General features: G+C 41.8%; 1 long non-coding RNA gene and 1 pseudogene across 1 annotated transcript; one reads left to right on the top strand and one right to left on the bottom strand.

The window, feature by feature from the left end:
• The first annotated feature begins 5,616 nt into the window (after window positions 1-5,616).
• On the top strand, window positions 5,617-40,963 carry LOC124607263. Its single transcript, XR_006978796.1, has 4 exons — window positions 5,617-5,794; window positions 32,587-32,657; window positions 34,130-34,176; window positions 40,682-40,963. It is a non-coding gene; the product is annotated as an uncharacterized LOC124607263 (long non-coding RNA).
• On the bottom strand, window positions 12,028-12,145 carry LOC124607716 (annotated as a pseudogene).
• Window positions 40,964-72,089: the final 31,126 nt, after the last annotated feature.

Here is a 72,089-nt window from a genome sequence, read left to right on the forward strand (position 1 = left end):
CGTAGTGTAGCAATTTTAATGGCCATTAGCGTAAATCCGGTCTGTATGATAAAGAGAAAAATTTCCAAACCGCTTTTAAGATCGAATTCTTTATAGACGAAGCTAAGCATGTTGAACGAGTAAATATTCATCTCAGGTGTTTTAAGGAAGCAACTTACATGAAGAGCAAGGGACGAAGAAAACAGCTTTCGCTGCAACAGGCTGCAGACTTTTTAGACAGCTCATGAATGGTGTTGCGTTTCTTGCTAGGTGTGCACTGATTATTTTAACTGACTGCCTATGTGGACTGCAGAAGCTCTCAGTGTCTGAGCTTAGGCTGTGAAATGCTGTTTCGCTTTTGTGGGATTTCAAGCGAAACAGTTTAACAAAAAAGTCAATTTTCCTCTGGTTTGGCGCATAGAAAGGAAATAGTCATTTGCTATCACCTCTAACACCATTAAATTTTTTTAAGCCAGTTTTTTTGTACTACACAATGCGGACCCTGTTAACCGTTTTTCAAACTGTTGAGCAATTATATTTTCCCAAAACGTTTACGGGTCTTCACCATCCATACATTCATTATCTCATCTCTGGTATCGACGTTTCAGAGAGCAACTACAGCTATAAGACTTGAAATTCTGCAAATCTGACATATTCCTGACATAGTGGGGGAAACATTGTTTACATCAGACAAAATCTGTGAATTATACGAAGTGAATCCAGCGATCGCCAGTAGCTACGGTCTCGAATTTCTGCTACGGACGTTCGATGGGTCACTAAGCTTTCAACTAAGATATCTTTAGAGAAGGATGAGACAAAACCCTTAAGTTTTTTCTTTATCGGTATTAACATTATAGTAAGTCTGCACAACATACGAAGTTGTGTCAAAAGGTGGTCAAAAAATCGTACGATCTAGATTCTATAGGAGACATCCTCCCCCGGCACTGTACGACATAATGGCACGTCAAAACATGCGACCTATCAGCGTGGATCCGTAGTCACGGTCGTCGATTTTCCAAGTATCACAAGACATGTCGTCCTCTGAAAAAATTCCACCGGGCTTTGGGAAATGTGGTGTTCAATGCGGTAAGGCCATGGGAATTAGGAATGTTAGTGTAAAGGGAGGTGGCAACAATAGTGACGAGCAGGGCACCATGTGGTAAATGGACAGGACGTGTGGAGAGTCGGTGGAGGAAGTGGTTGGTGTCATTTATGTAGGAGGGTTGGTTCTGGCTAATAGGTTGAAGGTATTGGTCCACGACATCAGAGATTCTTTCAGTGGGGGCACAGTAATCAGTCACAATGGGGCGCCCTGGGTGGTCAGGTTTATGGACTTTGGGAAGCATGTAGAAGGTAGGAGTGCAGGGTGTGGTAGTGGTGAGTAGAGACATGAACTCCGGGGAGAGGTTCTGGGATAGGTGTAGGGATTTGAGTAGTGACTGGATTTCTGATGTGGGGTCGCTGTGGCAGTATTTGTAGGCGGAAGTAACTGACAGCTGGCGTAGTCGCTTGCCCTTCAAAACAACAGTGGTGGAGCCTTTGTCTGCAGGTAGGATTATGAGGTTGGGATCAGTTTTTAGATGGTGGACTTCAGTTCTTTCTGTGGATGTAAGGTTAGTTTTCATGTTTAGGGATTTAGTCTGATTGGTAGAGTTGATGGCGAAAAAGTGTTTTCACTGTAGGGAGAAGGAGAGAAGGTCTTTAACAAGTCCTGCATGATTGTATTTGGGAGTGGGGCAAAGGTGAGGCGTTTTGGAAGGACGTTCCCTGTCTAAATCAGCCCTGGACGGTGATCTATAACAAGTGGGTGAGAGCCGCTCTTCTATTTTCCGAGTAGGCTTCTGTCCGTTGTCGTCCGGTCATTAGCGGATTCTACTTGGCCGGCAAGTGACCGAGGAGAAGTCAATACCTTCAACCTCAGCGCCGCCCGTGGCGCTGGTGGAACTCGCGCAAGTGGCGAGTCTTTATCGCACTGGCACCAGCTCGCTCAAATAAAATGGTTCAAATGCCTCTGAGCTCTATGGGACTTAACACCTGAGGTCATCAGTCCCCTAGAACTTAGAACTACTTAAACCTAACTAACCTAAGGACAGCAGAGAGTCGCCATTAACCAGCTCAGAATTCTGTTCCGAACACGCTGACTGCCGTGCCTACTGGAATAACTGATACTAATAACATCAAAGAAGAAATGAATGAGCAAGTCCACAACGTATTCCGTGCGCTTACATAACAACATTACAACAAAGGCGGCCAAGACCAACCGGGACAAAACCAGAGAAGAAGACAAGGAAGATGGCTAGTGCACTTTCTGTATGTGAAGGGTGTCTGTGAATGGCAAGGTAACGTCCTCCGCCGGTGACGTCCCAAACGTATTTTCCGCAGCAGCCAAAAAGGATCCACGACATGATAAGTTCCTTCAAGAATGCAGTGAACAACCTTAATAGTGCAAGAGTGTATGACCTACGTTGAGAGCGCGGGGCTGCCTACATACAGGGGACAGGGAGGCCAGTCAGCACACCATCAGCGGAACATGAACACTATGTGCGATTAGCACAACACGATAGATCGGCGACAGTGGAATACCACCGTGACTGTGAACAAACTGTAATGTTCTAGGAAGCCCGTGTGCTGGCGAAAGAATCCTGGACGCGCCAGTGCAAAATACCAGAGGTACCTGTTATTATTAAGCAGCCTGAAAACATTAATAGACAGATTGGTTACAAACTTGCAGCATCCTGGCTGCCGACTAGATGACTATCCCAGTCTGACGGGCCGCCAATCCAAACAAACTTTTATAGAGGAAACTGCCAGGGAGACCTTCCGGACGACTATCCTGACTCAGTCATCCATCCATAGTAGAGCAGCACGAACATTTCGTCCTCCAAAATCTCAACTCCTTCATTGAGGACAATGGGTACGTCGATAGGATTCGAAGGAGCAGGTTACGTCTCCTATTTCAAACTTTCAGGCTGCAAAGATATGTGATACGCCTCGTCTTAAATTCTCTCTGCCTCCTGCATTTGGTTTGGAATGTGACGTACTAAACCACCAGTCCACGATCCTCTATCAGCCCACAGGGTGAGATCGATCTTTCAGTACTTCTGATCGCGTTTCCCATTTGAGTCCATCAACGTGGCCCTCATCGCTCAAAATATTCACTGACGGTTCCAAAACAAGAGAGGGCACTGGCTTTGCTTACTTCTACGGTGATCCACTATCTTTGGCTATGTTCTACCAAAGTCGAAGTCCTTGCAATCAAGAAAGCTCTTCAATATGCGGCAAACCATTTCAACGACATCCTTATTGTCACGGAAGCGAGAGGTGCACTGGAATACCTGGGAAAGGAGCAATGGGGCTCCTACACTAACCGTCATGTACTCGATGTAATTAAGTTACTCTACCGGTGTGAAAGTCATCATAAAGGTGTCCAGTTATTATGGATCAAGGGACAGAGGTATCTCATGTAACGAGATAGCGGACCACCTGGGAAAACAAAGTGTGACTGATGCCCAACCCTACCACATCTGCCTGCCACATACAGATTTTGTTGCTAGCGTGAATGCGTGAATGTACAGGCTGCACAATGACATTTACTTGGAATTATCTTAATTTATAATACGTATGCTGTATATGCGATATTGTATAAAAGGTCTGTAGTTATTCACTTCTCTGGCTAAACGATTAATGACAAAGGCCAATAAATAATAAAAAACCGTGCACTCCAGAAACGAAGTTCTGATTTATAGACGTAGACTACAAATTTCTGAGAAGCATGTGAAACACAGTGCTTTTAAATAGTATTGCCTGTACCAGAAAAGTAATGAATTTTACAACAGCTGCGCTGCACCTTTCCTCAATTCCATCCGCAACATCAATGTTCCCTGAGGAAGGCAGTTGCGATACTGTAGAAATATTTATGTTTAAAGTATTTTATACAACAACGTGGTACAACACGCAGAATAATGTTAATCATCATGACGTCGGTCACGGAAGACTATGTAGTTAAAAATACCGATATGACACATGTCGCAAATAAACGAAAAGCCCCTGTATTTAACCTGTCACAGCTTCAAGCGAAGGTCTACGAACAAATCCTACGCTACACCATGACTTAACTTTTGCAGTAAATTGGAATATTATTTGTTTTTACTTAAGACAACTAAATATCTCGAAAACGACCCAATGTGCGAAAAATTATGTAGCTGAAAAGTTCATACTAGTAAAGAGAACATCTGTCTGCACTGTAACTGACCACCTCCTAACCACCCCTCCTGCGTCGGCGGGGTCAACTTTGCACTTTTAAGTAGGAACCCTAGTTGTTGTTGCATATTCGGAATTTACGCCAAAAAATTGGTACTGATTACTGAAATCATTCATGGCCGATGGCACTGTAATCGACAAATATCAAGGACGCCTGTTTTTGCAATTGAGAACCGACACATTTTTTCCTACATTTCATTTAAGATGTAAATGTAAATCTTCGTGTGCTAACGGTTGATACAGATGTTTAGAGGTTACTTTAGTGTTGCCTATATGATTGTGCAGTTCAAATAATATGGCTAGACACTAACATTTCTGACAAATAAGCTACTTATACGGTAACGTAATTTTTGGTTTCCTGCGGGATTGATACCGGTGAATTCGTAAACCATTGCAATTTTGGTGGCCACCCTCGAATAGCCACACCAGGGTAAAAGATTTCGGTGTGTGTTTCCATCCAGCCGCCGCAACCCTTGTGCTGGTCGCTACGTGGCTACCGGCAGGATACGAACCACAACCATTGTAAAGGTAAAGTGTCCACAGTGTGATAGTGACAGGCGCACCTGGCATGGATACTCACCAAAATCGAGTTACCCTATGGTGAGATATCACGTATCCCGATAGAACAGGAAACTATTACATCCACGTCGTTGTTCCTGGATCACGCTGAACCAAATTTCTAACCATAGATCGAAACAGCTAATCAAATTGTACTGTACAATCAAATTTGCAACATTCAAGTAAATTTCGAACATACATATCAACTGTTAGAACACCAATGTTCACATTTACATCGCAAATGAAATCTATAATCAAATACGTAGAGTCTCAATTACAAAACAGGCTCACTTGATATTAGCCGATTACAGCACCATCTACCAATTTGAGTAACCCAAGAGTATTTTTTGGCGTTGAATCCGAACTGGCAATTAAAATGTGTGATCCCCGTTTGGAAATACAAAATTGACCTTATCCACACAGGAGGGGTAGTTTGGAGAGGGCCAGATGTATATCAGACAAATGTCCCCTTCATTAACATTATCTTTCCATCTACAACTTTTTTTTCTTTTTTTTTGTCTATATGTTGGTTCCGATACGTTTAGTTGACTCAAGTTAAATCGAACACTCTGTATACTGTCTACAGAAATTCACCTCTGTGGGAAAATATCACTCACGGTAATTTATTCGCTTTCGAGAAGGAGACAAACGTATGTTGCTAACTCAGTGGATTTATTCCCGTCAGCACAGTGCGATAACAAAACATTTCATTTCAGTTTTCCTTGTAGACTTTCAGAGGTCATGAGTAGCCTTATATTTTTCATTGCCTGTTATCTTCCAGTATATAAAGGCTGCAGCTAAGAACGAGGTTAGCAGCAAGTGATGACGCGTGGTGTAGCTGTTTTAGTGCTCCTCTGCCTGCTAGGGGCTTTCCATGACAGCGGTTACCGGGGGATGTACGCTTCCGGACAGATGAATATACAAACGATAGTGGCGTTGCCGAACCGCTGCATGTACGGTTACGTCGAGGTTCATGATGGTGAATGCAGAAGAAGCGGTACGTTTCTTGAGGTTTTCAGTCGTTAATATCGTTTGGTATCCTACAGATATTTCTGCTGTTCCCATAAGGATGTTGAGCACCTTCTTTGACCCTGACAGTTCTAAAATTTCGCTAAGACGTTTTCAGCAAGTGAGTTTGTGTTAGGGCATTCAAATACGTTCTTGCAACAGTTATTTGAAAACAACTTATTTAAAATACTCTTAAAATATACGTGTATTCGCCAAATTCTGATGGAGATACTGTACACACTACCTCGCTGGGGAAGTACGCATGCGCAGGAAACCGAATGAGAAGAAAAAATAAAACTGTAAGCTACTTACCACACACGTATTCATACACACACACACACACACACGTCCGCACGTTACCGAAATGTCGGTCCATGCTCAACGAGTCTCTTTGCATTATATCTTACAATATCGTGGAAAGGTCATTTTGCAGAACATTATCTTAATTGGTATTAAAATATGGTTGGATGCTATTTACTCTCGATGTCACATTACTAATATCAACATTTACTTTAATAACACAAATTTGAATTTAACACTTCCACACAAAATAATTTTCAATCTTTATCAATAAAAATTATTTCTTGAAACAGTAGTTGTCCAGCCGGAAATTTTTTCAGGTTAATGTAAATTTCCTCTCTGCCAGACATTTAATATCGCTAGATAACTGATCAAATATTTTTGAAGTGGCATTAATCACACTTTTTATCAACTAAAGCCAATTTAGCTTATGGACATTTTTCTTACAGTATTGTAATTTCGGGTGTAATTATTCTTTTTGAGCTGTAATGGATTATTTTTTTAAAAAAAAAGTAAGATAGAAAATGTGTGGTGTGATTACACACTTAAAATATCTAAATCCTCGAACAAATGCCTACAGAATGATCGAAGTTGATCACCAGTTATCACACTTGTGATACACTTTGGCGTAATGCAGACTTTCATTCCCATAAATTAGGAATTCAGTTCCACATCACGTCACTGGGACATAATAAGCAAAGGATGTTAGCTTACTGATTTGTCACTTTGAGCGGTTTTGATAATGAAAAGTGTAAAAGTGAATGAAGTGGTTTTTCCTTGTTCTAAATGAAGTGTATTATCTAAGCATTATATAATGTTTTTCTTCCTATTTAAATTCTCACCAAAAACTTCAAAAACTGTGCTTTGATCGCTGACTAATGTTCATGCTTTAAAGTTATAAGTAGTGGCGTACCTGATGATGTGCAGACGCAAACGCTGAGTTTTCTGAAAACTGAGGGAGAAACCATTAGCAGAAAACCAGTCATTGATACTCCTAAACTCATAATCTGCAGTATCTTATCTTTCTACATGTGTGTTTGAACTGACAGACTTTTGTCATCTGCCAAAAGAACTAATACTGCTCGATGTGCTATAAACAGAAAGCCATTAGCACATATAAGATACAACAGAAAGAACTCCGCTATATACAGTTGATGACTCACGAAGTGGTGCGTTTCTTAGCACCTCTTTGTGACACATGACGTGAGCCATGTGTTACCTGTGTTATTAATGTCCTAAAACTTCATTTTCTGTGAAAAAATTTTTGATTTACAGAGGTAAACTCCTTGGATAAGTCACAGAAGATGCTGACTCATGCTGTTTTGTTAATACTTGTATAATTTTACGAGTGAATGTATAGATAACCTTACTAGTTGAGCAATCCTTTTTTTCTATGTTGAATTGCTAGGTATATCACTGTTTAAATATGAGACACGATGCTAGAGCATTTCACTTTATGAAACATTTTAGAAATTGGCAGCAGCAGTGAAACACGTCAGTAATTATTAACATAGTCATTATCACCGTTCTCACAGAGAAATTTAACTACCGCATTTTTAACATTCTGGTTTGATGCCTGGATTAACTGAAATATTACGTATTTCAGGGAAGATGATACTGATTTTGTGTCAGCATTGTACACACCATGAGCTCAGTGTGAAGTTTGACTTTTTAGAGAGTTTATTACATTCTTTGTTATAGATGAAAATTGGATGAGTGTTCTAGGTTACTAAATTTTAAAGAAGACGGTTTCTTAACATTCCCCTTGCTTTTTCTGATGAACTCAAGCAATCTATTGTTTCTACTAAATTTACCGAAATTAAAAGCACTTGCAATATGTAACTTTTCGTTTCAATTTTTTCACTATGAATTAATTTATTTCCAAACCATTATTCTCAAGCACGTATCTAACGTCAGAGAGTCTATTAACTATTGAGTATAAATTTATTTGCTTTCTTCGAACGTGTGTAAAGATAGAATCAGTGCTATGTTGATCAAAACGCGTTGGATAATTCCTTACTATAATCAAATCACTTGATGTGAAATATGTTTATAGGTTATTTTTTTCTAAAGATAGAATCAGTGCTATGTTGATCAAAACGCGTTGGATAATTCCTTACTATAATCAGATCACTTGATATGAAATATGTTTATAGATTATTTTTTTCTCTCGCAGTGCTCAATAAAACCTACACCGACATAACTACACAACATTATTCCTTGTTCTTGTCTGACAGATAACTTACAGTGAATGAAGAAGCGTGCTACGTAGTTCAAAAATTCGCTGTGGGGATCTGTATACAACTATTTTTATATTATAATTTTCTTTTGTGGCAGGTCATCAGTATACACCTCTGTATCGCGATCTCTGTAATGTTTCTAAACTAGTGTGCCACCTGCCTTTGTACTGGGTGATCAAAAAGTCAGTATAAATTTGAAAACTGAATAAATCACGGAATAATGTAGATAGAGACGTACAAATTGACACACATGCTTGGAATGACATGGGGTTTTATTAGAATCAAAAAAAATACAAACGTTCAAAAAATGTCCGACAGATGGCGCTTCATCTGATCAGAATAGCAATAATTAGCATAACAAAGTAAGACAAAGCAAAGATGAAGTTCTTTACAGGAACTGCTCAATATGTCCACCATCATTCCTCAACAATAGCTGTAGTCGAGGAATAATGTTGTGAACAGCACTGTAAAGTAAGTCCGGAGTTGTGGGGAGGCATTGGTTTCGGATGTTGTCTTTCAGCATCCCTAGAGATGTCGGTCGATCACGATACACTTGCGACTTCAAATAACCCCAAAGCCAATAATCCCACAGACTGAGGTCTGGGGACCTGAGAGGCGAAGCATGACGAAAGTGGCGGCTGAGCACACGATCATCACCAAACGACGCGCGCAAGAGATCTTTCACGCGTCTAGCAGTATGGGGTGTTTCTTTTTTTTTTTTTTTTTTGTTCTAATAAAACCCCATGTCATTCCAAGCATGTGTGTCAATTTTTACCTCTATGTCTACATTATTCCGTGGTTTATTAAGTTTTCAAATTTATACTGACTTTTTGATCACCCGGTATATGTGTCAGCTCCCTGCTTTTCCTCATTCATGCTACAAGAGATAGATGCTAATCCATAACCATTTATCTTTGACTTACCGACCCTTGTGTTCATACTGAGATCGGACTGACGCATTACATCTACCGTTTCATTACTTTCTAAAGCTTTCAAATAAACAAGAAGCTTGCCTACTTTATTTTTTAATCCCCTGGTATAGTGATCAAATGAATTAATGCTTCTTTTTGACCTGTTGTTACATAATATGTAGTAATTTTTTACCATAAAACGTATTTCAAAATTTCCTGTTTGTATCCAGAGTATATCCTATGAAACTCAGTTTATGACGCTATTATCAAGGAACTAGTGTGACAGAAATGTCGCCACACCCGTTTTCCATTATTATCTTTACCAGAAGCTCAGTTAAATTATCCTTTACTCTCTTATGCAGATGGATATTATGCTCAGTTCCTATTATTGTGAGTGATCATTATGTTTAATTTCTCTGGACATTCATTGGCACAGACGCACTTGATTTTCCTCCTGGGTATTTTTGAAATGCGATTCAATATTTGGTGCATTGTGTCATAGTTTATTCCTTCCCCGTATGGTTGAATTCTCTGCAAGGTCCCCTGGTCTACAAGCTCTCCTGCTACCTGACAGAAACGACACCTCTTCCCATGTATTTGTGGAAGGGTCTGGTTTGATAATTGTATGTGTCATTCAGGTGCAACAGTAACACATAGGCTAATTAATGTATGAGATTAATTGTTGCTCATAGTTCGACTTTATGTACAGAAGCTATTCGTGAAGTTATTGGCACCACGTTGTATGGCTGTTTGCACTTAATAACAAGATGTGTTGTTCGGGAATGGGTATGTCAAGCAGAAATCGGTAACCACTACAGCAAAAATTGTGTATTCATGCAAATGAGATGGACAAAATAAAACTTATCACATTTCCTCAGCGCTGAAAAGTTGCCTCACATGAGCAACCGTTTGGATTGTTCTGCATCGTCTACTGTAGGTTTGTCTCGCATAAGAACGGAAATGTCTTAAATAATATGAAGAATCTTCTCTGCTGAGTATTTCTGTGCATTAGCCTGATAAACACTTTGGGAATAACAGTAGGCGGTAATCTGACGTATATTAAGCCTCATCTACACCACCTTTATCGGGTCTGCATACAGTTCAAGGTAGAACGCAAATTCCCCTGGAAGGTCGTTCGTGAGGACAATGTCAGTACACGGATACCCATTCGAATCGCTGGTTGAAATGAAAATTACATGGACCATAAAAAAATTGTAAAATATGGATCTAAATCCTCTTACTCTTAGACTTATTCGACATGGCTTAAGCAGTCTTCCGTTTATTGCATTTGTTTTTGAAACCTAGAAAGTAATCTTGCTCATTGTGCAGCTCAGTTGCAATCTACAGAAGTAGTAAAGTGTACTGTACTACAGTACTCAAACAGCATTTGGAGAGAACTTCCTGTTTTCCCCTGATTAACACAGTTTTAGTGTACTAGATTTCAAGCGGTACGTCTTGTTTATTTCTTTCACTCCTTCCAGTTTTCTTCAGTGCCTAAAGTATCAATAGTTTCAATGTTTCTACCTGTTTCATTGTTTCTGCTTCTGTTGCTGCTTTCAAGTGTTGCTCTGTTTGTACTTGTTACACTTATTATAATTGTAACACTGTTTCCGACTGTTAACATGGGTCTACTTGCTACACCCCTCCTACTCGTTTCAGTGCACCTAGTCGTGATACTGCTTGTATTTGTTGGATTGCTTTCTTTTTTTTCACTACTTCTACATCTTTAACTGTTTACTGACGGCTACCAGAGGGGGCTATATAAGGAAAATAAGTTTTACGACAATATTACAGAAAGAGAAAAGGACGCAGATGAAGATTAGATAGGAGATAAAAGACGACACTGTGAGAGTAACTCCAGTCAGGACTGAAAGACCTTAATGGAAGCAAGGCCCCTGGAGTAAAATACATTCCTTCAGAATCACTGAAATCGTTGTGAGTTCCTACCATGACAAGATTGTCCTACCCCCCCTCCCCTCCATGTATGCTAGATATATAACACCATCAGACTACATTTTATTTTATTTTATTTTATTTTATTTTATTTTATTTACATCAGTCGTCTGGTTTCATGCGGCACACCACGAATTCCTCTCCTGTGCTAACCTCTTCGTCTCAGGGTATCACTCGCAATCTACGACCTCTATTATTTGCTGGATATATTCCAATCTCTATCTTCGTCTACTGTTTTTCCGCTCTACAGCTCTCTCTAGTACCATGGAAGTCATTCCCGCATGACTTAACAAACGTCCTATCATCCTGTCCCTTCTCCTTATCAGTGTTTCCACATTTTCCTTCCCTCTTCGAATCTTCGTAAAACCTCCTCATTCCTTACCTTATCGGTCCACCTAATTTTCAACATTCGTCTGTAACACCACATCTCAAATTCTTCGATTCTCTTCTGTTCCGGTTTTCCCACAGTCCATATCTCACTATCATACAATGGTGTACTCCAGACGTACATTCTCAGAAATTTCTACCTCAAATTAAGGCCGACATTTGATATCAGTAGACCTCTCTTGCCCAGGAATGCCTTTCTCGCCTTAGCTAGTCTGCTAGACGACGATATAGCACTCCGTCTTCAGGTCACAAGTGGCCCATCCGGACCATCCGGCCGCCGTGTCATCCTAAGCTGAGGATGCGGATAGGAGAGACGTTGGTCAGTATACCGCACTTCCAGTCATTATGATGGTTGTCTTTGTCCGGAGCCGCTACTATTCGGTCGAGTAGCTCCTCAATTGGCATCACGAGGCTGAGTACACCCCGAAAAATGGCAACAGCGCATGGTGGCCTGGATGGTCACCCATGCAAGTGCCAGCCACGCCCGACAGCGCTTAACTTCGGTGATCTCACGGGAATCGGTGTATCCACTGCGGCAAAGCCGTTGCCAGACTACAATATAAGTGTAATATTTCCAATTTCAGAGATGGAAAGTGCTGAAAGGTGTAAATAATACTGAACCGCCATTTGAATAACTCATGGATGTAAAATATTGCCACGAATTATGTCATGAAGAATAAAAAAATTGATAGAGACCAACCTTGTGGGAGATATTTTTGGGTTCTAGAGAAATATAAGAAGACACTAGGCCAGTGCCTCTCACACAAGGAAAATTTCGGTCGTGCGAAGCGGGGTGCAGGGTGTTTCCACAGTGCATCGGTCAAACTCGGTTTAATCCGCCTCAACTCGGCTCGCACGGTGAAACCGCCGTGGTACACTGCCAAGTGCGTTAATAGACGGATTATTCGATACTGAAACAGATACGCTTAAGACAGTTAAATAACCGATCAACCTGCTCCGAGGAAAGCGATTTCCTAAAGCCCATTTAAACAGGAGTGGGTACGTTCTTGTTTGTTTGCCAGTTGTGACGATAAAGCCAAATGTCTAATCTGGAAGGAATTATTACGCGCGTGAAAAAAATCGTCTATCGGAAAACACTAAAGCAAACAGTATTCAGAAAAGTATAGGGAAGTCATGGGGGTACCCAAGAGAGGACGAGTTGGAGAAGTTGCAAACACTTGCAGAAGATAATTCTGTACCCACAAATGAGGCTTGTACCAGTACATGTTTATTTTAGTTAAGGACATGCGAAAGGAAATGAAATTTTCTTACTTTTCTCTAAAATGTGTATTTGTTTTCGTTTTCGCTTGTAGCAATTCTTAACGTTAGCCATGCTTTAGACCGCATGGCTTTCCGGATTTGGAAGGAGCACCTGGTTGCTGGCACGAATCCGCCCAGCGGACTTGTGTCGAGGTCCGGTGAGCCGGACAGACTGTGAGAGGTTTTTAGGGTGTTTTCCATCTGCCTTGGCGAACGCGAGCTGATTCCCCTTATTCCACTTCAGCTGCACTATGTCGGCGATTCCCTGGGGGGGGAGATGGGGGGGGGGGGGGGCTCTCCATCGGGGGCCGCACCGCACAATAACCCTAAAACAGTGGTTCGGTGTGGGGCGGCGGAGGGGTGGACTGCGGTAGTCGTCGTTGGGTTGTGGACACTCTGGCTGCAGTGTGGACGGAGCCTCTCCGTCGTTTCTAGGGCCCGGTTAACACACATAAAATACAATAAACATTCTTAATGTAATCTTTTTCTCTAATTTAGGATGAAGAAGATGAAGTGTGCTGCGAAAGGATTCATATAACTAGTTATAAACTTGCTCTACGTTTGGCAAGATCTAGGAATCCTTTATGGAATGTTTTGTAGGACGTAGTAGAGACAATGAACCGCACGTTAGCTTCCAATTATAGCAGAATACTATTTGCCAGCACGACAATATATCAGCGAATCAGGGACACTGCCAGTAGCTTTGTCTAAATCTACAAATGCTGCAGTTGTAGGTTCGCCTTCCTTCTAAGATAGCCGGCCGTTGTGGCCGAGTGGTTCTAGGCGCTTCAGTCTGTAACCGCGCGACCGCTATGGTCGCAGGTTCGAATCCTGTCTCGGGCATGGATGTGTGTGATGTCTTTAGGTTAGTTAGGTTTAAGAAATTCTAAGTTCTAGGGGACTGATGACCACAGATGTTAAGTCCCATAGTGCTCACAGCCATTTGAACCTTCTAAGATACGTCGGAGAGTCACTGTTGTCTATCGCAGGGCCTATCACAGATTTTGCGTGAGCTCATCGCGAAGCGCAGAACGCAGAAGTCGGTTTTGCTATGTTCACGACGGTACAAACCCCCACTCCTCGACTTGGCGCAATGGTGCTGTCTTCCTGTTTCCTTAAGCTTACACCACTCGCTCCTCATGTCTCGACCTTGCATAAAACTTAACCTCTGTTTCCTTTATCATTGTCAAATGCTTACGTCCAGCTGGCGCAAAGCTTAATTTGGTGGGACGGGATTACCAGTTCAAAAGAGATTTAAATAAATAATAATAATAATAAGTGTAAATTCGGTTTAAGCAGATAATTATCTCTTCTACTTCCCTCTTTTCTGTTTCCAATTACGTTACCAAGATCTAGAACATCAGATCGGCTGATAGCAATTCTAATAGCATTTTTTTAAAACTACGGTACCTGCTTGCAATCTAGTCTTCGTACAAGTCGAAACCTGATAAAACATTTCACATATGCAAATGAAACCAAACATAGAAATAATCTTCTCTACATCTCTACGCGACTTAGGAAATTCTTTCTTCGACCATTCTGGTAGAATTCGAGCGAATCTTTGGGTACTGCAAAATAAATCCTTTCGGTGATCATCGGTTTGCAAATCTATTAGTTCGAAATGTTGATGTGAAGACGCTCTTTCAGATCGAAAAGGCTTTTACAAACACATCAGTTATTGGCTGCAAATTAGTAATTTACTGTTACAAAAACAAAACCGAATGTTAATGTACGAATGTAATGCATAAAGTTGCTTTGAAGCAGTAAAGAGTGATGCACTGTGGACGATTGTGTTAATGTAATGTTATGCTTGTACTTTTTACAAAATCGATTTCATTTTGCTATGACAAGCCGGTACATTATCTACAATCTGTCGCTAAACTGATTTTCAAGGGGCTATAGCACCTCCACTTATTTTTCAAACTGTACCTCTTCCCACACAGACTGTATTAGACAAAACCATAGTAACGTTTTAGATAAAGGACTTTTAAAAAACCGGATGCCTTATTAAAGATGAAATTTGTACGTCGCTTTAACAGTTCAGGAAAATGTTGCGTACTTTTCTCTGAAACGTTTTTGAGGAGCTGAGGTTTACGTTGGAAAGCTTTTATGTTGCCGGGCATATCGTTGATGAGGTTGTCTTAATTTATGAAGTTTTTGACTTGAATAATTTATGAGAGCTGTATTATCTATTCAAAATTCTGAATCAGCTACTCATTCAGTCATGCAAAAGTAGCTCGGGACGTCTTTTGTTCTGTAAAAACTGAGCCACGGCGTGGCGTAGTAGAAAAACTCAGGAAATTATTTTTCCTTTACTCAGCCAACGTAACTTAGAATGGTAGGAGATATCTGGATGCTCTTCTTCAGAAGAAATTAAAAATTCTTTGACCTGATGATGAATGAGTCCATGAGAACAAATACAGTTAACGAAACGCACCACTACGTACATCACTCCTTGAAGACTGATAACTTTTGCACAAAGAGCCTCTTGGTGTGCACGACAATGAATGGAAGTTAAAATCGTCTTGTTAGGCTTTTTCCGCAGTAGGCTGATAAACCCTTTTACTTTACGTCACATTGCTGGTGCTCCGTCTGTGGTTGCGGAAAACAACTTTTCCCAAGTGACTTCTATTCCTACAGATGCAATTTCGACCGCTTCCATAACATGCGTACCTGCAGCGGTGTGCTTCACCGAAATCATATCCGCTAGGTCGTCGTTCACACCATGCAAAAAGAAGAAAAAGAAGAAGGAAGAAAAAGAAGGCTAAATTATCCTTGACGCTAGTATCCGTGGCCGTGGACGCATCAAGTCGAATGGTAAGGAAGATTTAAAATGTAGAGAGGCAATATAACGAAAAGCGTTTCTGAAAAGGAGAAATACTCTGAAGTGCCAAAGAAACTATTATAGGCATGCGTATTCAAATACAGAGATATGTGAACAGGAAGAATAAGGCGCTGAGGTCGGCAACACCTATATAAGACGACACGTGTCTGGCGCAGTTGTTAGATCGGTTACTTCTGCTACAATGGCAGGTTGTCAATATTTTAGTGAGAATGAACGTTGTGTTATAGAAGCCGCAAGAGCGATGGGACACAGCATCTCCGAGGCAGCGATGAAGTGGGGATTTTCCCGTACGACCATTTCACAAGTGCACCGTGAATATCAGGAATCCGGTAAATTATCAAATCTATGACATCGCTGCTGCCGGAAATAGTTTCTGTAAGAACGGGACCAAAGACGACTGAAGAGAATTGTTCAACGTGACAGAAGTGGAACTCTTCCACGAATTCCTGCAGATTTCAATGCTGGACCATCAACAAATGTCAGCGTGCGAACTATTCGACGTAACATCATCGATAAGGGCTTTCGGAGCCGAAGGCCCACTCGTGTACCCTTGATGATTGCACGACACAAAGCCTTACGCCTCGAATGGGCCCATCAACACCTGTATTGGACTGTTGATGACTTGGAACATGTTGCGTGGTAGGACGAGACAAGTTTCAAATTGCATCGAGCGGATGGACTTGCAGGGTATGGAGATAATCTCATGAATCCATGACTCTTCATGTCAGCAGGGGACTGTTCAAGCTGGTGGAGGCTCTGTAATGGTGTGGGGCGTGTGCAGTTGGAGTGATATGCGCCCCTGATACGTCTCGACAAGTGACACGTACGTTAGCATCCTGTCTGATCGCATCCATTCATTCATGTCCATTGTGCATTCCGACTGACTTGAGCAATTCCAGCAGGACAATGCGATACCCTACACGTCCAAAATTGCTACAGAGTGGCTCCAAGAACGCTCTTATGATTTTAAACACTTCAGCCGACCACCAAGCTCCTCAGACATGAACATTATTGAACATATATGGGATGCCCTGCAACGTGCTGTTCAGAAGAGGTCTCGCACTCTTACGGATTTATGGACAGCCATGTAGGATTCATGGTATTAGTTCCCTCTAGCACTATTTCATGCATTAGCTGAATCCATGACACGTCCTGTCGTGGCCCTTCGGTGCTCGCGGAAGCCCTACGCGATATTAGGCAGGTGTGCCAGTTTCTTTGGCTCTTCAGTTTATATTAACGTCTAATATAAAATTTAAAATTATTAAGTATTAGCTGAGGTAATTGTCTGGTGTGTAACCTTGTGTGAAAGTGAAATACAGACGGTAGGCAATGTAGACGTGCCTGCATAAGAATGCTTCTATTAGATGTGTAAATCGAATAACGAATGATGAGATATTGATTCAATTTGGAAAACAATTAAATTTATCCCACAACTTGACTAAAAGAAGGATTTATAGGATACAGCCTGAGGCATCAATAAATTGCCAGTGCGCTAATGGAAGGATACGTTGGGAGTGGGAGAGGCAAAAATTTTAGAGACTAAGGTTTGAATATAGCAAGCAGAACCAAACTGATGTACGCTGAAGCAGTTATGTTGAGATGAGGAGACCTGCATGTGCTGAGCTAGCATGGAGAGCTGAGAGCTGCAGTCATCTGACTGAAGACCACAACAACAGTTACCGTATACTTTCTGGAGAAAGTAGTTATCATTTCTGCTACAAACGTCTTTGAAACAAAGACGTGGTGGCAAATCACTGTAATTTTGTACGCTCTAAACTGAAACGAGTGTGCAGCTAGTACTACCAATACTATATTTCCTACCACAATCGCATTACCAGTTGTTACTCATGTTGCTTGCATTCATATTTTCACTGGACTACAGTTCCTCTGTACTTAATTGGTGCATTATGTCTTGTTGATTCTTGTTTCATTAAGACTATACCAAAATCAGCGAGTGTAGAAGCAAATTTTGTACACATTTATCACCATAATTACTCACTGATACTACGTGTATCAGTGAAACTCGTAAATTTTATTCTCATCATGGTGGCATGTTTCAGAAAGTAATTTGCACAGAATTCAAATTAAGGATGGTATGGCTTCATTCTGGGGGCTAAAATGTAGTAAAATGAGGAACCGGTAATGACATGGGCTCGTGCTGGGTGCAAAATGGGAGAAATTCAAAATGAAAGAGCAAAATAAATTCGCATTAAATCTCATGCTTCACAAACCTCATACAGAATTAGAATCAAGACCGATTTAGGTGGCCATACACGCTGCTCAGTAATTGGACAGGTAGGGAGTTGAATAACAATTTTATCTAACCACATGACGGTGGCAGCGGATATTTGGTGTGAGTTCGGCGCGACATTTCCATGTCCGGCTGGGTCTCCTCTGGAGTCTCGTGCTTATTGATTGAGAGCCCGCATCTTTCATCTTCCCGTATCGCAGCTTTTGAAGCAGCGCCTAAGACAGCTTACATTGTTCCTTGTCTCGCGCTTCCGCCTAAGCGTTCTCAAGGTTAAACAACTGCCTACTGGTTGACGCGGTGCTATAGTCCTCGCTGGGTGTGTCAATATTATGTTTGGATGCTGAGCTCAGACGTGGGAACACAGTCGAACGCTTAAATATTTGGGCATCGGACCTTAACGAAGACCATCCGACACAGAATTGAAAATGAGGATGAGACAAAGTGACAACAGACACTAGAACTAATGCAAGAATCAAAGTCTGAAAACTTAATAAAAATAGACTGACATGACTCTAAAAAGCAGAGTGAGAATTCTTTATCCAAAATAACAGGCAAATGAAATACCACGGCGCACGAGAATACACAGAAACAATCTCTTGTCCGGCGCTAGAATTAGGTCAGATGGGACTTCCAGTCATCTCTCAATCAAAGTTCGAGTGGTCGCTGCCTGGATTCACCAAATCGTTGAATCATCAAGAGGACCAGATTGATCTCTGAAGGATCTGATCTATCCCAAGTTTGTTCACATTCCCCCACTCTCTACTCCAGGGCGTTAAATTTCCCGCCGTATCGTCTTTATCAGTGGTGTTCTCAGTTTTCAGAGTCATGCATTTAAATATGATGCTGGGTAACCACCCCTGCCTGTCTACGAATAGTGTACTAAACGTGCTTGAATAGTCTCTATATGGCTGCTAGTGCATGACGTGGGAAGTATGACGTCGTTTCCGTATCGTACTCAATTGTGCCACATTATACTGTTCGTTGCTGATACCCTAGGTGCTTACATGCCGCATTTTCTTGTGCAAACCGCTGAGAATTCCTTCAGGTATTTGTATGTGTCCTCGAACCACCGAGAAGGCTGCAGCTTAACAACAATCCTTTTCGTTTGAAACGTTAATGCCATTAATCTGTTGATCAAGTGTCTTAGAGGCTTGGAGCTCGAGGGCGTCCCTCAGCTGTCAGAAATAGTAAACACATCAGCTGAACACTACCTGCCTGTCTTCTGTGGCTTTTGGAAGAGTGTCACAGTGTCCAAATGGAAACCTTTTGAGTGTGGGGCTGCAAAGAATTATAATATTTACTTACAGGGTGAACATTAATTAAATCGTCAAACTGCAGGGATGAATTGCTGACTGGAAATGGTGGACAATAGATCCTATGAACTTGTGGCTGGAAGTGTACGGTGTGAGTGCAATGACAATAAATCATTCCAGAACATGGCACAGAGCTGCATCGCATTTTCGTCATAATAAATTTTCATAGTGGCCTCCATGGGATTGCAGGTGACAGAGTTAGTAGTGGTTGTCATGCGGGAAACGCAGAATCGTACTTTGGCTTACACCATATTTGCGGGCCACTTACCTGGAATCTGAACTGCTCGAGCGTTTGGGATCCCTATCAGGTCAGATTGAGGGAGGACATAGAAGCAATTCAGAGGCGGGCTGCTAGATTTGTTACTGGTAGGTTAAATCATCACTCGAGTGTTACGGAAATGCTTCAGGAACACGGGTGGGAGTCTCTAGAGGAAAGGAGGTGTTCTTTTGGTGAATCGCTGCTGAGGAAATTTAGAGAACCAGCATTTGAGGCTGACTGCAGTATATTTTACTGCTGCCAACTTATATTTCGCAGAAAACCAAAAAGATAAGATAAGAGAGATTAAGGCTCGCACAGAGGCATATAGGCAGTCATTTTTACCTCGTTCTGTTTGGGAGTGGAACAGGGAGAGAAGATGCTAGTTGTCGTACGAGGTACCCTCCGCCACGCACCGTATGGTGGATTGCGTAGTATGTATGTAGATGTAGATGTAGATGAACTACGGTTCGTCTCAATATCCTGAAGGATCCGGTCCTCTAAATCTCGTGTACGCTCAGTACGCCACCTCCCTGCACGTTCGTCTATCTGAAAAGACCCATTAACACACAAACGTGCAAAAAGGGCTTGAAATGTTATGTGATGGGGTTGGTGTCTGAGAGAGTACTTGCTCTGGTATAACCGCGCTGCCTCTCGACCGTCTCCATCTGCTTGGCCGTACACAGACACCATCGGCTTGCTCCGGATCATTCTGCTGCTTACAATACACTGCGTCAATGGCACAGCCTGCGAGACACAAGGAACACACGACACGTCGTCAGAGGAACTGACATTCGTTGCATCTAACGTTGCAAGCGATGCATTGCAGGACATGTTCAAAGGACCTTTCTTCCTCCGTTTCCAGTCAGGAATCCGACCCTGCAGTTTGTCGGTTTTCTTAACGATCACGACGTCTGTTCTTTCGGACATATGATTATGGTGATACGACCAGTGATGTCGTCAGTGCACATGCATACCAAACTCGAACTCTCACGGGAATCGGAAAAATGCCGCAAATAATGAGTATAATGGGCAAGGGACACAACATCAGTAGTAGAGAATTTGAGTCCGACGGGAGGAACAATAGAGTAGTCCGTGGAGCTGAAATGACCATTATGTCCGCATGGCTCATTGGTCAGAGTATCTGCCTAATAAGGAGCGGACCTAGCTTCAAATCCCGACCTAGCATAAATTTTAAACTTGCCCCGCTCATTTCAATCAAAGTCCGCTCCTAGCCAGTGTGTATAATTTCTTTATGCCTTATTATAATATTATTAGTAATAGAGTTTAAAATACGTCTTATCTATATCTGGCACAGTCACACAAATATCATTATTAAGTTCTGTACAGTTTAGACTCCTTTAATCAAAATCGTCATTATCTTGATACATGCGAATCATATAAGAAATAATTTACCAACCTGGTACATAAATAATGCAATCTATAGCTCATATAAACACATCATAGTCCATTATATTGACGGAATTATTCATTTTATGAATTTAATTCAATCTGTATATTGAGCAAGCAGTAAAGGAAACAAAAGAAAAGTTCGGAGTACGTATTAAAATCCATGGAGAAGAAATAAAAACCTCGAGGTTTGCCGATGACAAGCAAAGAACCTGGAAGAGCAGCTGAACGGTATGGACAGTGTCTTGAAAGAAGGATATTGAATGAACATTAACAAAAGCAAAACGAGGACAATGGAATGCAGTCGAATTAAGTTTGGTGATGGTGATGGAATTAGATTAGGAAATGAGACACTTGAAGTAGTACAAGAGTTTTGCTATTTGGGGAGGAAAATAACTGATGATGGTCGAAGTAGAGAGGATATAAAATGTAGACTGGCAATGGCAAGGAAAGAATTTCTGGAGAAGAGAAATTTGTTAACATCGAGTATAGATTTAAGTGTCAGGAAGTCGTTTCTGAAAGTATTTGTATGGACTGTAGCCATGTATGGAAATGAAACATGGACGATAAATAGTTTAGACAAGAAGAGAATAGAAGCTTTCGAAATGTAGTGCTACAGAAGAATGCTGAAAATTAGATGGGTATGTCACACAACAAATCTGAAGATACTGAATATGATTGGGGAGGAGTTCGTGGCACAGCTTGACTAGAAGAAGAGATCAGTTGGTAGGACATGTTCTGAGGCATCAAAGGATCACCTATTTGATATTGGAGGGCAGCATGGTGGGTAAAAATCGAAGAGGGAGACCAAGAGATGAATACACTAAGCAGATTCAGAAGGATGTAGGTTGCAGTAGGTACTGGGAGATGAAGAAGCTTGTACAGGATAGAGTAGCATGGAGAGCTACATCAAGGCAATCTCAGGATTGAAGACCACAAGAGCAACAACAACAACAACAACAACATTAATCTCCACCGCCTGACTTCCAATGACGACAAACATAGCCCGTAGTAACTAGTGCTGTTACTATTTTACTTTATCTGGTGCCTTTTTCTATTTATTTTTGCCTTATAGAAATGGAACAGTTCTAGTGTGTTACTTGAAAGTCTGAGACGTTACCCTCATGACTCGGTATACTACGTGATCAAGAACATTTTCCATAAGCATATATTTACCTATTTATGCAGTGCCCGCCCGTGTTCTAATTCCTGTATCATTTACACTTCCTGGCAAAGAAATTGAAGCACTCATAAGACATTGTAGGATGTCAATGTAATTTCGTACACGTACACATCATGGGTGGCTGTGTTTAAATGGCTCTAAACACTATGGGACTCAACATCTGAGGTCATCAGTCCCCCAGAACTTAGAAGTACTTAAACCTAACTAACCTCAGTACATCATACACGTCCATGACCGAGGCAGGACTGGAACCTGCGGCCGTAGCGGTCGCGCGGTTCCATACTGAAGCGCCTAGAGCCGCTCGGCCACGGCGGCTGGCGGTGGCTATGTAAATTATTAGAGTTGCAGTTCTCTGTGACCAGAGTGGATTAGTGTTGTTCGTGTTTAGTATCGTTAACAGGCCTCTTAGGGTACATAAGGGGCGTAAACAGTCTTATATGTGGAGTAAAAGCTGTGATGGATATCGAAATACGATGTAGTCAGGTAAGACACGGCTGGGTTACCATTTTGTGGCCCGATGTTGGACTGTATGGGAAACTGAAGATAGGGACACTCGTCATCGAGATTCCGGTCAGACCCGTCTGACCACCAGACGTAAGGGTCGCTGTTTTGGGGACCGAGCACATTCCAACAATTTCTCTGCTACACTCTGCTACACTGCGTGTCATCTCGCACTGAGAAGCAGCCGGACTACATTCTCATGCATTTTTTTTTTTTTTTTTTTTTTGCACAGAATTCACCAAGTGTTACTTCAAACATTCTGCCACTACGGCCCCTGAGACTGGTAGGGCACTAAAGCAACGGATTACCGTATTGGACGTTTATTTGCACCACATTTATGTAGCATTCAGAATTTATAATGGCATTAAATAATCAACAGTTTTGTCTTGAAACAAACCACTCATGCCTATATTTACTTCTGGTTCAGCCAACTTTCTTTTTCTATAACACGCTCAGCATTAGCGTTAACTTTCGTACCGCATCATAATGGCTCACAGACCTAAGCAATGTAGTGTTCCTCTCTTCCTTTTTACTCGTCTGCAAATAAATAGAAACTATACATAATTGATCTCTTAAAAAATTACAAACCCAATACGAGCACACCACATGTATACTACTCTCAATTTACCTGCTCTCTCTGTCTATTTCTTCTGCTCGACTGAAGGTTTAATGGGGAATATGCGACTATGGACGTCACAGAATCTAATGAGCCCCTGGCCTAAGTCGCCCATGGACTGTTGAGGAGCATGATCACTGTAGGAACAACGCTTCAAATCCCTAATTAACTTTCCATTCCACGTGCGAGGCTCGTACTCCTCTCATGATCAGTCAAGAATGACCAGCAAATTCAGGCGACAGCTGCCAATAGTTGGGACGTGAACAGTGATACAGACTAGGACGCATATTGCGCAATCGACAGCAGTCTTTCGAATTACCTCCAAATCCCTCAACAAACATGCCAAGTTTTACATCGGACTTCCCTATCGCCCAGTGATCCAGGTACACGAGAAGCTTCGTCACCTATCAATGACTAGCGCACTTACCTTCTGTATAGGATACGCCGCGCTGAGTGGACGCACGGTTTGAGGCGCCATGTCCGGCCTGCGCGGCCCCTCCCGCCGGAGGTTCGAGTCCTCCCTCGGGCATGGGTGTGTGTGTTATTCTTAGCATAAGTTCGTTTAAGTAGTGTGTAAGTATAGGGACCGATGACCTCAGCAGTTTGGTCCCTTAGGAATGCACAAACATTTGAACATTTTTGTATAGGATAGGCGGCTGCAATCCCAACAAGCAGTAGGAAAGCTCTCATAGGTCTTGTTAATGTGCAAGGTGCAGCCTTGGGGCCAATAACTGGAATTGAATTCATCGCCTTGTTCAAATGTGTGTCAAATCTTATGGGTCTTACCTGCTAAGGTCATCAGTCCCTAAGCTTACACACTACTTAACCTAAATTATCCTAAGGACAAACCACACACCCATGCCCGAGGGAGGACTCGAACCTCCGCCGGGATCAGCCGCACAGTCCATGACTGCAGCGACTAAGACCGCTCGGCTAATCCCGCGCGGCTTCGTCGCCTTGGACTGCCGTATTCCGTCAGCTGTGCTCGACTGCGGGTGACGGACTCTCGATAGGTCTGCCACCGTTCCCTTAGTCGTATGAAACACAATGCACCTGCTCAGATTATTATCAAGTGTTGACTGCACTCTACGTCACACGCTGAACTTCTTAAACTGCAAGTGTGAGTTGTTTCATTCATTTACTTGTGGTATTTTATTTTTCCGAGTTCTAAGATTCGGGTACTTAAGTTGTAAACATATTCTATGGCTTGTAAGAGGTGCAACTGAAAAAGTCTATGTATATTGTTCTGAGACAGTTAAGAAAGAAAACTTACACTGTTAAAATTACAAACAAGAAATTTAGAAAACTAACTCAAGGATCTCTTAATATTATTTAGTCCATATGAATTCTTGATTCCCGTGACGTGTACTAGGTACGCATGTACACTGCTGGCTATTAAAATTGCTACACCACGAAGATGACGTGCTACAGGCGCGAAATTTAACCGACAGAAAGAAGATGCTGTGATATGCAAATGATTAGCTTTTCAGAGCATTCACTGAAGGTTGGCGCCGTGGCGACACCTATAAGATGCTGACATGAGAAAAGTTTCCAACCGATTTCTCGTACACAAACAGCAGTTGACCGGCGTTGCCTGGTGAAACGTTGTTGTAATGCCTCGTGTAAGGAGGAGAAATGCGTACCATCACGTTTCTGACTTTCATAAAGGTCGGATTGTAGCCTATCGCGATAGCGGTTTATCGTATCGCGACATTGCTGCTCGCGTTGGTCGAGATCCAATGACTGTTAGCAGAATATGGAATCGGTGGCTTCAGGAGGATAATACGGAACGCCGTGCTGGATCCCAACGGCCTCGTATCACTAGCAGTCGAGATGACAGGTATCTTATCTGCATGGCTGTAACGGATCGTGCAGCCACGTCTCGATTCCTGAGTCACCAGATGGGGACGTTTGCAAGACAACAACCATCTGCACGAACAGTTCGACGACGTTTGCAGCAGCATGGACCGTTAGTTCGGAGACCATGGCTGCGGTTACCCTTGACGCTCCATCACAGACAGGAGCGCCTGCGATGGTGTACTCAACGACGAACCTGGGTGCACAACGGCAAAACGTCATTTTTTCGGATGAATACAGGTTCTGCTTACAGCATCATGATGGTCGCATCCGTGTCTGGCGATATCGCGGTGAACGCACATTGGAAACGTGTATTCGTCATCGCCGTACTGGCGTATCACCTGGCGTGATGGTATGGGTTGCCATTGGTTACACGTCTCGGCCACCTCTTGTTCGCATTGATGGCTCTTCGAACAGTGGACGTTACATTTCAGATGCGTTACGACCCGTGGCTCTACCCTTCATTCGATCCCTATGAAACCCTACATTTCAGCAGGATAATGCACGACTGCATATTGCAGGTCCTGTACAGGCCTTTCTGGATACAACAAATGTTCGACTGCTGCCCTGGCCAGCACATTCTCCATATCTCTCACCAATTGAAAACGTCTGGTCAATGGTGGCATAGCAACTGGCTCGTCACAATACGCCAGTCACTACTCTTGATGAACTGTGGTATCGTGTAGAAGCTGCATGGGCAGCTGTACCTGTACACGCCATCCAAGCTCTGTGTGACTCAGTGCCCAGGCGTATCAAGGCCGTTATTACGGCTAGAGGTGGTTGTTCTGGGTACTGATTTCTCAGGATCTATGAACCCAAATTGCATGAAAATGTAATCACATGTCAGTTGTAGTATAATATATTTGTCAAATAAATACCCGTTTATCATCTGCATTTCTTCTTGGTGTAGCAATTTTAATGCCCAGCGGTGTAACTTGGCCGTGTGTTGGTAGTTCCACATCTCCTTACCAGTGGAGCTCTGCAGTTCAGTGTCCGACTGTACCTATAACTGACCGTCCATCTTCTGTGATTACACTTCATAGTGATGCCCGTTTGTCTTTAAATTAACGGCCTACTACGTTATTCGTTACCGCAGTATCTTCAAAGCACATAATCGTTCCCGAAAATTTCAATATCCCACTTCTTTACATACTGATATATCGTCTCCTGGGTACACATCACATTCCTGTGTGGGATTTCTGATTTTCTAATTCACCACGCCATAATCTCGTATGTTGTGGTACCATAGGTTCGAAGAAAATTTGTCCATATACCTCCTTGATTTACAGTATTTTCTTTTCTAATAAGGTAGTTTTAAATCGATTAAGAGCATTCATATCTCTCTCTCTCTCTCTCTCTCTCCATCTGTCCCTTTGTTGTTGGAACTGACACTGACAAGAAGTCGAACACTTTTGTAATAATCTGTATAAGATTTAAATGTACTATTTCGAAGGAGCAAATAAAGGGGTTAGTTAACTAAATAACTGAGCACTTGGCTACATAATTTCATGGCAATAACTAATATTTCTCTTCAATTTTACTAGAAGCATTATTCGTTCCCTGGTGTTGATATTATCCTATATTTGTGTGGCCAGAAATATTTTGTTCTAATTTACTTTACGGACACATTCTATATCTTTAATTAAGCTCCTGCATTTCTTATCCACCCTAAGACAGTCAGATATCCAACATTACAAGATCCAACACCCAGAATGTTTCATTTTTACTGGGTTACTAATCTTACTCTAATCTCCGCATTCGAGATATGAATTTTGGAAATACACATTACACACATTATGTACATTTAGTGCAGTGACTTGTATTGGCTGCTCAATCTTGAGGTAGAGCCCGGGGGACAGAAACTTTTGTCAAAGACTGCACGCAAAGACAACAGTGACCTTCTAGAACACGTAGGATGAGAAATGTTAAAGTGGAAAGCTTTGCAAAGAACATTCTGAAACTCTGCTGGACGCTGGCATAAACGATGACAGTTCAACATTTCAGTGAATCACACATATCCTGCAGCAACCTCTAAATAGCGCTGCACCGTCTAGAAATGTAAGCTGTCTATATTGGTCATTGCAGCCCTCTTTGTAGAATTGGTGTAAAATCACCTCAGGGCATGGAGAAGAAAACGTCCCACGACTGACACATCGACAAGTGTTATTTGCATCGAAGATTAAATCACAATAACTATTTCAAACCGAATATTTCCCTCACCCCGTGCAATATCAAAGTTAACCAAGCAATATCAATTCCGGTTTCTATGACGAAAAAGTTTCTAAACCAGCCGTTAAGTTCGAGTTCGTTTTAGACGAAGCTAACGACACAGAACGAGTAGATATTCATCTCAAGTGTTTTAAGGAACCAACTTTTGAGCTGAACCAAAGGGGCGAAGAGATCTTGTTTCAAATGATTAGCTTTTCAGAGCATTCACTGAAGGTTGGCGCCTTGGCGACACCTACAAGGTGCTGACATGAGGAAAGCTTCCAACCGATTTCTCGTACACAAACAGCAGTTGACCGGCGTTGCCTGGTGAAACGTTGTTGTGATGCCTCGTGTAAGGAGGATAAATGCGTACCATCACGTTTCTGACTTTGATAAAGGTCGGATCGTAGCCTATCACGATAGCGGTTTATCGTATCGCGACATTGCTGCTCGCCTTGGTCGAGATCTTAGCTTTCGTTGGAGGTTGTGTGCAACAGGCAGCAGACTCTTTGGGTTTCTCATCAATGGCGCTGCGTCTTTCGGTCGGTGAGCACTGATTATTTTAACTGACTGCCTGTGTGAAGCGTAGCAGTGCTCGATATTACACCCCACGCAGTGCACTGCAGTTTTGCTTTTGTGGGACTTCAAGGAAAAACAGTTTAACAAAAAGATCAATTTTCCTTTCTCTTAACGCATGGAAATGAAATAGTCCTCTGCGATCATCACAGCCGCCATTAGCTTTCTTTGTGATGTCCATTTTCTTGTAAAACACGATACGGAGCACCTTAACGGATTTTCGATCTGCTGAGAAGTTATACTTTTCTCACAATGTTTAAAGCTCTTCAACACTGATACAATCCTTATCTCTGATATTGAAATTTCAGTGAACAAATACACCAATAAGACTCGAGATGCCGCAGTTCGGACGTATTAGTCATTCATTTCTGACACATTGGGTATAACAATGTTTATATTAGGCAAAATTCCGTGAGCTATATGACGGGAAGGCAGCGATTGACATTAGCTAGGGTTTCAAATTCCTGTCACTTTAATCACGCCATGCAGAGGAAACGGACATTTGGTGGGAAGCTAAGCTGCCGCTGACGATATCTTTAGAGAAGGGTGAGACAAAACGCGTATCCATTTTTCTTTATCGGTATTTACATAATTCGAAGTCTGTATAATATACCAAGATTTGGCTAAATTTCGCCGTCAAACCGAACGAGCTAGGTTCCATTAGAGACCTCTTTGTCTGGCACAATCCAACAGACCAGCACGTTAAAACATGCGACCATATCCGTGCGGTTCCGTACCCACGGGCTTCGATTTTCCAAGTGTCACAGCAGATGCCGTCGTCTGAAGAAAATTTGTACATCGAATTGGTTGGTTGGTTGTTTTGGGGAAGGAGACCAGACAGCTAGGTCATCGGTCTCATCGGATTAGGGAAGGACGGGGAAGGAAGACGGCCGTGCCCTTTGAAAGGAACCATCCCGGCATTTAACTGGAGCGATTTAGGGAAATCACGGAAAACCTAAATCAGGATGGCCGGACGGGGGATTGAACCATCGTCCTCCCGAATGTACATCGAATTCTCTCGGTCACAAAAGCGCCAGTTAACTAATATATGCTCCACCGACACACTTGCTGGAATCATACTAACGGCACATATTCGTAGACGGAACATACAAGAGAGAAACCGCAATACATCCTCTGTTACGAATCAATTAAGTTCACAGGAACCTTCTGAGCAATCTACATCTACATCTACATCCATACTCCGCAAGCCACCTGACGGTGTGTGGCGGAGGATACCTTGAGTACCTCTATCGGTTCTCCCTTATATTCCAGTCTCGTATTGCTCGTGGATTGTCGGTATGCTTCTGTGTGGGCTCTAATCTCTCTGATTTTATCCTCATGGTCTCTTTGCGAGATATACGTAGGAGGGAGCAATATACTGCTTGACTCTTCGGTGAAGGTATGTTCTCGGAACTTCAACAAAAGCCCGTACCGAGCTACTGAGCGTCTCTCTTGCAGAGTCTTCCACTGGAGTTTATCTATCATCTTCGTAACGCTTTCGCGATTACTAAATGATCCTGTAACGAAGCGCGCTGCTCTCCGTTGGATCTTGTCTATCTCTTCTATCAACCCTATATGATACGGATCCGACACTACTGAGCAGTATTCAAGCAGTGGCCGAACAAGCGTACTGTAACCTACTTCCTTTGTTTTCGGATTGCATTTCCTTAGGATTCTTCCAATGAATCTCAGTCTGGCACCTAAAAATGGTTCAAATGGCTCTGAGCATTATGGGACTTAACACCTATGGTCATCAGTCCCCTAGAACTTAGAACTACTTAAACCTAACTAACCCAAGGACATCACACAACAGTCTGGCATCTGCTTTACCAACGATCAACTTTATATGATCATTCCATTTTAAATCACTCCTAATGCGTACTCCAAGATAATTTGTGGAATTAACTGCTTCCAGTTGCTGACCTGCTATTTTGTATCTAAATGATAAGGGATCTATCTTTCTATGTATTCGCAGCGCATTTCAATTGTCTACATTGAGATTCAACTGCCATTCCCTGCACCATACGTCAATTCGCTGCAGATCGTCCTGCATTTCAGTACAATTTTCCATTGTTACAACCTCTCGATATACCACAGCATCATCCGCAAAAAGCCTCAGTGAACTTCCACTGTCATCCACAAGGTCATTTATGTATATTGTGAACAGCAACGGTTCTACGACACTCCCCTGCGGCACACCTGAAATCACTCTTACTTCGGAAGACTTCTCTCCATTGAGAATGACATGCTGCGTTCTGTTATCTAGGAACTCTTCAATCGAATCACACAATTGGTCTGATAGTCCATATGCTCTTAATTTGTTCATTAAACGACTGTGGGGAACTGTATCGAACGCCTTGCGGAAGTCAAGAAACACGGCATCTACCTGTGAACCCGTGTCTATGGCCCTCTGAGTCTCGCGGACGAATAGCGCGAGCTGGGTTTCACACGACAGTCTTTTTCGAAACCCATGCTTGTTCCTACAGAGTAGGAATAGTGTAAGTGAGCGCAAATAATTAAACAGTTTGGCACATTCGAACTGAAACCGGACAATTATGAAAACTCTCTTGTTCAGACATCACACCTGCAAGTCGAAAAGTGAGAATTAACTTAGGGCGCAAGTGATGAAACTCCTCAATCAGTGACTCCGTCTCTTCACGAGTGTCTCTGAAAATAATCAAATTATCATCCACATATCTCTTGTAGACGATGATTTCTTCACTAATTCTTCGCTTGCGTCTGCGGTGTGCGAAAGCACTCGTGTAGCTGTCCAATTTCTTGGGTCTTTTTCATCCAACATGGCTGAGATATTTCGACATACTAAAGTTCATATTGTTTTTTCGAAGGGCTCTCCCATGCGTCACACCCTCCCCCTATCAGGAACTTATTCTCTAGGTCAAGTAGTCAGGTGTCTACAATAGTAGTTGTACAGAACGTCCCACCGAGTATATCGCTCGAACAGGGAGATTTTTCACTGTTAGGTTTAAAGAGAATCTACTGACAGAAAATGGTCATGTGAAAAACCTTCCCCTCTCGTCCAGCACCTCAAATTTTCTTGCCATCGGCCCCCAAATTTGAAAAAAGATTTTGAAATTTCTAAGCATATATTTTTCGAATCTCCAAATCCAATAAACGAACAAGTCTGCTCTAAATATCAAATATTTTTTAATATAAAGACTTGTATCTTTAAATGATGCTTGCCACCTATATTACTTACTGAGTATTCTATTTGTTGTTGTTGTTGTGGTCTTCAGTCCTGAGACTGGTTTGATGCAGCTCTCCATGCTACTCTATCCTCTACAAGCTTCTTCATTTCCCAATACGTACTGCAGCCTACATCCTTCTGAACCTGTTTAGTGTATTCATCTCTTGGTCTCCCTCTACGATTTTTACCCTCCACGCTGCCCTCGACTACTAAATTGGTGATCCCTTGATGCCTCAGAACATGTCCTACCAACCGATCCCTTCTTCTTGTGAAGTTGTGCCACAAACTCCTCTTCTCCCCAATCCTATTCAATACTTCCTCATTAGTTATGTGATCTACCCATCTAATATTCAGCATTCTTCTGTAGCACCACATTTCAAAGGCTTCTATTATCTTCTTGTCCAAACTATTTATCGTCCGTGTTTCACTTCAATACATGGCTACACTCCATACAAATACTTTCAGAAACGACTTCCTGACATTTAAATCTATACAAACCTTAGAAATCATCAGGTTACCTTCCATTAGGAAAGTGGGTGCACTCAGTGACTCTGATATGTTTTATAAATTATAGAGGGTAGCATTCAGTTGTCTTCTTTTTGCAGGTTTTTTTTGGCATCAAGATTTCGTCTAGTGCCTAATCATTATCAATACATTATTTTCTAGTCTCGATGTATGTCTGGAGCTACAATATCTGTCGCTTTCATTTCTGCCCAATCCCTGCCTGTTTCAAAAATCTCGACGAAATCGGTTATGGCGTGTAGATGCAATGTCCTTGTAATTCGAGTCGTAGGGCGACAATAAATCACTAAGAATTCTATCTGGCAACATTGTACGATCTATGACAATGCTTTAGTATTTGGTACTGTAGTGCACCTAAAAAATTATAAATTAAATATAAAAAAACTCAAGGTCTTAATCGACAGAGACTGAAATGATGCCATGCTACATCTGCACAGAACCGATCTGTCTGAAGAAGAAAGATGACGAAGAAAGAGTCAGAGGAAACACCAGTGCTATGCATTGTACGATGTGGATACGAAGTCGCGAGTTCCATTCCACCCTTTCCTTTACTTGCTAAACCGTATTTTGGCTGCCTGCTAGAGGTTTTAGACCGTAGTGATAATTTTCTTCTCTTTCTAATTCACCATTAACACTAAAAGCTTCTAGAAATATCCAGAATGAATTTTCACTCTGCAGCAGAGTGTGCACTGATATGAAGCTTCCTGCTTAATTAAAACTGTGTGCGTCTAGAATTCGAACCAAGGAACGTAGGTGATGACGTACCTGGTGGAAGTAAAGTAATGACCAATGGTCGGGAGTCGTGCTCGTGTAGATCAGTTGGTAGACTACATGCTTTCGAAAGGTGCGGGCAGCAGTTTTGAGTACTGGTCCTGCACATAGTTTTAATCTGCCTGGAATTTCCATTCCACAAACATTTCCACTAAAAAACTCGTGATTGTTGTAAAATGAGAACAGTTTATGCTTCAAAGTTTTCTCTCCCTACAGTGATGTCTGGCGCCGTTCAGTCAGGTGAAGGCAGCATGGTGCGCATTGGACTCGTTTCTGCTCTCGCACTGGTAAGCATAAAATTCTTTATCATTGTAGATTGATTTTCCTCGAGAAATAATTTCGATAAGCCTAGTGAACACTGTGCAGTAACATGACTACTATCAGTTATTACTTCTTGCCCTCGTAATAATTTAGTCACTTCTGATGTTCAATGACAACTAATAATAGATTGGAACAGTGTTTGGAGGCTGGTGATAAAAGATCCAGAAGACGACACATTTATTACGGGTACAAATGAGAAGAAGCACGACATCGTCCTGGATCCCACAAATGTGAAATGAATGTAACTATTCTGCCGGTGCTCACCGTAAGTAAGATTGCGATGTGCTGAGCTGCGCGGTGTAGACATACAGTGACCTGCGATATCTGCAAGCGGCAGATACTAATCTTCAAGAAAGACAGAAACACATGGAAAAGTCATCCCCGATTCCCGCACGCGGGAGTCCGAATACGGTCCTTAGTCATCAGCAGTCGTTGTGTGGCGACAGTTGCGGCCACACCCTGTTAATTCGGGCCCGACCTCGCTTCCTAGAATCTCCCCTCACAGAGCCTGCGGTCTTGTACACCGGTCACGACCTACTCAGCAAAAGTATTTTTTGCCGCTCTGTCTCGAATCCTCTGCAAATCCGCAAGCAGCCCAGACATTCATAACCTTTTGAAAACCGCCACAGAGTTAATGAGAAGAGACACGCATATCACACATGACGTCCTACTGCCAGTCACCACGTTTTGAGCACAGTCACATTTCTAGCCGTAGCACTGAATATCCGTAGCAGTGAACGTTAACTGTAGACAGTAATGAGTAACTTTACAAATCGGAAGTATATCTAAGGCCCCTATGAAAATAAACACCGAAGATGGGAGCGAAACGTTGTGTGTCGTAAGTAAATCTACGGACCAGCGCTTGATTTCCTCAAGAACGTTAATATCAGTAAAAATGTCTAAACATATACGGTTTAAGTAACTGTAACAAATTTCAACCGCCATCCGACACGTGATGCATAGACAAAACAAACAAAAGTATATGAACCCAGTGAAATTACTACTTGACCTAAAAGGATTACAGCGGTTACAATTTTAAAAAAGTTTGAAATTATTTTCCCAAACTTTAACGCAACTAATCAAAAATTTCAAAGGAATTCAGATGTTTAGTAAAACCCACTGACGACGCTACAGATATGCTGAACTCAAGCAATAAATTTCTATTTGCAAAGCAAAGTGAACACGTTTTCACGACTGTTACTGCAAAAACGAGTACTTTTACTATTAAAAATCAAAGGATTTTCACCACTTACTTCAGTAAAGTATAATTATTTCTACTGTTTTACTTTCTTTTACAGAGATATTAGTTATTGATGCTGTAATACGAATACGCGTAAAAAATAGGACAACGTATTACGTATAATGAAGCACTTTGCCATAACACTCGTTCGTTACACCAGAAAGTAACTGACTTTAATGATGTACGTCTTCTTTACAGATTTCGACCGGTATTGGTTTCTACATCCACTCCTAGTGACTCCATTAGTAAGTACCACAATATGTAACTGACCCTGATTTTAAAAAGAGCGTATCTGCTAAGAGACCTGAGGCAAAATAATATTTTCCAAAAGGTCAAAGAATGACACATGTTTGTATTAACTATATTGTTTTAAACCAGTAAATTCTAAAATTAAAGAAAAACGAGTACAGTATTCCGTGTAACTTAATGCTGTTTAATATCAGAGTTGTTAGTTGTCTTAGAGGGCGTATTTTGTGGTAAGGTAGTAAGAGACTGAACATGTTTATTCGAATTCGAAATGACTGAAATGGGTGAATACTGAGATTTCTGAGTTATCTATGTGCAGCAGCAAAGGTATGAAAAAGCTGAAGGAAAGATAAAACCCAGCAGTTTAAGAGAAGAAAGCAATTTTGAACTTAGTGTCTTAGCATATTGCCTGTCATTAACATTAGCAAAAAACAATCCCCTCATTCGTTGAAAAGGCAGAGCTATCTTGTATTTAAATTACATTAGTTTTGAAACATCCAGGCTTATTTAAAAAAATAGAAAATGAACACTCATTTACAGAGTGAAAGTCTCGTTCTGGAAACGTTAATTTTACTCCGTCATTGAACTACTTGTCCACAGCCATTCAGTGTTAAATGAATTGCGTTAGGGACCGTATAAGCACAGTGATCTCCAAAGTATGTAATTCCTCAAAATAAAAGGTAACGTATGTCGCTGATGACAGGAAAAGTTGCTAACATAATAAGTGAAGGCACTTTAAAAGCACTGCTTTTTTCTCTGTGGTATACAGCTAATGAGACCACTGAGTGCAGCATCGTGACTTTGCAGTCACGTGACACGCAAGGAAAGCATATAAGATGAACGGAGACAATTGGGGAATAATTGATGTTATGCTGATAGCCGCAATTGGGAACTGTCACTGACCAAAGCGACTTTAACAAATGGTTCATGGCCATGGTCTTGTCCCTGGGGACCAGCTCAGGCGAAGCTGGTCGTGTTCCTTAAGTGATCTACATCTAATTCTACATCTACATGACAACACTGCTATTCAAACTTAAGTGCTTGGCAGAGAGTTCATCGACCTACTTCCGAACCATTTCACTACCGTTCTACTCGCTAAAAACACGCCCGAAAAACGAACGCTTAATTCCTTCTGTGTGAGTTCTGATTTCTCTTTTTTTACGACGATCACTGCTCCCTATACAGGTGGACCCTAACAGGATATTTTCGCACAGTTCGACCATCTAATCTATAACAGGCTCTCTCCTTTTTCGCGGAAGTTCAAAACGTGCTGCCTATTTTCCAAGTTTTCGATGCCCTCCATAAATTCCATCTGGTAAGCAAAGCATTACTGTAGCAGAGGACAGAGAAACATAGTGCAGGAAATGTCTTTAGTAGATTTTTGCATTTTCTATTTTGCCTATAAAACGGAACCTTTGTTTGGCCTTCCTCATAACATATATGGAAAATAATATAAGGACGGTGAAATCACGAGCAAACGACAAGACGCTGAATGTCCACCTCATGAATGGCACCTAGCTCTAAATGTAGAAAATATATGTTAATGCAGGTGAGTGGGAAGAACAAACCTGTGATTTTCGGATTCAGTTTTATTGTTGTCCTGCTTTTCACAGTCAAGCCGTTAAAATATGTTGGCGTAACGTTGCGAAGCGACATGAAGTGTCACGAGCACGTGAGAACTGTGGGAGGTGAGGCAAATGGTCGACTTCGGTTTATTCGGAAAGTTCTAGGAAAGAGTCGTTCACCTGTAAAGGAGACCGCGTATAGGACGATGATGCGACCTGTTCTTGAGTACTTCTCGAGTGTTTGGGATTCGTACCAGTTCGGCCTGAAGGAAGACATCGAAGCACTTCAAAGGAATGCTCCTAGATTTGTTACCGGTGTATTTTAACAACACGTTAGTTTTATGAAGATTCTTCAGGAACCCAAATGGGAATCCCTGGAGGTAAGGTGGCGTTGTTTTCCAGAAATGCAATTTAGAAAGTTTAGGGAACTGGCATTTGAAGCGGACTGCAGAACGATTCTACTGCCGCCAACATACATTGCGTGTAAGGACCACGAAGATAAGATACCAAAAATTACCGCTCCTTTTTCATATATATATTTTTTTTCAGTCATCAGTCATCTGTCTGGTTTGATGCGGCCCGCCACTAATTCCTCACCTGTCCCAGCCTCTTCATCTCTGAGTAGCACCTGAAACCTACGTCCACAACTATTTGCTGGATGTATTCCAATTTCTGTCTTCCTATACAGTTTTTGCCCTCTACAACTTCCTCTAGTACCATGGAAGTCATTCGCTGATGCCTTAACAGATGTCCTATCATCCTGTTCATTCTCCTTGTGTTTTCCGCATATTCCTTTCCTGTCCGATTCTTTGCAGGACCTGCACGTTCCTTACCTTAACTTTCCTCATATGGAGAAACCGAGACAATCGTTTTTCCCTCGCTCTGTTTGCGAGTCGTGCAGGGTACTCTCCTCCACGCACCGCGCAGTGGCTTGCGGAGTATCTATGTAGATATCGGTCAGAGTTCTTGGTAGTTGGAGGCTTGCAATCTCTATAAAGCAGGATTTTCGGTGATCTGTGGCACAAGTGAAGAGAGAGAACAATACTGTTGCAGACGCAAGTGTTTACGAGCGCACCGTCCCGCGTACGTTGCTGAACATAGAACGATCCGTGTGTATTTGCGAGTTGACCCGATAAAATTGACAATAACGACTGGATTGTGGACAGAATTTCCGAGACTGGAGCTAAGATCAAGGCACAGATGTCGTATTGTCGGGCGCACCACATTTCATGAATCACGAGGCAGTGAGTCGTGTACATATAAGCCGTTGTCCAGGTGAATCGCTGGTCAAACATGCAGCGAGTCACGGACAAAGGCCGGTGAGCCCTGTGGCAGTAACTGAAGACACCTTGATAGCAGTGGTCAACGTGAACGTTACTGCAGACCTCCTTCGTCCCCTCACGCTTGACATCTCCCATTAGCATAACTGTCCATGCCTTAAAGGCAGAATAGTACAAGCCTGGTTTGACAGAATTACAGTGACCTCACATTGATGTCTTGGCCAACACACCCACATGATCTGAACCCGATGAAACACATACGGGGCGCTATCTGGCGCCAGCTCCTCACTCACAAACAACTGCTGTTAGCATGAGTGACATAAAAGTAGATATCTCAGGTATTGCGAAACAACTCAAATCACTTAAGAAAGGCAAGTCTTCCGGTCCAGATGGTATACCAATCAGGTTCCTTTCAGAGTATGCAGACACAAAGCGCCTTTCTTAGCAATCATAAACAACCGCTCACTGGAAGTAAGGTCTGTTCCTAAAGACTGGAAAGTAGCACAAGTCACACCAACATTCAAGAAAGGAAATAGAAGTAACCCATTGAATTACAGACCCATATCACTGACCTCAATTTGCAGTAGGATTTTGGAGCATATACTGTACTCGAACATTATGGATCACCTTGAAGAAAATGACTTGTTGATACATAACCAACACGGATTCAGAAAATATCGTTCTTGTGTAACACGGCTAGCTAGCTCTTTATTCCCATGAAGTAATGAGTGCTGTCGACAAGAGACCTCAGATCGATTTCAATTTTCTAGATTTCCAAAAGGCTTTTGATACCGTTCCTCATAACCGACTATAAATCAAACTGCATGCGTATAGAGTATCGTCTCAGTTGTGTGACTGGATTCATGATATCCTCTCAGAGAGGTCACCGTTCGTAGTGATAGACGGTAAATCATCGAGTACAACAGAAGTGATAGCTGGCGTTCCGCAAGGAAGTGTCATAGGCCCTCTGCTGTTCCTGATTTACATAAATGATCTAAGTGATAATCTGAGCAGCCCTCTTAGATTGTTTGCAGATGATGCTGTAATTTACCGTCTAGTAAAATCGTCAGACGATCAATTCCAATTACAAAATTGTGTAGAGATAATTTCTATATTTTGCGAAAAGTGGCAATTGGCACTAAACAAAGAAAAGTGGGAGGTCATCCACATGGGTACTAAAGCAAATCTGATAAATTTTGGGTATACGATAAATCGCACAAATCTAAGGGCTGTCAATTCGACTGAATAACTAGGAATTACAATTACGAGCAACTTAAATTGGAAGGACCACATAGACAATATCGTGGGGAAGGCGAAACAAAGACTGTGCTTTGTTGGCAGGACACTTACAAGATGCGACAAACCCACTAAAGAGACAGCCTACATTACACTTGTCCGTCCTCTGCTGGAATATTGCTGCGCGGTGTGGAATCCTTACCAGGTAGGATTGACGGAGTACATCGAAAATGTACAAAGAAGGGCAGCTCGTTACGTGTTATAGCCCAATAGGGGTGAGAGTGTTACTGATATGATACGCGAGTTGGGGTGGCAGTCACTGAAACAAAGGCGGTTTTTTTGTGGCGAGATCTATTTACGAAATTTCAGATACCAACTTTCTCTTCCGAATGCTAAAATATTTTGTTGACACCCACCTACGTAGGGAGAAACTGTCATTATAATAAAATAAGAGAAATCAGAGCTCGAATGGAAAAAATGGTCCTTTTTCCCACGCGCCATTCGAGAGTGGAATGGTAGAGAAGTAGTATGAAAATGGTTCGATGAACACTCTGCCAGTCACTTAAGTGTGAATTGCAGAGTAACCATGTAGATGTAGATGTAGAATCGGTCGTAATTTATGAGAATTGCGCCGCCTCTCCGAAGACATGTGGTGGCGCATGCTTCCAGAAACCTACTTCTACATCTACATCTGCATGGATACTCTGAAAATCACATTTAAGTGCCTGGCAGAGGGTTTAGCACTTGACGAGCCCAAAGCTGGATAAACACGCTATGAAGCAGCTCGCCAATATACATTGGCTCACCAGTATTTGCTGCGATGTAACACATCAGCAAACTCCTACGGGTTAAGTTAACTCGTCCGATATGATAAAGTAATGAAAGATGATTCAGGTAATCCTGCAGAAAGTGTGGATCATTTACTTCGTTTTCCCATATCAAACATCAATCTTCATTTGCACTTGAATATCAGATAATTGGATCTGTAGACAGGAAGGTGCTAACAGAAACAGATTCCGTACGTGATATTATCTCACGAAGCTTCCAACATGTGTGAGTGGTTTGGGAAGGTATTGAATCTGTCTCGTGTACAAGACATGTCAGAGGTGCTATTAGCAAAAAGATAATTCCCCTGACGTATACCAAACATCCTCATGTATGTACTGGTACCACTGACTGTATGGAAAGCTAAGATTGCTTTATCCAAGACTAAAATAATTGAAAAATACATTATGCAACAAAAAACAACGTTTATCTGGTACAGTGTGACATGGTCGTCAGAAGTGAAAGAGCACTAAATATAAATATTTCTGAATTAAGAGGTGGTTTTCCAGTTATAAAAACTAAGAAATTAATTTTTAAATTAAAAAGTATTAGTTCACTAACTACACACATTACATTCACAAGGAGGAATCAAAACCCTTCTCCAATGAACCACACGCCGGTAGCAATGAAGCTACTCGCAAGCAGTCCAGCACCCAGGACAGCAAAGTTTCACGTAAATCAGCAAGAAAAACGCTCACTGCGGGCAGATCTCACCACTGACAGAATATAAAATGACACGGGACATCGAAAATAATTTTTTAATTGTAGTATTTTTGGAATACAGTATTACGTGTTTTGTAACGTTATTATGAGAGGTAATTAAGCAATTCTCAATGTATTTATTCTAATTGAAAACAGATGTTATGTAGCTAAAATTTTAAATTCGATTTTCATTTAGATTTTATGTGGTTGGTGTGCATTTTTTTACGGCAAATTTTATTGCAAGCAGATTTGTCTTAAGTATTTGTATATCAGAGAATATATTGATAAGGCAGTATTTCAGTTAGCCTGGGATAAAAAATAAACCATGTTTCTGAAAAATTTGTCCTTGGATAATGTACCATTTTACCTAAGTGCGGAGAGTGCGAAGGCGCAGAGTGTGTGTGTGTGTGTGTGTGTGTGTGTGGCGGAGCGGGGAGGTTAAATGGAGAGAGAGGAGTGTAGAGCTAGGTGGGGGGAAGGAGAATGGAGGGGGCTGTGAAAGACAGGCTGTGGTCAACTTTCTGGTGGGTTTGGAATTGCGACAGTCGTGGACGAGGAGGCCAACTTTTGCCTTTTGCTCGGTGACCCCCGTTGCCAGGTGACCCCCATGACTGTATTTATGCCTTTGATTTCACGCACAGGGGAAATTCGTTGAATCGTTTCTTCTAGAGGGCAGTGCCACTCATCTGATAACTGAGAAGATTTCATCAGTGAAATATTTTAAGTAGCTGGTAATGTAATACTACGTATGTAATTATCAGAAAAAATGTCTTTTTACATCTGTCCCAGGCACTTTACTGAGAAATTTTTGTTTAGTTTTCAGTCAAATAGAATTTTATCTATATTATTGTTGAGATGTCAAATTACTGATACGATTACTGTCATCTTATTTTCAGATGGAAACGAGATTTGGCGAAATATTAAAGCAGCGTACATGGTAATCCCTAAATGGATAGTACATTAGCAATATAGGAGCAGATATAGTGTTTTGCATGTAGTTTCTAACGTATAATCATCCAATAATTCCTATACATTTAAAATATTATGCAAATTCATATGTGGAAATAAATTTTCGATAATAATTTGTTTTCATGAACCTATACATCGAAATATCAAAATGAGATAAGGTCTGATTACACTTTGGCATTTATTTTAAACAAAAATTGAATTATCTGTAACTCAAACAGTTGGTCAAGAGTACATGATGTAGCAACTACATGAAAATGCAAATCAAAGATGTACGTTTCTCTACTCTCAATTTTTGTGTAAATTTTCCGAAGATCGACATTAATTAAAATATTATGATACTATGAAACGTCCCCTTTGAACAATTATACACGACTGTCCTTAAACTGACACACAATATTTTGTTAGCGCAACGCAATCTGACTTTCAGTAATCCCTACAAAAGAATGGGCCCTGACTAACAGTAACCTATACCTTTCACAAATCACTTACCTCACAAAAATCTTCGCTACTCAAGCTACTGCAATACAGCGAGCGCCACTACTGCCAGCTAAATAAAAGATTCAAACCACTGAAGGCACTAACTACTGACAGGGATAGTTAGCAAATGAAAGATATTAATAGAGAACAAACAATGTATTTACCTTGATATCATCATACATAAATATAGCAGTTCATGACAAATTTCAAAACTCCGCCATCTCTCTCCCCACATCCACCACTGCTGCTGCGCAACGCTACGCGCTGTTCACATCCAGCTGCCTAACACTACAATGGCAGACAACAATGCAAACTACCCACAGACTGCACACAGCACAGCCAGTGATTTTTCATACAGAGGTGGCGTTACCAATAAAAAAAACCTAAACAGCCTACTTACAACTCATTTAAAACTGACTTTCCAAACTTAAGATAAATTATCGTTTTATAACACTACCACCCACTACTAGATTAGCAGTACATCGTTTATGTTACTCCTGTGAATGTGTTCGTGAGTGTCACGGTTAAAGTATCAGACTACTTTCATTTCTCTAAGGGTTTCTATTGAAGCAGTAGCGGAATAAACAGAAATCGAACCAAAGCTCTATTATTAATAAGATAAACTGTAATTAAGTGAAACTAAACGGTCGCCAGCGTAGTTTTTCATGTATTAGCGCAGTTCATATTGAAAGTTAACTACTGAAATTATGTTTTGCAAATAAGATACCATCAAGGGAGGTAACGATAGTTTGGAATGAACCACACAGAAGAAGTATCAACCGTTTTTGCAACAACTGGCTCTCAATAGGGCTTACTATCTTTATACTAAAACATAAAACTACTGATAATTAAAGGTAAATAATTAGTAATGATGGAGTTATATTAACTTGCACAAGAAGCTCTTTTGTCAGCTTAATAATTGAAAAATACGTCCTTGACATGGTTGACAGGTAATTACATTCTCTCTTCCTATCATTATTTGTATTCTCAGAGGCCATTCACATCATTGTTCTATTTAGCTCAAATGGAACATGTGATACCTAGATCAAGTATAGTTTGGATAGGTGTAACCAGTTGCTTGTTATAGCTACAAACGTTAGGTAGCTGGTAAGAGTACGTCATTAATGCTGTAATTGTTACTGGAAATTTAAATCTAGCTCAACAATTAGCTACCCAGGGACTAATCTCTCAGTAGACATAGATCGAGGCCAAATATTTTAATCACAGCACTATACGAGAAAAACTACTTGCTATATAATTATGAAATTTAAACGCTTTACTTCCAAACCTGCTCAATAATTAGTCCTTATGCTGGCCCTCCAAAGTTTGCTAGCCAGTAATTACTATGAATCATCAACGTTTTTGCAGGTAACTGCACTACTTTAAATCTTTCCTTGGCATTGGCATATTTAACTACCTTGTTTTGCAAAATACGTGAAGTATGTCAAAACTTATGCTCACTGAATAATTATGAAATTTACTACTCCCCAAAGTTTATTATCTGTAGCGAAAATTTACTGAAATGACTTTTCAGCTCAATGAAACAGGATACTCGAAAATATGGTTGAAGTTGGGATAGAACCAGGTAAACGACAAAGAATAAAATATGGATGCTCAACAGCACACAAACCTATTATTGAAATAGAAATTGCATCAATGGTCCATGCAATTATGCAATACTCAACTGATAATTTGAGATGTAGGAGATGGCAGTGTCAGTCCGCTGTGGCTATTCAAAAAATGTTGTGTGACAAGTTTCCAAGATTCTCTTCTTCGCATCGGATTTTTGTAGTGCACAATAGCCCAAGTATGCCATGATCAATAAGCTGCATTACTTCCACATCCTAGGTTATGATACGTTTGTTGCTGCTCTTCTCGCCTCGTTCAGTCCACAAGATGTGAACACTTTTAGTCTGCTTGCCACCGACTGACTCTTGCCACAAAGGAGCCTTGCAGTTCGACCGCCAGTTTAATCTTTTCTTTTCTCGCCTACCCAGTTTCATTGTGGAGGGACCTCCATCCAAGTTTTATATGATCACAAATCTGCTTTCCCTATACATGAACCAATATTGCAAGTAGAGTTTTAAGATTTCCATTACTTAGCAAAAAATTATTTTTTAAAATTGCATCCATAGATAAGTTGCACTGGCATAAGTTAACGTAAATAATGAATAAAACATTTACTTAGATGTTACATCAGAAAGCATGATCATACAGAAGTCACATTAAGTAAAAACAGACAAAGAAGTTAGATAAGACAGTTTTAGGTTTTGTCGATAATAGAATTAAAGCGTGTCTTGAAAGACTTCTGTTACTGTTACAGAAGTGGAAACTAAGGACAATTTAACATCTGTAAGTCAGCCTTGCAAGCAAAATTTTTATTCGTTTTATCCAAATATGTTTCAACATATCTGCATCATCGTTAGTTGACTTTATATCTCAGGTGCCTGGAGAAAAATACTCAAGACGTTGATCGAGAATAAAGCTGTCCATCAAATTCTGAGGTGGTAGCTACAGTTCCTTCTTCGTCTCATTATTTCGAAATTTCTTAAATATGTGGTGCTTACTCATACGGGATAACATATCCCTATATTAGGGCAAGATCCAGCGGACTGAGATTAGCTTTACGTTGCTCAGAGAATAATAACATCCCTATGCATAATATATAGATACAGCACACCGCATACAGTGCATGAAACTGCGCCACGTGTTTTACACAAGGGGGAAAGACAAACGAAACAAGTGTAATACTAACGAAACGTATCTCTCCGAGTGTTGTACAAGATCACTGAATTAATTAAAGGCAAAACTATGTTGGTTCCACCGGCTAGGAATCTTCACGTCGAACTGTTTTTTATCATATTTGCAGTACAGTCTCCCTGTTAGCTCGCATAATGAATGTTATGCCTGCCAGTCACCGGGCACAATTCGGATGAAGACATATCTTTGCCCGTTCACTTCTACTTAAAACTATGGTGTATATATATATATATATTTGGACCATGTGATATGTTTTTCCTGCGAGGCCACTAGCTCCATCCTTAAGACCTAGTAGTTGTCCTTATTTCCACCAACGTGTCAGCCAACACCTGATGTGCTCGTTGAAGCGCACGCTCGCTGTCAAGTGATAGGCGCTATTATAAATTCTGTTTTATCTTCCAACCTATGTTTCGTCGAAACTGTCAGTTCACAAGCGAGTCTTAATCACACTACCATGAAAATATCCACGGCACTTGACATTAAGGGTTGGTATCTTTCTTGTATATTTCCTGCTGCAATACAAATAAGATCTTCTCGTTACGAGCACTCTCGCGGTTTTATTGGCCGCTATCGGCATGGTTAGTGTACGCCCTAATTTGTTGGCTTCATTCGTTATTGTCAGAGGGGCCGGAAGTACATCATCGTTTTAAAGCCTATACAGTCGATACCGAGTAAATTATTAACCCTTTTCTCTAAACAGGTACACTATTTGATCAAACGTACCCGGGTATCTGGCTGAAAATTAGTTACAAGTTCGTGGTGCCCTCCATCGGTAATGCTGAAATTCAATATGGTGTTGGTCCACCCTTAGCCTTGATGACAGCGTCCACTCTCGTAGGCTTACATTCAATCAGGTACTGTAAGTTTTATTTTCCTGCACTGAGGAGAGGTATCAATGTAGGTCGGTCAGGCCTGGCACGGAGTCGGCGTTCCAGAAATCCCAAAGGTGTTCTACAGGATTCAGGTCAGGCCTCTGCGCAGGCCAGTTCATTACAGGGATGTTATTGTCGTGTAACTACTCCGCCACAGGTCGTGCTTTATGAACAGGTGCTCGATCGTGTTGAAAGTTGCAATCGCCGTCCCAGAATCGCTCTTCAACGCTGCGAAGCAAGAAGGTACTTAAAACATCTACCTAGGCCTGTGCTGTAATAATGCTATGCAAAACCTCAAGGGGTGCAAGCCCCCTCCATGAAAATCACCCCCACACCATAACACAGCCACCTCCGAGTTTTACTGTTCGTACTACACACATTGGCAGATGACGTTCACCGGGCATTCTCCATACCCACATCCTGCCATCGGATCGCCACATTGTGTACCGTGAGTCGTCACTCCACACAACGTTTTTCCACTGTTCATCATCCAATGTTTACGCTCCTTACACCAAGCGAGGCGTCACTTGACATTTACCGACGTGAAGTGTGGCTTATGACCAGCCGCTCGATCATGAAATCCAAGTTTTCTCACCGCCCGCCTAACTGTCATAGTACTTGCAGTGGATCCTGATGCGGTTTAGTATTCCTGTGTGATGGCCTGGATAGATGTCTGCCTGTTACACATTACGACCCTCTTTAACCGTCGGCGATCTCTGTCAGTCAACAGACGAGGTCGGCATGTACGCTTTTATGCTGTACGTGTCCCTTCACGTTTCCACTTCAGTATCACATCGGAAATAGTGGACGTAGGGATGCTTAGGAGTGTGGAAATCTCTCGTACAGACGTCTGACACAAGTGACACCAATCAACTGACCACGTTCGAAGTCTGTGAGCTCCGCGGAACGCTCCTTGTGCTCTCTTACGATGACTCATGACCACTGAGGTGGCTGATATGGCGTACCTGGCAGTAGGTGGCAGCACAATGCTCCTAATACGAAAAACGTACATTTTTAGGGTGGCCTGGACACTTTTGATCATATAGTGTAAGTAAGCGAATACACACACAAATACACAGGTGGTCCCAGAAAGCACCAACGACACTTACTATGTCGTGCGGGAAGACAAATGTTCGGTTTTCAAGAAGGAACCCATATCCGGAAACTCACAGCTTGGACGCTAGATAGCGTCGAAGTCTGAAAACGAAGGGTTGTAACTGTTTGTTCCGATTCGTTTTGGTGCATGAATGTGGAAATTATGCAACCCTTTATTGAACTGTGTACTTCAGATGGACGATTTGCGCCTAATAACATTCCTTCGCATGTGCTACACTCTTCCACATAGCTCTTGTGAGCATCCCGTAGTGGAGCTCTTCTGGTCCGCCAGGGCAGTAACATTGTTGATAGCAGTGCGGCGTGTGCCAGTACAGCTAGGGAAATGACCGAGATGGTGCTTGCATACGGGAAAGCGGACTGGAGTTAGAGACCTTTTGAAAGAGTGTATGTGAAACGTTTTCCAAACAGACATACCCCACATCATTTCACGTTCACGGCCATCGAGAGACGCTTCAGAGAAGCCGGAAAGTTTAGGTGTGCCCATTCTACAGTAAAGTAGTAGGGACTTCTGCTTGGTACTTGTGAATACTATCCCCAGTGTCTACTGATTGTCCTCTGGTAGGGGTCAAAACGTGGTATGGGTCGTCCACGCTCGGCTCGATCATCACAGTTGAGAAGGAAATGCTGACAACGTTCGAAAAGGATCCAGCTGCCAACATTCGGTTGGCGGAGGCACTATACACGGGTAAAAGTGACATGTGGCGTTTTGCCCATGAACACCTGCTCCATCCATACGATGTGCAGAAAATCCAGGCATTGTGGACGGAAGACTACCCACGACGGGTACGACTTGTGCAGTGGTAACAGTGAGTACACCAGACACAATTCCCGAGCTTGGTGCTATTCACGGAGGAATGCACGTTTATTAGAGATGGCAAATTAAACTTGCACAACGTGTACACTACTGGCAATTAAAATTGCTACATCAAGAAGAAATGCAGATGATAAACAGATATTCATTGGACAAATATATTATACTAGAACAGACATGTGACATTTTCACGCAATTTGGGCCCATAGATCCTGAGAAAGCAGTACCCAGAACAACCATTCTGGCCGTAATAACGGCCTTGATACGCCTGGACATTGAGTCAAACAGAGCTTGGATGGTGTGTACTTCAACACGATACCACAGTTCATCAAGAGTAGTGACTGGCGTATTGTGACGAGCCATTGACCGGACGTTTTCAATTGGTGACAAATCTGGACAATGTGCTGGCCAGGGCAGCAGTCGAACTTTTTCTGTATCCAGAAAGGCCTGCACAGGACCTGTAACATGCAGTAGTGCATTATCCTGCTGAAATGTAGGGTTTCGCAGGGATCGAATAAAGGGTAGAGCCACGGGCCGTAACATATCTGAAATGTAACGTCCACTGTTCAAAGTCCCGTCAATGCGAACAAGAGGTGACCGAGACGTCTAACGAATGGCACCCCATACGATCACGCCGGGCGATACGCCAGTATGGCGATGACGAATACACGCTTCCAATGTGCGTTCACCACGATGTCGCCAAACACGGATGAGACCATCATGATGCTGTAAACAGAACCTGGATTCATCCGAAAAAATGACGTTTTGCCATTCGTGCACCCAGGTTCGTCGTTGAGTACACCATCGCAGGCGCTCCTGTCTGTGATGCAGCGTCAAGGGTAACCGCAGCCTTGGTCTCCGAGCTGATGGTCCATGCTGCTGCAAACGTCGTCGAACAGTAACTGCAGATGATTGTTGTCTTGCAAACGTCCCCATCTGTTGAGTCAAGGATCGAGATGTGGCTGCACGATCCGTTACAGCCATGCGGATATGATGCCTCTCATCTCGTCTGCTAGTGATACGAGGCCGTTGGGATCCAGCACGGCGTTCCGTATTACCCTCCTGAACCCATAGATTCCACATACTGCTCACAGTCATTGGATCTCGACCAAGGCGAGCAGCATTGTCGCGATACGATAAACCGCAATCGCGATAGGCTACAATCCGACCTTTATGAAAGACGGAAACGTGATGGTACGCATTTCTCCTCCTTACACGAGGCATCACAACAACGTTTCACCAGGCAACGCCGGTCAACTGCTGTTTGTGTATGAGAAATCGGTTGGAAATTTCCCTCATGTCAGCACGTTGTAGGTGTCGCCACCGGCGCTCAGCTTGTGTGAATGCTCTGAAAAGCTAATCATTTGCGTATCACAGCATCTTCTTCCTGTTGGTTAAATTTTCGCGTCTGTGGCACGTCATCTTCGTGGTGTAGGAATTTTAATGGCCAGTAGTGTATGTTTGGGTGTACGGAAACCCGCATGAGCAGATAATTCAAAATCATCAACACAGGGTCGGTATTAATATCAGGACCGGGGTAATTGGCGACCGTCTCATTGAGCTATATCTACTGGCAAACAGATAAGCAGGACCGATCTATGTCGCATTTATTACAGATGCTTTGCCAATCCTGTTGGATGTAGTGTCGCTAAGTATTCGATTGTATATGTGGCTGCAGCACAACCGAGTTCCAGCACACAATATGTCGATGAGCGAAATCATCTCAGTGTCGCATTTTACAGCTGATGAATGGTAGGGATCGGGCAGTTCAATGACCAGCACGGCCGCCAGATCTGACACATCTCAGTTGTTTTCTGTGGGTTAATACGAAGAGAATCGTGTATGGCACATCCGTAACGTCAGCGGAGGACATTATTGCTCGAGTCCACGGAGTGATGAAATGCTTCTAAGACAAGATCACGGTTTGGCTCATGTGAGTGTGGCTCAGCATCGGCGATGTAGCCTCTGCGTTGATGTAGGAGTCAGGCAGTTTGAAGCCCGTTTGTAATGTTGACAGCGCGATGTGTTACTCACGTTGGATTTATTGACGTAATGCGGAACGCACAAACTTCGATGCTCTCCAGCACCCAAATCGTGCATTTCCGGACATGGATTCCATTTTCAAGACAGAGTCTTCCCGCACCATATACTAATGCTTTTCGATGTCTTTTTTTTTGGGGGGGGGGTGGCATCCCATGGGATGATTCAGGTTTTATGCAACCGTAAAGGCCATCAAAAACCACGAACTAGATTTTCATAATCTTTCGCTCGATAAGTACTAACTGTTAGTCGCACAGAAAAAAATGGACAGGACTTTTTCGTAGGGAATTTAATATAGCTTTCTGTACTACGATGCATTTTCGCTTAAGGCCAAGGTTTTCGATTTATTTAAGACAAACGCGGTTTAAGGTCACTTTTGTACGTTTTTCTTGAATAATTCAAATACTACGATATCTATCGAAAACATATCCCAGCATAACACTTAACGTTAAATTTCGTACAAAAAGGTCTCTTTCAGTTTTCTGTAAAACTAACAGTTTTCGTGTAGGGAGCGACAAAATATGAAAATCTCCCTCATGGTTTTCGAAGGTGTTGCAGGTACGATAAAACCCAATGGGAGGGGCAGCTGAATAACCCTGTATATATAAGGTGCCCATGATTTTCAAGTTCCAGTTTCAAAAGGCTGCAGAAAGCTCTTTTACAAGAACTGTGACTGCGTGCCAGTAGCCCTGCGGAAGTTGTGGACACTCAAGGATATGAAAAACGGCAATTGTCTGATATCTGCTAAAGGTCTGCAGAAAATTCTTAGCAAATTTGATAAGACGGGTTCTTTTGAAGTGCATTTTGGCAGAGGGGAGAAAACAGTTGATCTGACGTCTGTCGAAGATGTGGTCATAGCACCGCAGGAGGGTTCGAACGATGGTATGTAAACATGAATGTTGGACATGCCTGCGACCTCGATGGTTAAAATCCTACGAAACATCCTGCATCGCTTTGCGTACAAAATCACCAATGTTTAGTAGCTGCTTCCTTCTGACCTGCCAGCAAGACAAACTTTCCTTCTGGAATTTCTTGCTCTCATAGAAGTGGCCAATGAATGGCCGTGGAACATGCTGTTGACAGACGAAGCCCGTTTGCATCTTGAAGGACATGTCAACACGCAGAACTACAGAGTATGGGCATCGTAAAATCGTCACGTATGCCAACCGGTACAACTTCACTTTGCGAAGTTAAGTTGACGGCATCGTTTATCATAGAGATGTATTTTTTCGAGGTTGTGATTCCTACGGGTCCAGCTACCTGTACCGTCATTGGTGAACACTATGAGAGTCTTTTGCTTACCAACGTCATTCGAATCCTTCAGTAACGTGGATGTGTGGGTAGGATCAGTTTTATGCAAGATGGCGCTCCTCGGCCAGTGAAGCGGCTGCTGCAGAAGCATTTCCGAAATTCTAGAATTTTCGTCTGTCATTTCCCTACAGCCTGGCCTTTCAGATTACCTGGTCATAACTTCTTGCTGTGGTATTATCTGACAGATCTGTTCAATGTTCCAATTACCAACGTAGTTCAATTGAAGGGATGCATTGCGCGATGAATTCTGAACGCAACCCGCAGGACACCCGACCACTTGCGGAACATGCTGTCTCTCGATTTCAGCTCCTAGCAGAAAACGCTGGGCAGAATACTGGACATTTCCTGCGCCATTGTTACTACAATTAAAAACCGATGTCATTTTACTATTATGTGCAGTTTTTTGTCCCAAGACAATTAAAAATCGATTACATTTTCCTTTTTGTGCCGTTTTTGCTCTCAAGATAATTAAAAAGCGATTTTAGACATCAGATGTGGTACGAACTTGCGGTGGTGGATGGGCAATCTTACTGTGCCAGAAGTGTTGACTACCGTACTTGAGTAGTCACGTGCGTTGAACACTACGGGTGGCTTAATGTGCAACTCAAACCGTAGCCGTAGTATTGGGATTCATCTGTCATTTTTAACTGACCCCATTTGCGTTAAAACTCTTACAGGGCCATCTGTAAGTAAAATTTTTCTTAAATTGTTCTACGACATTTCGCCCTAGATCAAAACGTGCTGTTCAAATTTGACGTCATTCTGACCTTTGGTTCTGTTATGGTGATTCAATAAACTTCTACAAACTGACATGGCACATCGGGTATACAACAAGGATCAATAATCACATAGAAACCGGGGTTCGCAAAGACTATCCGGGGCTACTAAATAGCATTGCAATCATTTTTTCACATGATACAAATGGAATCCCAGTACATGAGATGCTCGAAGTTTTATCCACGTGTATAGAGACAGGCCTGACATCGACGCGGCCTGGACGCACTCTCTCAAAGATACGTGGTGTATCTCGAAGACACCCCGCTGCCGCAACAATCCTGTCCACTATGTCCTCCGGCGAAGTAACTAATCTTTAAAGCAAACGATTTGTAATACTTTCTTGTATCACTGTAGTGCCAACTGGTGCTCCATTTGCTCCTACAGATGCAGTACTATGAGCCAGATCCATACGCCAAAAACGATGGTCTTCCCTCTGGATAGTATCACGGGGCCATCCAGAACCTTGTCTTCTTGCGACCTTTCATTCCCGTGACCACCCTTCCAGAAATCAAGTGCTGTGGCTACATTCCTGCCGCGTCTTTCTGCAATATCGCAGAATGAATAGCCGACTCCTTGTAGCGATATTACACGTCCTCGTTCAAACGTAGTGAAGTGTTGATAATGCCGTCTTCGTCGCCGTGAAGGTATTCTTGATTAACATCAATTCACCACGCCCAGTCTCAGAGATAAATGATGCTCACGACCGTATTAACAGCCACTGGTGCGAAATTTGAATAGACACCATCTTTCAGATGCAGAAACAAGCGTACTAACTTTCGTTTACGTAGTGATATCTTTTCCATGAGTGTATACATACAAATATACCTCACCATCGTTTTAGTTCCTGCACAGTTAATACAGATTAATCCTTAACACTTTTAACTAAACAGGTGTGTAATATATATAATACTCTGGTTTCATCATCGTAAATTTTGCCAGTCGTTTATACAGGGTGTTACAAAAAGGTACGGCCAAACTTTCAGGAAACATTCCTCACACACAAATAAAGAAAAGATGTTATGTGGACATGTGTCCGGAAACGCTTAATTTCCACGTTAGAGCTCATTTTAGTTTCGTCACTATGTACTGTACTTCCTCGATTCACCGCCAGTTGGCCCAATTGAAGGAAGGTAATGTTGCCTTCGGTGCTTGTGTTGACATGCGACTCATTGCTCTACAGTACTAGCATCAAGCAAATCAGTACGTAGCATCAACAGGTTAGTGTTCATCACGAACGTGGTTTTGCAGTCAGTGCAATGTTTACAAATGTGGAGTTGACAGATGCCCATTTTATGTATAGCTTAGCACGGGGCAATAGCCGTGGCGCGGTACGTTTGTATCGAGACAGATTTCCAGAACGAAGGTGTCCCGACAGGAAGACGTTCGAAGCAATTGATCGGCGTCTTAGGGAGCACGGAACATTCCAGCCTATGACTCGCGACTGGGGAAGACCTAGAACGACGAGGACACCTGCTATGGACGAGTCATTTCGTCGTGCAGTTGACGATAACCGTAATGTCAGCGTCAGAGAAGTTGCTGCTTACAAGGTAACGTTGAACACGTCACTGTGTGGAGAGTGCTACGGGAGAACCAGTTGTTTCCGTACCATGTACAGCGTGTGCAGGCACTATCAGCAGCTGATTGGCCTCCATGGGTACACTTCTGCGAATGGTTCATCCAACAATGTGTCAATCCTCATTTCAGTGCAAATGTTCTCTTTACGGATGAGGCTTCATTCCAACGTGATCAAATTGTAAATTTTCACAATCAACATGTGTGGGCTGACGAGAATCCGCACGCAATTGTGCAATCATGTCATCAACACAGATTTTCTGTGAACGTTTGGGCACGCATTGTTGGTGATGTTTTGATTGGGCCCCATGTTCTTCCACCTACGCTCAATGGATCACGTTATCATGATTTCATACGGGATACTCTACCTGTGCTGCTAGAACATGTGCCTTTACAAGTATGACACAACATGTGGTTCTTGCACGATGGAGCTCCTGCACATTTCAGTCGAAGTGTTCGTACGCTTCTCAACAACAGATTCGGTGACCGATGGATTGGTAGAGGCGGACCAATTCCATGGCCTCCACGCTCTCCTGACCTCAACCCTCTTGACTTTCATTTATGGGGACATTTGAAAGCTCTTGTCTACGCAACCCCGGTAACAAATGTAGAGACTCTTCGTGCTCGTATTGCGGACGGCTGTGATACAATACACCATTCTCCAGGGCTGCATCAGGGTTTCAATGCGACGGAGGGTGGATGCATGTATCCTCGCAAAAGGAGGGCATTTTGAACATTTCCTGTAACAAAGTGTTTGAAGTCACGCTGGTACGTTCTGTTGCTGTGTGTTTCCATTCCATGATTAATGTGATTTGAAGAGAAGTAATAAAATGAGCTCTAACATGGAAAGTAAGCGTTTCCGGACACATGTCCACATAACATATTTTCTTTCTTTGTGTGTGAGGAATGTTTCCTGAAAGTTTGGCCGTACCTTTTTGTAACACCCTGTATATGTGACTGGAAAATATCCCGTAGGATTAATGATGATGGCGAAACCAGAATATTATATTTTAAAGCAAATAAATATTTACTGAATTACATTTACACATGTGTGAATATTGGCCTAACATCAGCTGCAGATCCAAATTTAAAAATTAAGTTAAACGATATTTAATGTATATAGTGCACGCAAAATCAGAGCGTCAAATACAGAAACATGAGCGAACAGAGTGCACAACAATGACGAAAATAAACAGCAGACAGAGGCTGAACGTGGACTTTTTCACAGTCAGTCACTACCAAATGCAGCGAATAATTAAAGCTCACAGCTGCCTCATGTTCTATAAGCGAAGTTAAAGTTTCTGTAGTCAAGCAAAGTCAATCACCGAAAAAGGTGTATGCTCAATGAAAAGCTATGATACTTAACGTGTGCTCAAAAATTTTCTCAAGTCCAACGAAAAGTTAGAGTACGAGCATGAAACTCACACGGCTCTGTAGCTGCACAGCCCCTTGACAAAAACACACTAAGCAACACCGAGCGAAGGCGAAAGTTTCGAAGATGACTAAAGGGTTTGTGTGTCCTACTGCTCGCCCTTCAGTGCTTCCCGTGGCGTCAGACACTACCGAATTCATCTTAGATACTCGAATAATGGTGTACTGAACTTGAAAAGAAACTGCAGACGGCTGTTAAGTGATGATTTAATCCCGACCGGTTTCGCTGTGTTGAAGCAGCGTCTTCAGGTGGTTAGCACTGTCAGACAGATTAGCCAACGGAGACGCCTCCAGCGTTCGTAGTTTCCGTGTGTAAATCTATCTGACAGTACTAACCACCCACAGAGGCTGCTTCAACACAGAGAAACCAGTCGGGATTAAACCATCACTCAACAGTGTTTTACGATGAATTTCATCTTTTCTGGCAGTGTATATTATTAAATTATATGTGACTTATATAATGAACATCATTCGAATTTCAAGCTAACTGAACATACGTAGACGATAATAGGAAATAAGACAAATGTTGCAGGCACTTCGTGACCTCTTATTAAAACAACAATGCAGATTTGGACAAATTATGAACAAAAATCACAAACCATGCCATATTCTGTTTTCAAACTGACAAAATTTATATAAAATTATGACGACTATGGAGTAGTAAATTGTTTGTATTTATCCACCATGAAAATCAGGTAACCATCTAGGATACTCATAATACCTTCACATTACTTGTAACTCTGATGGTTTTGCATTTCAACTTTTACATTTCATCTTTTAATAAACACTTCTGTAACTCTTTATACACGAATATGGTTTGAAAAGTAGCTTATTGCGGTGTTTACTGAGACCATCAGCCTTAAGTTTATGGTTCATATAGTCGGATTGTTCAGCTCAGTTTGTAATTTATCTATGTAACTTACCTATATCTGAAGTACTGAATATCGTTTTTTTTAAAAGAAATCCTTCTTCACGTGTAGCGTTTGCTTTAGATACCATAATCAACTGCTGACCGGAATTGACTGTTGGTTAGCTCTGTGTTTCGCATGTGAACATTGTCGTGAAACAAAACTTAAATCTAAATGTAATGAGGAATTTGAATGAATCTAATTAAATACCAAAAGAAACGTACCATGTCCTCACTGAAAACTATTTAACTGAAGTACATATGAAATTTACGTAACATGAAATACAATCTCTGGTTTGAAATATCCACGAAATAAAATACTGCTCAACATGAAAGAAAATAACTGTTTAAATTTACGTTAACTGTGCACTGTAAATTAGTCTGCTTACTTAGTACGACATATGGAAATTCTCACTAAGTAGTATTTACTTACATGAATGCAACGTGAGATCTCCCTTGAATGAAAAGTAGTTTACCTCTTGCTCAGCATGCCATTTTGTGTCTAGTGTGCCGAGATTCTCGAAAGCAAGTTGAAATCTGAAAATGCGGCAGCTAAAGAAAAATAATCTTGTCTACATTTTTCTTTGCTTGTCAGAAAAAATCTGCGGCTGCGTGTGGCGTTAAGGTGCAATACACACTCGCCAAAAATTTTTAAGCTTCATTAAGAATGATAGAGGAGGGATTTAGGTTAAATAAGAACGCTCTTGAAAAATTAAACTCTGATTATAGTCAAAAAAGTCTGCACAGCATAACAAGACTCTAACAGTCACGTAACTTTCATTGCACAATTTTTGACTTAATGAAGAACAAAGAGATCAGATTAACATAAATCATTATTATTAGTTATCTAAGGGATAAAGATATCTGTCAATTGATAGTTCTGACAAACAAACATTTCATTCTTTCCCGAGCATGGGTTACCTTGAAATACTCCTCCAAAAGTCTTCTCCATCAATACAACCAATAAAATGCTGCATAAACAAGTTTGCATCTCCTTAATGAAGTTTTACACATAATTTCTCCCAGATTCACAAGTACCAAATCTCCTGTAAAATTTTTCCTTACTATGCCGCAATAAAAATGCCCCAAAGCTGCACAACCGACTGGCAAGCAAGTACACCACAGATTACATTAAAAACAGAATCAAGGATCTTATCCATTACTCTGAAGCGTGCTAATGCATCTTTGTCCCACTACAGTGAAGCTGAATTATTTACAGTGGCAGAAAACATACGAAAATCTTACAAGCATATGTGCAATTATACTGAGCTGATCATGTGTTCATCTTTTGACGATGTCAGTACGGCCCCATCTACATCTACATCCACATAGATACTCCGCAAACCACCGTACTGTGTGTGGCGGAGGGTACCCTGCTGTGCGACTACTTGTCATTTCCTTTCCTGTCCCATTCGCAAATAGAGCAAGGGGAAAACGATAGCCTATATGCATGCGAATGAGACCTAATCTGTCGTATCTCATCTTCGTGGTCCTTACGTGCAGTGTATTTTGGCGGCAGTAGGATCTTTCTGCAGTCAGGTTCAGATGCCGGTTCTCTAAATTTTCTCAACAATTTTTCTTGAAAAGAACGTCGCTTTCCCTCCAGGAATTCCCATTTGAGTTCCCGAAGCATCTCGGCAACACCTATGTACTGATCTAACCTACCTGTAACGAATCAAGCAGCCCGCCTCTGAGTTGCTTCGATGCCTTCCTTCAATCCGACCTGGTATGGATCCCAAACATTCGAGCAGTACTCAAGAATACGTCGCACCATCGTCCTACCACTCTATCCTGAAGTTCTCCCAATAAACCGAAGTCGACCATTCCCCTTCCCTACCACAGTTCTCACATCTTCGTTCCACCTCATATCGCTTTGCAACGTTACGTCCAGGTATTTAAATGAGGTGACTGTGTAAAGCAGGATACTAATAATGTTGTATCCGAACATTAGGGGTTCGTTTTTTCTATTCGTCTGCATTAACTTACGTTTTCTATATTTAGCACTAGCTTCCACTCATCACACCAACTAGAAATCTTGCCTAAGTCATCTTGTATCCTAAGTCACTCAACTTCGACACCTCACCGTACATCTCGGCACCATCAGCAAACAGCCGCAGGTTGCTGCCGACTCTGTCCGCCAAATCATGTATCTTTATATAGAACAAAGGCGGTCCTATCACACTTCCCTGGGGCGCTCCTGACGATACCCTGGTCTCTGATGAACACATACTGTGTTCTGTTATTTAAGATGTCTTAGAGCCACGCACATATCTGTGAACTTATTCCATATGCTCGTACCTTTTTTAACAGCCTGCAATGGGGCACTGGGTCATATGCTTTATGAAATCGAGAAATATGGATTCTGCCTGTTGCCCCTCATCCACCGTTTTCAGTACAGTATATCATGTGCGAAAAGGGAAAGCCGAGTTTCTCACGATCGACGCTTTATAAAACCATACTGATTCGTTGACATAAGCTTCTCAGTCTCAAGAAAGTTTATTATATTCGAACAGAGAACATGTTCAAGATTCTGCAGCGAACGGAAGTTAGGGATATTGGTCTGTAATTTTTTCGGTCCTTTGTTTCATCCTTCTTATGTACTGGAATCACTTGCTCTTTTTCGCATTCTCTTGGAACTTTGTGCTGGGCAAGAGATTCACGATGAATGCAAGTTAGGTAAGGGGCCATTGCCGTAGAGTAATCTTTGTAAAATCGAACTGAGATTCCATCCGAACCGATGACTTATTTGCTTTCAAATCCTACAGTTGTTTCTCTACGCCATGTATGCTTCTTACTACGTCGTCCATACGGGTGTCTGTCTTATGGTCAAGTGATGTTATGTTTGTACGATTCTACTGTGTGAATGATTCCTTGAACGTGAAACTTAAAACTTCGGCTTTCGTTTTGCATTCTTCAACTGCCACAGCCGATTAATCTACAAGGGACTGAATGGAAGCCTTAGACCGGCTTAGCGATTTTGTGTAAAACCAGAATTTTCTCGGGTTCTTTCCCAGGTCGTTTACTAAGGTGTGACATTGGTAGTTGTTGTATGCTTCGCGCATAGATCTTTTCACAGACACACGAATCTATACTAACATTAGGTTCTCGTCATTTGTGCACTCCCCTTCGAACCGAGAGTGCAAACAACCTTTGCTTCCTCAGCATTCACTGAATTGCACTATTACCATGATGAGTCTTTTCGACACTTCATCCGCTTACTAGGCACATAACACTCAAGACCACGATTTACAATTTGCTTAAACTTTGCTCATAATTCCTCTACTGGAACTAAGTGATGTCAATTCACTATCTAAGTGAAATGCTAATAACTGCTTATCAGCTCTATCTAGCAGAAACACTCTTCTAGGCTTCTTGACTGATTTATTAACTTAGGTAATCATAGTTTCTATAATGACAGAATTATCGCTAATCCCCTTTTCTATATTGACGTTGTCGATAATGTCCGAGGTATTTGTAGCTACTAGGTCTAATTTCCATTGCGTTGGGCTATCGAGCTAGCTGATCAAGACAATATTTAGAAAACATTTTCGAAAGTATTTCGCATGACTGTCTGTCTGTACCCCTCGCAATGAATCCATAGACTTCCCAGTCTATACTCGGCAGGGTAAAGTCGCCTCCAACTAGCAAGGCATGATCTGCATATTTACAGGCTATTGACCGTAGACTTTTCTTGAATGACTCTAGAACTGTCACAGCAGAATCTGGTGGCCGATAAAAACAGCCAACAATTAACTTGGTTTCACCTACACCGCCGGCCGGAGTGACCGTGCGGTTCTAGGCGCTCCAGTCTGGAACCGCGTGACCGCTACGGTCGCAGGTTCGAATCCTGCCTCGGGCATGGATGTGTGTGATGTCCTTAGGTTAGTTGGGTTTAAGTAGTTCTAAGTTCTAGGGGACTGATGACCACAGATGTTAAGTCCCTTAGTGCTCAGAGCCATTTGAACCATTTTTTTCACCTACACCTGTTGTACGCGACCAGGTAACTTTACTTTCACGTTCAACTTCGAGCTCAATACAGACAATATTTTTGTCAGTTGTAATGAACACTCATCCTCCTATGGCCCCTAATCTGTCTTTTCGATATACATTCCACGACTCGCTAAATATCTCAGAGCTTTGCACTTCAGGTTTCAGCCAGCTCTCTGTCCCAATAATAATTTGAGTGCGAAAAGTTTCCCGGAGGGCAGTGAATTCAGGAACTTTGTTAGGGATACTTTTGACAGTTTATCGATAAAATTATGACAGTCGAAGTGTCTGTTGTGGACGCCGTTTGAGTTCCCTTGCTGCATATCGACTGGCGAGTGTTCATCAGAGTACCTCCAACTACGGCTCAGTCTAATAAACCATCATATGCACTTCACAAGTACTCTTCTACCAGAGTAGCTGCTTCCTTTGTGTAGTGCACCCCTGACCTATCAAGAGGAGTCCTACAAATCCGCACACGATAACGAAGATCTAGACGTCTGCAGCCAAGACCACCACAGAGTAGACGAAGCCTTTGGTTGAGACCCTCCACTCGGCTCCAAAAACCAAAGGACCTTGATAAACACTGGGAAGGATGCTGCAAATTTCGAACTGTGCTTGCAACTTGCACACGAGACCAGCACTACTGTCGCCAGCTGCCTCATAACTGATGCGAAAGCCGTCGTTTGTGCCGACGTGAGTCACAACATGAAGACGATTGCACCCTGCACGCTCGATAGCCACAGGGAAGGCCGCCTCCACATCTCGGATGAGACCCCACGGCACACATACCAAGTGCACTTTGGCTTTATTTGCAGCCCTGAACCCTATCTGCATAAGGGGATCCATAACGTCCCTAACATTGGAGCCCCAATACCAATAACTAATAACTCCTCCCCCCCCCCCCTTACCCTGTGTAACTACTCGGACAGCGTGCTGAAGGAGAGGGCACCTGTCCACTCACAGGGTTAATGGGCGAGGCCAGGGAGCCAGACTACACATTGACCCTTCGCCTGGAGTGACGTGAACGAGTTTGTACCTGCCACTTCCACTGACCCTACTGTATGGTCAGATGCACCACTTCGGGAGCACTAGGAGGTGCCTCGGAAGCAGAGCCCGAAGGCAAAACAATCGACACCTGAGGTGTCCCAAGCAAAGCGTCAGATTCTCCCCGCCTCTGCATCCCAAAGTAGCATCCTGAAGACGACTATTCTATCGCTTGTGCCTTATCCCGCAGTTGCGCAGGGTCGGCCATGGTTAATCGGATTTGGCATGTTAATTTAAGGGGTGGCCGGATGCCCTTGCTGCCGCCACCCCATACTCCTCGGGTTGGAATTAGTGTACCTCAACTGTCTGCGTCTAATATAGTCCATGGAATAGTGCGAATGTGTTCAGATGTCTGCGGGCTGTGTAACTGAGGTGGAATGTGGGGACCAGCCTGGTATTCACCTAGTGGGATGTGGAAAACCGCCTAAAAACCACATCTAGGCTCCCGACACACGGGCCCTAGTCGTTAATCCGCCGGGCGGATTCTTTCCGGGGCTAGCGCGCCTACCCGAATCTTGGAAGCAGTGCGTTAGCCCTCTTCGCTACCCTGGCGGGTAGCCTGAAGACGACTGACCGTAGCCAAAAGCAAATCCAGCTGCTTGCGAACTGCAGCCACCTCCTCCTGCGTCCCTACACAGCATGCACGTATCCTAGCAATCCTAGCAAGACTAACTGAAGAAGTGAACTGTAAGAGCAGACAATTATATATGTATAACTTGCTACCCTCCTGATGTATCACCAATGGAGGCTCTAGCGTTAATGAGGTGCGTAGCTGGCTGTTCGGTGAGCAACTATTGCGCTACAGACTAAAGGAATTTACACTTACAAAAACGTGACATTAAACCTAACCAAACACGCAAGCACGAAATTTGGTCATTATACTACGAGGAAAACACAGGAAAAGATTAACACTAAACTCACCGTCCTATAGTTGTACCCGTAGTCTTATATCAGCCAAGATCTGGAGCCTGGATATGTTTTTAAAACAGATCTGAAGATGGTCATTGTTGATCGGGACCGATAGTCTGAGGACTTAACAAGTTTGTGTCATAGAAGGAAATAAAGAAATTTACTTTTACAAGTTGTTATTATTTTTTTATGTTCACAGACGCAAATAAAGAAATTTACTGTTACAAGCTGTTATTAATTTTATAATCTATTGTAACTAAAAACAATTACACCTTTCATAACATTTGTCATAGCGTTATGCTTGAAGCTGCAATGAGCTCATCGCTCCAATTGTTTTGGTCTGTCGGCTTTTCTGTATGTTTGTAGCGTCTGTTACGTAGTATCGTTGGGAATACAATATTAATCTCCATTTCAACAACCATGGCAATCATTGTGTCATTTTCGCACTTCATCCCAGCGTGCCTTGGGAAAAATTTGAGTCCGGTGCTCTGGCATCAGCTTCCCTGCATTCCGTGTTTGGTGGGCCAACTCCCGCGAGCTGTCAAAACACCATTGCCTCTCGCTCCATGAGTTGGCTTCTTGTAATGTCGTAGTTTATTCGCGCCCTCCTTCGTTTTTTTTTTATTTTTTTTTATCTCAAGGCACTGTTCACCATATCTCACCAATTACTACGTCCAGTACAATACAAAAATATCTTTCTATAAATAATAATAAATATATGAAAATATATTTTTCTAATGGAAAAAGTAGACTTCGCTGGTCGTGATTATCAACTCCTCAGTTACCAGAGCAGTGGGCACTGTTAGTAACCTTCCGTGTAGTGTGCCTATTGTACGGTGCGCTCTTACGTCACACGTTTTTGTTCTTGTAGCAGTTCCGTTCTCCGTCAGTGGCAAGAAGGCGTCATTGAATCATCCAACGATAGCCCACGAGTTCCCGATTTCTGGGTTTCTGCATCATAAAATTTCGCCATCGAGATGAGAAACTAAGGAAGTACAAGCCGTCCAATAACAAGAGTTTACATACGTAATTATAGTAACAAACCAGTCAACAAACATAGGTGCAACGATAAGGTGCTCGGGACAGCAATGTACGAGTACAACGTCGCTGATATTTCACAAACGTTATGTCACCAGTCTCATGTCTACTACATTCTTACTTGAATGAGGTTCGATGGATAGTTCAGCTAATTATTTTAGAAATGCCGATGTAATTTTACGTATTCTTTCCACCTTATCTGATCTCTAGTCTTCCAACGATCTTTAAACTCTGATTGTAATACTGTATACCCTATGTACTCCACACTGACACCAATTTCTTCTTCTGTCGAGTCATCAGAGGCCTTCAATACAAGCAGGCTCTATCATTTGCATTTAACATGCAATTCGAACTACACTCATAATCTTACCATCCCTCCTTTTAATTTTGACTTGCGACGATCATTAATTTTTCGATTTCTTCACATTTTTCCTGCATCCATTTCACGTTGGTTGCCCAGTCGTCTGATGGCGATATGCACATATACGGGTAGCGGTGGTATCTCGTATGCAAGGTATAAAAGGACAGTTTATTGACGGAGGTGTCATTTGTTATCAGATGACTCATCTCAAAAGATTTCTGACGTGACTATGGCGGTACGACGGGAATTAACTGATCCAGTGTCAATAACGTGCCAAAAATGTCAGATTTCAGACGTTCCCTATCATCACGGACAATGCAGTGGCCGACGGTCTTCACTTAACGATCAAGATCAAAATCGTTTTCGTAGAGTTGTCAGAGCTAACAGACAAGCAACACTGGGTGACATAATTACAGAAATCAATGTGGGACGTACAACGAACGTATCCGTTAGGACAGTGCAGCAAAACGTGGCGTTAGTGGGATATGGCAGCAGACGACTGAAGCGAGTGCCCCTTGCTAACAGCACGGAATGGCCTGAAGCGCCTGTCCTGGGCTCGTGACCATCTGCTTGGAAAATCGCCACCTGGTCAGATGAGTTCCGATTTGAGACAGTAAGAGCTCATGATAGGGTGCGAGGGTGGCGCAGACACCACGAAGCTGTGGACGCAGGTTGTCAACAAGACACTGTGCAAGTTAGTGATGGCTCGATAATGGTGTGAACTGTGTTTACAGGGAATTGAGTGCGTCGTCTGGTCCAAATGAACCGATCATTGTCAGGAAATGGTTATGTTCGTCTACTTGGAGACCATTTGCAGCTACTGATGGACTTCATATTTCTAAACAACTATGTAAATTTTATGGTTGATAATGCGCCATGCAGCAGGGCTACAATTGTTCGTAATTGGGTTGAGTAACATTATACACAATTCGAGCGAATGATTTGGCCGCCCAAATCGCTCGAAATGAATACCATCGAACATTTATGGGACATAATCGAGATGTCAGTTCTTGCACAAAATCCTGCACCGGCAACACGTTTGCAACTATGAATGGCTGCTTCAATATTTGTGCAGGGGACTTCCAAATACTTGTTGAGTCTATGCCATGTCAGGTTGCTGCACTACGCAAAACTACCTCTATCCCAAGGCTTATGTCACCCCCGTGTATTTCACTCCTAAGTGATTTATGTTGCTATAACCCTATCGTACCTTGAACTTTTTTGTACCTCCTTCTTTTGTCTATCAGTCGAAGTATTTTTTGTTACCCAAGGTTTCTTCGTAATTACTCTGTATGTTTTTAAGTTCGACTTTCCCACATCTGCGACTGCCTCTTTATAGCCCTCCACTGCTGTTTAAAAGACCTGCCTAATGTGATCTTCCTTATCATCGTATCCACATATTCACCGAATTTCGAACACACCTCAATGCTTTTCGTAAGATTTCTAGCTTACTTTTGGTGTTCTAGAAAAGTGATCTGATTTGTCATACTTCATATCTGTAATTTGGATATTTTTCAAACAGATGTTTTTAATAATCATATGTTACGGCACAGAGGTTTTGAGTATAGCAATATGATCTTTAGTTACTAGTAGCGTTGTCTTGTCGACAGGGTACTGTGATGAGTACGTTAGGTGTTGTTCACGCTACTGTGCGGTCTGGAAGTTGCTAACAGAGCACATAGATACAAATGTAGAGGATGCTGAATTTTGGAAATACGATTTGCTAGAGATTAAACAATGGAATCTCCAGGATGGAATGTAACAATGTTACGAAAATGATAGTTGCTACTCACCATATAGTGGAGATGCTGCGTCGCAGATAGGTCCAGCAAAAAGACTGTCACAAAATAAGCTTTCTGCCAACAAGGTCTTTGTCAAAAATAGACCACACACACACAAACACACACACACACACACACACACACACACACACACACACACAAACACACACTTTGACGCAAACGTAACACACACAGATATGACTGCAGTCTGGCAGCTGAGGCCACACTGCAGAGACTGCAGACGTGTGTGTGCGCTGTTTTTGTATGAATAGCTGTGTGTCTGTCGTCTATTTTTGACAAAGGTCTTGTTGGCCGAAAGCTTATTTTGTGACAGTCTTTTTGTTGTGCCTATCTGCGACTCAGCATCATCGCCATATGGTGAATAGCAACTATCCTTTTCATAATATTGATGTTTGCTAAAGATTAATTTGAGATGTGTAAAATTTGACAGGAAATGTTTTTACAACATTGTTCCCTTCTCTTAATAAATGATATATTCGGAAAGCGCCAAGTTCTAGTGGGAATTTTCTTTATTCATTCACGTTAGCTACTTTCATTGTTCGGAGATGATTACGTAAAGTTGTCTGTTTACGTATCTTGCCCTAAGAAGATACAGATTTACCGCTCCTTTACCATTTCAGTAAATAATATCAAAGCAGACATATTTATAATGAGCAGTAAGTTTCCTAAAAATGGCTGTAGTTGTTAACGAAAGTGTCAAAGTTTCAGTGTAGTTTTTGAATGCTGGTCTGTTTATATTATTCAGCAAATGCAATGTCCTCCACCGTCTGTTCATCAATATTATTTTTTGATTCCGTGTGCCACAGCACTGCACGGGGTCGAACACACTTGCACAAATGTAAAGTCGGAGCTTAGTGTGTTTAGCACACTTACATGTCCTTGCACTGTACTACGCAAGCGTTTTCTTTTATTTAGCCGATTTTCTGCTGTGCTGTATTTCTTATGTTGATCGTTTCCCGTTGCCATAGGTACGTCGCATGAATTTGTTAGGTTTAGTTTAAAATTATAGTCTGGACGCAGTTCAATCATTCACAGTCCAACTATGCATTTCAGAATGAATATCGGGTACAGATTAGATGAAGTTCAGTTCAGATTACATTTCTTATGCAGATGTTCTCATTCTCACAGTGTAAGTCTTACATTTGCGTGTGCATCGCTTAGTGTCTGGAATTCTATTGAGTGTGTTCCTTACATAGAATTTCAGGGAATTATTTTGGGAAACAATTTTGGTTACTTAGTCTTTCAAAATTAGTTTTGTAGTTTTATGTAACCTTTTTATTTTGTTAGTTTTGTGCGTTGGTATTGCAAGTCACGTGTTTTGGCGTCAAGCACTGTAGCACTATTCACTGCATTGCAAAATACAGGATTCCACAGGATCGTTTCTTTAATTTTCAGTTTTGGTTTTCCAGTTAATATGGTTGAAGTCAACGGTACAGTTATACAGTTATATACTGTCAGATAGTTTGGCGACTGAGTCTATCAAATAACATATACATAATCACACCAGTTGCATTGATCTGTATTACAATGGATACACACATGAGTAGTGTAAAGTTTCCTGGTTATTTTTGGTATTTCATTCAATGTTTCATACTTCCTATCTGTAATGTTTTGACAGTTTGTCATTGAGAAGAAAATGAAATGCAAATCTGTTGTTTTAGTTTCCCGTACTGAAAGTTTCTTCATACTTAGGTATCATTATCCAATATTAAAACTACAAAAACAAAATTTTACATGAATAGCAGTACAGTACATGCCCACACAGTGAACGTCACTATTCTACAATGCATTAAATATTTTAAGATGGGGCATTTCATATGTTCTTAAATTATCACGAGAAAAATGGACTTCTAATAAACATTTTTTAATACAGGAAAAACAAAGTTGGCAAATATTCCTGATTTACTGTTTCAGCAAGTTAAGAATGAAATTTGATTTTACCTTTTCTTTTGAATAGTGTGGAAGTAAAGTGTACCTAAAATAAAAATTAGCCTTCATGTAATTCTATACGTAAGATAAACAAACGGCTCTGAGCACTATGGGACTTAACTTCTGAGGTCATCAGTCCCTTGAACTTAGAACTACTTAAACCTAACTAACCAAAGACATCACACACATCCATGCCCGAGGAAGGATTCGAACTTGCGACCGTAGCGGTCACGCGGTTCCAGACTCTAGCGCCTAGAACCGCTCGGCTACCACGGCCGGCCGTAAGATAAACATCAGTATTCACTCCAACACGTATTCCAACATATATTTTTTCACATAGTGACCACAATACTCTGATTATCTGGTCAAAGCTACGTTCCAGTATATATCAAAGTTTCTGAGATATTAAATTTCAAAAAACTAAAAAAAAAAACTACAGGCCATGACGTCCAAATCCTGGTCAACTTAGAGATCGTCCAGTGCGGTGTGGTGTTATCGATAGAGAGTGTTTTGTCCCACAAGAAGTAGTCACAAGGAGCAGCTCGGGGGAATATGGGGGCCAATCCATCCCTGTGCCAGAAAATCTGCAATAATTCAACGTAATGACGCTGTTCCCAAAGTATTCGTGAAGAAAGTCAAACGAATGTTTGGTGCACCGTGGTTTGGCCCCATCTTGCATGAACTACACGGTGCCCGGTCGGTCCTCCAAACTAGTTGTGTAGCGACATATTGCTCCAGAATTGCTACACAACGTATCGCAAGTGGTAGTTTCTCTCATCAAGAAAGACCAATAACGCCTCTGCTGCCTGCTGCAGCCCAAAGAATGACTTTGGTAGAACATAGTGGTTTCACTTCACACAAATGGTGATTTTGGGAACCCAAAAATCGCCAGCTGTGTTTACTTAGGCTTCCATTCAAATAGAAGTGTGCTTCATCAGCGAACCACATGTAGCCAACATCAAATCCCTCATTAACAATCATTTTTGGAATCTGGTTCGCAAAGCCAGCTCTCTGTCGCACAGCTCGTAAAGGTATGGCCCGGTAGTTTTCGATTTTAAATGGAAACATACGCATGGTGTGTCCAAGTACTTTCTGTGTGCTGTAACGGTTAAAACCAGCCTCTGCTGGAATTCCTCGGACGGCTTTCCTTAGAGTTCGCTGAATAATTCCTGAGTCTCTGGCGACATTGTTAGGAGTAACCACAGCTGGCTGGGAGTCAACATCCCCCTCTAGATCATCAGTCACACTGCCTGTACGTTGGAATTTGGCGAAAAGCTTGGGAACGGTTTTCGCATAGTGTCTTTTTGGAATATGAAATCATGCTTGAACACAGTGGCCACGTTAAGTGACGGCACGGTTTGATGGGTCCTGTCACGGAATGCGCGGTCCCTCCCGCTGGAGGTTCGATTCCTCCCTCGGGCATGGGTGTGTTTGTTGTTCTTAGCATAAGTTAGTTTAGGTAATGTGTAAGTCTAGGTACCGATGACCTAAGAAGTTTGGTCCCTTAGGAATTCACACACATTTGAACATTTGAACACAGTGCATTGTTCCGTAGGGTTGTGTTCTAACCTGTGGTATTCCAGTAGAAGAAAAGCAGGTTTTTCCGTGAAATACATTACTTAAACGTCTTTTTTCCTTATGCTAACCTCCTTTCACGTTTCAACGATGGAACTGATCGCTCTGAGCTGTGGCGCACTATTTATGGGCCCTACGTATTGCGATTAAAGCGCCATCTATCAGCAGCTTTTCTAACTAATTCAAAAATTCTTTATAAATGTCGTACAGCTTTCACAATAAATACGATTTGTTGCACTCGTCTGTCAATCTCAATTTTTGAAATATTCAAGGTACCCCTTCACTCGACACCCTGTATTAACTTGCTAGGGAAGCAACACATTTATCATATTTATAAATTAAAATTGTTGGCAGATTAAGTGGGAAGATTGTCACGTTGTTAGTACAACTCCTTGCTTGATCTATGTTATTGTCGTGTACGAGGCGTGGACTGTCTTTCTGCTGTTGTTCCTTTTGTGTGTGTATGCTACGCTACACATTTCTGTGAATGCAACTGTAATGAACTGTGTAATTCTTATTTATATTTGCTATCACGAACACCAGTACATTCTAAACTCTACTAAGAAACACGCGTTCGATGAGTTCTAAATTTGAAGATGTAACAACTGATATGAGATAAAAATGACCTGTTGGCAGTGATGCGCATCCAGAAGAGCAGTGTAGTACTGGCGTTTGAAGAACTGATTTTTGGAAAACAATGTAGAATATTATGAAACACAGCAATATTTATCTTGTCAATCGCTGCCATTATCGGTAACCATTACATTAACACACAGAATTTTAAATGGGCAACTGTATTACGGAGTTTGTATGTCTCTATTTGAAAATGTGTGTATATTGTACAGACATGTGCCATGGTTAGACAGGGTAAGAGTGTGTGATCAGGAACTCTCAAGCCTTTTTTTGCTTTTCCTGCAGCTGAATATACAAAGTTATAATTCTTCTATGCGAATAAATAACACACACACACACACATATACAATTACAGAACTGTTAAGCTTACTTTAGTAATGGCATACAAAGTAAATTTTAAATAATATTTGTTGCATCATAAATATTAATGTTTGCTATACAGAAATAAATTTATATTATTTAAACACCATTTCTGATATTCCTTATTTTTCTTAACTCCTATAATGTTATTTAAATACCTTTTTGTGGTAGACTCTGCTTCTGAGGTATACAAACCAGCTATATGCACTTAATATTTACAGGAGTGATTGTAGTAGACTTCGATACTGCACAGATAAAACTGCACACATGAATGAATTAATGTATTGATCTGACTCCTCGTGTACAGTACATTCATACACATAACTCACATCATCGAATAGTGTCTTGATGTATGGTTGTCACTGACTCAGTCTGTCTACTGGAATAGGTAAGGTATAGGTGGGTATATGTAATGAAGTTCACTACAATTGAATAATGTAAATAAATTCAGTGTGAAGAGTCTTGTAATGCTAACTGCAGTGTAGGAGTTCTATGCATGTCGGTTATCGATGTTGTGTTGCTGAAGGTACTAACTTCTGTAGGCAGATATGATCGGTTACACTCTGTCATCATCAACCCTTCAGTGAACTTAATCTTGTTAAATTGATGAACCCACTCAGTGATAGTAAACTGCACTTAGTATTACACAAAAACTACTCGATTCTACTGTTACTTCACAGTCAGTCTGATACCACATCTACATTTACACATTTCGACCACATGGTAACAACATGTACGTATTGGTACACAGAAACATTCTGATTTGAACTAGCATTATGATGGAAGTAGTATGTTTGTTATAGAATCACAAAATCCCTTCCTTGTGGAAGTGGTGGTGGGATCTCGACCATGGGAGGATGGGGGGGAGGTGGTGTAGCGGGGTGGTTTTGTGGTGTGGGTAGCTGTAGTGGCACTTAGGTGCACGTAGGTATTGCTACAACTGCGCTGAGCACACTAGGTATCATTATCCAGTAACTCGTTTATGAACTTGTGCAGATGTGTTGTTTCATTTTATACAGAGGGTTAAATGTTGTCAGATGTTTTCTTCTTCTTTACTCTTGTGGGGCAGTAACAATCTTACAAGTCTATGTCATGATGTTCCAATGGATCTTTGAGAAGGTACACCTTCCCATGTGTAAGATTCATGTGGACGACAAAATCCAATTTCAAATTCGTTTCCTTTTTCATAGAATTGTGAGCTAACGCCACTGTGACTTGCTGTACTAAACTGCAAAAATGCTGTATACAAAGCATAAATAGGTTTCATATTGTGAAGTTTGCAGGTCTATAATCAAGAAATCTACTTAGTTAATTGCCGATCTAAGGTGGGCTGATACAAACGCTTAATAAATGATTGAACTGATATGCATAGCAGTCACATTTATCCGCTGCCTAGTAAAACGACAGCTTTCTGTAAATAGGTTTTTTTATATTTGAAAGTGTTTGTGAAAAAGATGATTCATTAGCACAATTTTTCACTCTTACAAGTATAACACCCTGAATATTGCTGATAGGGTTGTCTGCAATAGTGAGCCGGTAGCATATGTTATTGTAATTTCATACAAAACAGCGAGCAGATTTTACGCAGTTCCGTTACATTTTCACAAACATAATAGTTGGGTGTACAAAATCCTAGTGTTTTTTCATAACTTTAATTAACACAGCAAATACAGGTAAAAGAGATTTTCGTCATCAATAATGTATTCTCAGGCTGCCAACGCTGGGGTAATTTTCCAATTTCGCGACAGTAGAAATCACGTAGTTTTGAGACGAAGAACTCTTCGAGGAATGTTCGGAATGCATTTTGATTCGGAAAGGAAGTTGTAACACCGAAAATGTAGATAAAATACCATCTGCAGCATTCAAAATTTTTCATCGTTTAATATCCGTTGTCCACCATCAACCATGCACCTTGCCGTTGGTGGGGAGGCTTGCGTGCCTCAGTGATGCAGACAACCGTGCAGTAGGTGCAACCACAACAGAAGGGTAGCTGTTGAGAGGCCAGACAAACGTGTGGTTCCTAAAGAAGGGCAGCTGCCTTTCCAATAGTTGCAGGGGCAACAGTCTAGATGATTGACTGATCTGGCCTTGTAACTCTAACCATAACGGCCTTGCTGTGCTGGTACTGCGAACGTCTGAAAGCAAGGGGAAACTACAGCCGTAATTTTTCCTGAGGGCATGCAGCTTTACTGTATGGTTAAATGACGATGGTATCCTCTTCGGTAAAATATTTCGGAGGTAAAATAGTCGCCCACTCAGGAGGACGTTGTTATCAGGAGAAAGAAAACTGACGTACTACGGGTCGGAGCGTGGAATGTCAGATCCATTAATCGGGCAGGTAGGTTAGAAAATTTAAAAGGGAAATGGATGGGTTTAAGTTAGATATAGTGGGAATTAGTGTAGTTCGGTGGTAGGAGGAACAAGACTTCTGGTCAGGTGAATACAGGGTTAAAAATACAAAATCAAACAGGGGAAATGCAGGAGTAATTTTAATAATGAATAAAAAATAGGAATGAGGGTAAGCTACTACAAACAGCATAGTGAACGCATTATTGTGGTCAAGATAGACACGAAGCCCGCGCATACCACAGTAGTACAAGTTTATATGCGAACTAGCTCTGCAGATGATGAAGATTTTGAAGAAATATATGATGGTACAAAAGAAATTATTCAGATAGTGAAGGGAGACGAAAATTTAACAGTAATGGGTGACGGGAATTCGATAGTAGGCAAAGGAAGAGAAGGAAACATAGTAGGTGAATATGGAATATGGAATGGGCGTAAGGAATAAAAGAGGAAGTCGCCTGGTAGAATGTTGCACAGAGCATAACTTAATCATAGCTGACACTTGGTTCGAGAATCAAGAAAGAAGGTTCTATACACGGAAGAAGCGTGGAGATACAGGAAGGGTCCAAAATGGCTCTTAGCACTATGGGACTTAACATATGTGGTCATCAGTCCCCTAGAACTTAGAACTACTTAAACCTAACTACGCTAAGGACATCACACACATCCATGCCCGAGGCAGGATTCGAACCTGCGACAGTAGCAGTCACGCGGTTCCGGACTGAGCGCCTAGAACCGCACGGCCACCGCAGCCGGCTACAGGAAGGTTTCAGATAGATTATATAATGGTATGACAGAGATTTAGGAACCAGGTTTTAAAATGTAAGACATTTCCAGGGGCAGATGTGGACTCTGACCACAATCTATTGGTTATGAACTGTAGATTAAAACTGAAGAAACTGCAAAACGGAGATGGGACCTGTATAAACTGACAGAACCAGAGGTTGTAGAGAGTTTCAGGGAGAGCGTTAGGGAACGATTGACAAGAATGGGGGAAAGAAATACAGTAGAAGAAGAATGGGTAGCTTTGAGAGACGAAATAGTGGAGGTAGCAGAGGAACAAGTAGGTAAAAAAATCCTTGGGTAACAGATGAGATATTGAATTTAATTGATGAAAGGAGAAAATACAAAAATGCAGTAAATGAAGCAGTCGAAAAGGAATACAAACCTTTCAGAAATGAGTTCGACAGGAAGTGCAAAATGGCTAAGCAGGGATGGCTAGAGGACAAATGTAAGGATGTAGAGACGTATATCGCTAGGGGTAAGATAGATACTGC

The sequence above is a fragment of the Schistocerca americana genome, chromosome 3, assembly GCF_021461395.2.
Source record: "Schistocerca americana isolate TAMUIC-IGC-003095 chromosome 3, iqSchAmer2.1, whole genome shotgun sequence".
Lineage (NCBI taxonomy): Eukaryota > Metazoa > Arthropoda > Insecta > Orthoptera > Acrididae > Schistocerca > Schistocerca americana.